The sequence below is a fragment of the Globicephala melas genome, chromosome X (assembly GCF_963455315.2).
Source record: "Globicephala melas chromosome X, mGloMel1.2, whole genome shotgun sequence".
Taxonomy (NCBI): Eukaryota; Metazoa; Chordata; class Mammalia; order Artiodactyla; family Delphinidae; genus Globicephala; species Globicephala melas.
In genome coordinates this window covers 96,633,116-96,705,204 of record NC_083335.1, presented here as the reverse complement: position 1 = coordinate 96,705,204, position 72,089 = coordinate 96,633,116, and the positions used below count along the sequence as shown (strand labels likewise).

Sequence of the window (72,089 nt, the reverse complement as noted above, 5' to 3'; positions counted from 1 at the left end):
TTGTGTTTAAATAACTTTATGTATCAAAAGCCACATTACTTGTTTTTTAATTCAACCTTCAAATCATGGATTCATTCATTAGCTGTTTTCTTCACACCTTTAGTCACATTTATGTCCCTCTTACACCCAAATTCTTAAAACCCTTGAAAGTCCTACTGAAAAATTCCTTTGCTTTCTTCTGCCTTCCAGTTCTTCTATTTGCACTATTTTACATTGTTTTAACACTCTCCAGAGCACAATGATCATTCTCCCATCTTTTTGCATTTAAGATTCTATGCCTTCACCCACTATCTTCTCTTCAATCCAGAAACAACCAACTGTTTTCCTGCAGGCCAAAATTAGTCCACATCATGCTTTAAAATGAATTGAATATAATATCAATACTACTAAGCAATTCAAAGTAGCAAACTACTGATGAATGTAACAACATGGATGAATCTCAAAAATATTATACTGAGCAAAAGGAGCAAAATCCAAATTGGCTGTGTCATTCCATTTTTATTAAATTCTTGAAAAGACCAAATTAAGTTCTGGTGAGTGAAATCAGTCGTTCCCTCTGGGGCAGGGGAATTGACTGAAACGGAGAAAAAGGGAATTTTTGGGGGGTAATGGAAACATTCTATAACTTGTTTGGGGTAAAGTTTACGTGAGTATATACATTTATCAAAATTTATTAAATTATATACTTTAAATATGTATAACTTATGTAAATTATACCTTAAAAATTTGGAGGAATGAGGACTCTAAGGTAAAAACTAAAAGTTATTATAAATTAATGTTTAAGTGATTTTTTAAAATAGCAGCCAACATTTTCAATTTAGAAATCTGTGTTTCTGACTTTTTATAGAAAATGGGAAAACCTAGAAATATTGAACCCACAGTCTTAAATAAGCCTAGAATCCATGACTCTGGTCTTATCCCTTTCATTCATTTAGGGCTTTTTTGTTGTTGTTAGATCCTTTGGTCTAAATTCTAGTCCTTATTCCCAATGTGACTGTTCTTGTATTTGGACAAACTGGCCGTATCCTAAGATTACACATACATACCAATAGCACATATGCAGTCTCATTGAAATGACAGACCCCAAAGTTTACCTGATAAAATATGCCGTAGACCTAAGCAAAGGCAAGTCATTACCATTGACTCAGAGACCCTGGAACTAGATACGTTTTACAAAGGTATAAAGATGTAATAAAATAATAAAAAATACACATTGCCTGTGCATAATGAAGACACTATGGATGATTAAACTTTCCTGGTTATTTCTGAGTTTAAATTTATAAAGATATCAAAGCCTAAAGTCTATATCATTAAAATCTCTGAGTGTGTCTCATTCTACAGCAACATTTTTTTTCAAAGGGCTTGCAATTAAACACAGAGCATGTAAGTGATTTTATTAATGAGATTTCCTGCTAATTTAAGGTTATTCCATTTTTAAGACTGCCTGAACATTTATAGGTCACAAAAATATTTTTTTAAAGATTCCTTAGTGGAAAAGTGACCGAAATAGGTTAGATCAAATAAACTTCACCTTCCATCAGAGACTAGACATGAAATATTTCCATTCAGAAGGAGGATTTGGGGGGGCTTAGATTCACCTGATGAGTGAGATATGAAAACCAGATTTCTACCTTAGCTGGGGAATTTTATTTAGGAGACCATATTCCTCTCATTTCTATTCAGCAGCATATCCCGTGAAAACAGAAACACTGCAATTAGGTAATCATCAAGTTTCCTCATAAAAACACACTATGTTTCAGATGATATTAAGAGGACATGATAAGCAAGCCACAGGACATAGAAATATAACATACCAGCAGAATGTTTTGAAACCCATTGTCAACAATATTAACTAGGCATGGCAAAATAGGATGGAGGAGAAGAAAAGCAGTAATGACTGAAAAGGTCTTTTAGCAAACACCTGTAGATTGCAGTTTGAAAAGAAATTTTCTTAACATCAAAAGGAAATAAATTATAAGTAAGCATGTTATTTTCCTCCCTGTAAACATCTCCACGATTCACTTATCTGGGTTGCTAGCCAACAGGGTCCCAGTTGCATTGTGCATTGTAGCCTCTACAGTACAAAAGATAATAATTTGCATTACTAAATTAGGGAGAAAATACAAATTAAATTAAGCTAAATTTCTGCTCCTCACACTAGTAGTAAACAAAAGGAGGTCTGGTTTGAAATATGAGATTTGATTTTGGCCAAGTATCCTAAGCCCAAAGGGCAGTAAGGGACTAACAATGATACAATTTTCTTAGACATACTTGGAAGGTTCAGATAAATTTAAACTTTGAGTCATGATAGGGAAATGAAGTAGGGTGAGTAGGGAAAAAAGAGAACAAACAAGGTGACTTTGCAATCAATTGTGCATTGGTGTTTACAAATGTTGACCTGGATTTAGAGCTTTCGGGAACAGAGTTAAGTTGTACCAGGCCAGTGCCCTGAATGGCTTTGTGCAGTCAGGCACTTGTCAAGTTCCAGAATGATGCTTCCAAAGCGTTCATGGCCTTTCTCACAAAACTAGGTCAGTGGTGTTTGGACATTAACTTTGTTTTTTCATAGATATTAAACATCCTAAAATAATCTTTTATTCCTCTCTACATGAAATAGTCAAGGGAGAAATAAATTTAAGAATCTGGATTGTCCATATTGTTATCTAACTTTTCTGAATTTGATAGAATACAGTCAATATGTTTTTCAAACTTTCTCTCTAATGCAACTAAAGATAGTGATTTGAAACCCCCCAGTAATGAGCATCTACTGTACTTTGTGCTTTATTATTAATTATCTGATAGAATCCTCACTATGTCTCTATGAAATAAGGTTTACTTCTATTATAATTCCCATTTTACTTATGAGGAAACTGAGATTTTAATTTGTTCACAGTCACTATGCTAGTAAGTGGATGATTTGAGATTTAAATTCAGATCTGTTTTACTTCAAAGTATTTTAAAACGTATGTTGTGACACATTATTGCTGGGATACTGATCAAACTTTTTTAAAAATAAATTACAATAGAACAAAGCAGAGTAGAAAATATTAGACAGCAAAAGAGGTAACAACAGTTCACGAAACTTTTCTTTCAGGTGTGTGTGCAGCATGTGTATAATAAGCTAAAATTAAAATGAATTTCTTTATCACAGCAAAAAAAAGTTTGAAAACTAATGAGGTCTATACTCTCGACTCAAAATAATCTGTGGCAGTTATAATATGCAAAAAAAGGAAAACCCTAAAATAAAGTACTATAATTGGGAGATGTGATTGGTAACTTCCTCAGCTTTAGAGGCTGTGTGGGCTATTTTTCATTTTTTGTTTCACTAGATATATAAGCAGATATCTCTCAGATGGTTCTCTGGATTCTTTCTGCAAATCAGAGCTTGAGCAACAACTCTGCGGAGTTTCAGTGTACACAGATCTCATTTGATGACAAGTAATAGTGTGTTAGGGCTTATACAAATATTAAAGACAAGGACACTGAACTTAAATATCTTTTCCAAAGTCATCCAACTAGTACATGACAGAAATAGGAATCAACTCTGGACTCTGTGGTGTCACGTCCCCTTCTCCTCACACTTCCTTTAGATGACATACAGCAAGTGTTCCATGTACACACAGCTTTCAGGTTCAGAGCAGAAACAGGATGCTTAAGAAATGCTAGTCCTTAGGGTGTTGCTGGTGTTGATAAGGTGCTATGGCTTTTTGCGTTACTAATAAACGTATGTCCTTCCTGATTTGACAGCACCAACAAAATGCAATCATTCAATTTCAAAAGCATTAAGTAACAGAGTTCTGCAGTCTCAAAATGATCAGTTTTTCAGAGAACAAAGAGTCCTTTGATACTCCTGACCTTAGTGGAAATAGGTAGGGGGGATGAAATTGGGTCTACTGTAAATAAGATACTAGCTAACAGGTAAGGAGACTGAATTTAGCAGCAATATATGATAATGAGTAGCTTCAATAGTTTATTGCTCTTTGTAAATATTCTCACCTTCTGAGCTATATGAAACATTATTTGTAATTGGAGAAATAATTTCATTTTGATGTTCATTTAACTGACTCATCTGAACACACATAGGGAAATCAGTTGTATTGTAACCATATGGCTATTTACTAATCTAGTCAATAGATTGAGTAGAGGCCATCTGAAAGACAATACATGGAACATCTCTAGAAACATTGTGATGCACAGTTTAGTGTTAAATATGTAATAGGCACATATGTAAAAATAACCCAAATGTATATTTGTACATAATATGTCTGTTTAACTGGCTCAAATATAATGATATATGAATACAAAATATATGTGAAAAAATACCATGGCCACTGTGTTTAGGAAAATACAAGCAAGATGAGCATGAAATAATGTATTTTGCTATAACTCAGAAATTCTAAAGTGCTTTTGAGATGGCTTTTCTGAGAGTACTAATATAGCATTTAGCTACTACCAGCTTCATTTCTATTTCTAGGAGCTAGTAACCAGGAGATGGAATGCTCCGGGGTTAGTGTTGGCAGAAGACCAGGTGTTTCAGATATCAGTACTCACTGGCAGTGCGTGAGGTTTATGAGGATAAAGAGTTGGGAAATTATGTCTCTGTGTTATATATAAAGTCATGTCACAGAATTATTCATCTATCACCAAGCATCTCAAAATGCAGCTGTAATATAAAAGAAGACAACTAAATTCAGAAGACTACATTGAAATAAAAAGCTAAAATTTACTAGCTGATTAACTTTGAAAATTAATTAGGCTTCAGTTTCTTCCACTGAAAATTATAGATGATAATTCCCTTTTACAGGATCTTGTCATAGTAATTTGAGGTTGAATCATATAAAATTGCTGATATTGATCATTGTTATCTACAAAAATGATAATTGCATTTAGATCAACTTAATAGTAATAGCTTCACATTTATAGAATCCTCTGTCTTATATGCTCTTTGCTATGTTTTACATGTTATAGTAGATTATAATGATGGCTTCAATTTTTTACCCTTCCCTGTATTTGTGCCTTTTGTAATATACATCTTTAGTGTCCTCCCATCACAAGTGGGCTGACCTTTCCTGTCTCTTGAGTCTGGGTCCAACAACTTTACTTATTTTGCCAGTGGGATGTCAGCATGGGTGAGCAAACAGAGGCTTGCAATTAACTTTAGCAACAGGGCTTCCCTCTTTTGACTTGAGAACATGTCCAGGACAGACTCCTGGAGAATGAGACATATCTAGAACAGAGTCAAGGTCACCCAGTTATTCTAGTCTAGACTATCGGCACTATTAATCTCACTGAACAAAAGAAGACACTGTGACCCAGAGAAAAGTTCAGTAAACTGTCTTGGGTCATATTAACCGACAGTAAATGACAGAAGAAGGGTTTGAAATTAGGGAGCCTCACTCCAGAGGACATATTCCAACCAGTACACAGAACAGCTTTGTTCTTGTAAAGATGAAATGAGATTATTTTTTGAAAGTGCTTTGTCAGTGTTAAAGCACACTAAAAATATAAGTCATTATTATGAAACTGCAAAAGATGCTGTAAAATTCCAGCTAAGTTTTCCTTTGTCTCATAAAAAATTTTTAAAAACCCCAGGCAAGTACTAGCTAATTTAAAATGCACTGTTCTTTGATATGCCAGTTACATAGGAAAAACTGATAAATGGTGAAATTTAACATGCCACCTTCTTTCTGAATCAGTGATAGACTGCTGCTATTTGCTAGGCAACTACCAAGTAAACAGAAAAATAAAGCCACTGTTTTCGTGGCAAGTGTCATTAATAATAGATTAAGTTTACAGTAAATGTAATCTGTAGCATAGATCACACAGACAAAAAACCTGAAGGGGAAATGAAGGCATTAATAAGATATTTCTTAATTTTATGAAGCGTTATACACATCAGACCACTGAACCAAAAAACCTAGGGAAATAGCAATGAAACAGGGCATTTATTCCTCAGCTTCGAGGATGCATGCAAGTATAAATGGTGCAAAACAAGAAGATGATTATGCCTAGAAATTGGAATAAACATAAAAAAGAAAAGTCTGGAGATGTTAATAGGCATTAAGTTCATGAGGTGTGATTTTATTTACATGGAATATTTTCTATGGGCATGAATTTTAAAAATTCGATTAATTTTTCATTTTTACATATATTGTACCCCCCAAAGTTATTATTTTCTTCAAAAATAAAATAAAACTAGATGCTGCACTGGGTGAAATGAATAATGGGGAGAACTGAAGGGAAACAGGACTCTGCATAGAAGTGTGCACCTAAGCTGAGTAAGGCATGACCCGAAGAGGGACTTCTTTATTTGGAAGGCTTTTGTCTGCAGTATTCCTCTTTTTATAAAACACAGAGATGACACTTTTAAAAGAAGAGAAAGAAGAAAATGAACTTAATAGAAGAAAAGAGAAGAAAAATAAAAAGAAACCCCAAAGAAATGGATTAAACTATAGGAAAAGAGTTCTGCTTTGGAAAGCATAACTAAGACTTAAATGATTTATACAAAACCTGTTGTTTCATAAATATCTCCCCAAAATCCTAGGTTTGATTTAACTGGCTCTTATTTTAATCATTTTCTTCTCCTTTGATGATTATCATCTAATTTTCTTGGTCCTTCTTTGAATAAAAAGGAAATTTAGAGGGAAAAGAGAAAGAACACTCAGAAGAGTTTTGCTCTTGAGTGTCTTTACTTTCTCTAGTATTCAGCTTTGAAAACAAACCATTCAGTCATTCATTTATTCACTTATTCATTAACTAACAAACATCTAGGGAGAAAAATTATGACTCCTTGTTAGGACATACACAATTCTGCTAAGAGAAAACTGATTGCGCTTGATGTAGATTTGGATAGCACTTATTTTTTCCTGACAACTACACCTTCATAAGATCCCACCATCTTTTTCATGTAAAATTCTGTAATACTTAGTCTCTTTATATTGTGCTTGCTCAGAAGATGTAGCTTTGTATAGTTCCTGCTTAATTTTACCTTATTGTCACTGCTTCATTGTCCTAGCCTGTCAATAGTTTTGAATCCTGACACCATAATCCTACAGTGCTATTTGCAAATTTTTATGTATTCTTAAAAGTCATTGAAGAAGTTTTCTACAGGCCAGATGACTAAAAAAAAATCTGAAAAAAAAATTGGCACTCTATTATGTGGCAGCTGGGCATGGAAATTGATACCACTGCTTTGGAAAACTGCTTGGAAATACTTATTAAGTTGAACATGTGAATTCCCTATAACCCATCAATTATGTTCTAAGTTATAAATACACAACAGAATTATGTGCACAGTTTTATCAAGAGGCCTGTACAAGAATAATCATACCAAAATATTTGTAATAGTCCAAACTGAGAGCAAACTATATGTCCAGCTATATATCCATTTATGTATAATGGATAAATAAATTGTGGCATCTTCATATAATGGAATATTATACAGAAATGAGTTGAACAAAGTACAGCTTACATGCAACAATTTGAACAAATATTAAGAACACAGTGTTGAGCAAAATAAGACAGAAACAAAGCAAATACTGCATAAGTTCACTTTCCTGAGTTCAGAAATCAGACTAAATAAAACTATATAGGAATGAGTCGTTAGGTGGTCAAGCTACTTTAAAAAAAAAGGGCACAAGAAATGATTGTCTCTAGGGTGGAGGAACTCGGGGGACAGTGATGAGAGGAGCATGAAAGATCTCTGAAATGCTGGCAATTCTGTTTTTTGATCTTGGTTATGATTATATGGTTGTTCTCTCCGTGATAAATTACTGAGCTCTACATATGTATTTGTACACTTTTGTGTGTATTTTATTTGACAATAAAAAAGATTAAGCAAACAAACAAGCAATTATAATTAGAATGTCATGTTTGGAAGCACCCCTATAAGATCATCTTCTGGTTCATCTCCATTCCTTTAGCCTAAGCTGCCATTAAGCATCATACTTTTTTTAATGGGTGCTTTTTTATAGAGCAAATCTTTCAAATAAACTGCTTAAAGTCTTCTCTAATATTTGTCACCATTATTATTTTGTAAATAGGTGACATATTAGCCTGGAATTGCTAGGCTGGAAACATATTTCAGAAGATATATAGATAAGTCTCCAAAAATTAAAGAAACTGAAAAATAATGACTATGACATATGACAAGTAACTCTTCTTAAATCTCAGATATTTTAATCATAACTAAGAGCTAATTCTGAAGTGAAAGTCTTTTAATCACAAATAAGTAATAACCATATTTCCTTAATCCTAAAACATATTTTTTCACACCTGTGAAATCAAGGTCCATCTTATAATCAACTGCATCCTCAATCTTTGTCAGCCTGGATCAAAGTTAAGGTCTTCCAGAGAGAATTTTCACTTACTTTTGCCAGCCAACTTCCGGCACTACCCACCTGAGACCATTTTAAATTAAATTCTCTGCTTGAAGTTCTTTGGACCACACTGGAATTGTGAATTCAGACCTCAAACTTGCATGAGTACCAACTAGTTGTTCAAATTCTCCACCCAGTGCCAAGATTGAGATATTAAGCTTCCCTTGCTGTTCTTTTCTCTGTGGCCACTGTATTGAGTAGCCTAGTTTTAAACTGAAACTAATATAGCCTTGGGTGACCCAGTTTTATTCAAAGGACTCCTGTTAGACCATGCCTCCACCCAAACTTGGTTGTGTTTTTTCCTTTCTTATTAAAGTACATAAATTCTTACAATCCCTGGTATTTTAGATTATACAGGTAGAGATTTTCTTTTTTTCCCAAAAGAAAATATTTAGTCTACAAGTGCACAGAAAAACCCAGACTTATTCTTCCATGTATCATTCTGTTTAACCACATTTTAATTTTGGTCAAAATCTTGCTACATACTCTATATTGTTAGTAAAATATTAGGTTGCAATTAAAATTAATGAACTTACTTTGAGAACTGTAAATCATATCACCATGTGAGGCAGAATTATTGTTTTTATGTGCACACTTTGTGTTCCCTACTTGAATTATAAGACCCATGAAGTCTCAAATTATACCTTTAGTAATGTCCCATTGCCTTGTACGTTTTGGGCCCATATTAAAGATGCAATAAAACTTAGTTTGGAGGGCTGAAAAACAACATGAGGTTAGCAAGAAACAAACAAAACTTCCATAAATAGGGTGTGTGTGTGTGTCTGTGTCCATGTGTCTGTGTGTGTATGTGTGTGTGTCTGTGTGCACCTGAATGCAAAGTAAAAGTAAACATCTGGGCACAGAATCAAAGAAAGCTTCTTTGTTGGTCTTCATTATGAAAATATTTCAGCTTTGTCAGGATTAGATATTATGGAAGAGTGCTTGGGAGGGGATTGGGACTCCTATCTACAATACTTGCTCCAACAGATTCAATTCACAGCCTTAGCAGGTAATAAAAGAACTTTGCCTCTGGACCATGTAAGGGATTGCCCAGGCATAGCTAGGTGCACTGGCCATTTTATGTATTAATGCCAATCTCAAATAAATCACTTTTCTGGTCTGCTGTGGAAGGAAAGAGGATATTTCTGTCAGTAAGTGAATGGAGGATTACTGACTTGCCGACCTTTCCTGACTGTGATAAAAGATGACTTCTTTCCTTTTAGCAATACTTCAAAAATGGAAATTGCTCTTTTAAACGTACAATGTGAGAATGAAGTAGGGAGCCCGCTATTATTCCATAAATAGATCGTGGCAGAGGGCACCCCTTGGGAAAGGGAGAAATTCTCATTAGGGCTATTTTTCTGAGAGCTGTCAATATGCATGCGTTTGCATTTAAAGAATGGAGAAAGGAGGAAGCAAGTCCTGACCGGATGTATTTTTAAGACTCTATTCTTATTCCTGCAGCATTTAAATATAGTGTGTAAAATACAGCACTCCTAAATGCCTCATGCTATGTTTGTTCTGCAGATTCTTATGTCATTTTCCTGATGAAGGAGTCAGGAATGCAAAATTATTTTGCCTTGCATTGTTAGATCCAAATAAGAATGGAAATAACAAGGCATGCACTTTCCCTTGACCCAGGATATGTGACAGTTGCCTGGTATTTCACAAACAAATGGCTTTTGCTGCTCAGGCCACAGGAAAAAAGAATGTGCTAAAGGACTGGGCTTTTTGTTAAATGTGTTTGAGGGTCTTTAAAGGCCTGAGAAAATTAAACAAGTGAGAAAATAATGATGCAGAATATTTAGTGATATCAAATACTAAAACAACTCAAATGGTCTAGAAGTCACACCATATCTCTGGAGTGTTCTATCAATTAAGTCTTAAGTGACCTTTCTTTCAGTAGTACCAGTTGTCAGAACCACTCTTTTGTTTTATGTTCTGTGTGCATGTGGCTTCTCTGGACAATTTGAAGGTATTGTTCACAAAAAGCAAGGATCCTGTGTTATACCAGTGGATGCTTCTGGTGATGAATCAGTTTGTCTTAAGGGCTCGAGGCCACCTGCTGTCATACAAAATCACAGAAAAATGTGAAAGCTAAAATCCACATCAATCAATAGAACTTTGTTTTGAAATTAAATAGGAAAAAAAACCCTCTGAAAGTGGATGGCTTAGCCCCTGGATGAAAACTGTGGAGATGACAGATAATTTGACTGCCTATAACACTTTGCTCTAAGAACTAAAAAAAAATCATGCTAGCATATTATTTAAACACCTAAATATTTTGGTCTCATCACAAGAAAGAATAATCCTCTTTTTGAAGGTATTTATCTGTCACAGTGCATCTGATATTGAAATACTTATTACATCAGTGAATTTTCATGAACAAGTAATGATCTTTTCTTAAAACACACACACACACACACACACATTTGCCTTTAGGAGGATACAATAGCAAGAAGCAGGAGGGAGGGTTTCTTCCCACCTCTTGTTTAATCCTAGGTTGAGTTGGAACACATATGTTGAGGAGATTAAGTCCTTGACCTTGGGTTCAGTTGTCTGTGCTTGTGTATAACTGCTTTTTCATGTGTGGAGCCACCATTTTAGCCAAAGGATGATCCAAAAATAACTGGAACTGTTAGGTTGACTTGCTTAAGCAGCCATACAGATCAGGTGTCCAGAAGAGTTGGATGAGTAGACTCTTCTACCAAATACAATTAATGTGTACACTCCAGCATGCTTGATTCTAATTGGTCCTGATTCACCTGAGCCAAAAAAGCACCAGAGCGGAGGCAATAGAAACCTTGGTTGATAGTATTGTGTGTGTGAGATATTACTCTGAAATGCTCAAGAGAAGCTGTAAGTGCAAAGAAACAGGCAAAATCAGCAGGACCAGCATTCTTGGAGAATGCATGTGAATGGTGCTGTCTGGAGTTGTGCAGCACGACAGCTCTTATGGGCTAAGGTAGATTGCCGGTGCATTTGTGATGTAAGATGGGGGAGAAATTACCATGAGTGGCTTCAGAGATTCCAGGACAGTTTTCATGCCATCTAATAATTATTGATCTTTCCCCCTTAGCATATGACTTTGATCCTGGGAAAAATATACACACAGAAGGGAGTGTTTACACTAAAATATTTTCACTTCGTTATATTTTACTGTGAATGAGAGAACTGGGAGCAATTCTGATGGGGAAATAGGAGTGTTAGGCACGCTGGGGTGGGATAGGAAGTATGTCAAGAAATCTTCATGTACTTCCCAATTCTTTTTTGGAGATTTAGCACAACCTGAATATTAAATCCTCTAACAAAGGGTGCTTTGTCTAACAAAAGGTTCTATTGGCTCCAACTAAAACTAGTTTAATCAAAACAGGAAATTATTGGAAGGACACAGGAGTATTTCAGGGAACACAAGGCAGCTTGACCTTACTAAGAACTGGGACCACCCACTGTTATTCTCTCTGCGTCTTACAGGGTCCCTCTTGACTGCTTCTCTCTGCATATCTATTTCATTCCTTTATTCTCTGCAGTTTTTCTTTGCCTCCCTGCACGTACCCCCAAACTCCATAGTTTATGCATTTTATTACTAGCTACATGCAGAGACCAATTCCAAATCAATAGGCAAGGGAAACAGAGGGGACTAGCTTAAGACAGGAACCATCTCTGCTGTATGTAATCACCTCTGACCAGGGGTGCAGGGTCATGTGGTGCAAATATGGCTGCCTGCCAAGTCCTCTACTGTTCTCAGAAAAATCATTATGGGTGAAGCCTAGACTCCAAAGCTAATCAATTACATCAACCTGTCAGGTTTCTACTCTCATAACTGCACGGTCTTATACCACATAGTTATGACTAAATGATAAAACTTGGAAGATCCAACTGTTAGATCTCCTTGTCCTGTATATATTTTTCTCCAATCTTTATGCTCACTTTAACTTTGTATCACATAGATTGTAAATAATTCTAAAAATGCTCTGGTTCCAAAATAAAAAACATATATGCAAACCATTCTAAATATAAAAATGCACAAAATTTGTACATATTTATACTCGTAAACCAATACGAGCCTAACTTTAGGAAAAGAGCATGTCACATGTGTTTTCCCCGTCCAGAGAGCATAGTAGTCCAACAAGCCTAACTGAAGTCAAACAGTGCTTTTGATTTGAATGGGCATAAGAAGTCTTAATTGTTGCCTCAACTTTTAGAGCATTTGTGATTCAAACATGTCATGCAGTTAGCAGCAGCAGGAGGATGTTGATGTGTTTAGGCTCATACTTGAACTTCCTAAAGTTCAAATACCTGCCCAAATATGTACTAATATTTATTGACTTTCTGATACAAATGGGGAAAAATAATTTTATCCATGCCTGAAAAGAATGCGGGAAAGAAACTCAGAGCATTCCATGTCTTTAAAGTTGTCTGGAAGGATGTGCTAAATATTGAGGTTTGCAAAGAAATATTCCAAGAATGGATTTTCCAGAATTCTGCTTCATTAAGAAGCATTTAAAAATATCAAGGTCTTCAGAAAATATAACTGGAAATTTTATATGAAACATTATGCCTCCATATAGATTTCTGTATTATATCAAATTTATGCCAAATTTGTTCCAACAGTGAACAGCACCCATAGCTTGGAGTTGAATGAGAAACATACTTTTCATTCCTACTGTATAGCACAGGGAACTATATTCAATATCCTGTGATAAACCATGATGGAAAAGAATATGAAAAAGAATGTATATATGTATAACTGAATCACTTTGCTGTATAGTAGAAATTAACACATTATAAATCAACTATACTTCAGTAAATTTTTTAAAAAATATACTTTACATGATCATTAGTGTTAAATGTTTTATTACAACATCTCATTTTGCTTCTTTCAGACACACCATGGCTCAAATAAATGACACAACCATAATGGCTAGATAATGTTTAAGAAGAATCACCTAAAAGTTAAAAATGGTAAAACTTGTTCTTGATGTCAGGAATTGCCACATTACCACTGAGCAGTGAAATGGCCACAAAGGGGAACTTACTCTCCAAAAATGCTTTGATCCACAAGTTTCCCAGAGAGAGGCTGCCAAGCATGATAGCATTATCTGTATTTTCAGTTAACACACAGTATCAGAGGCCAGCGAAGCAGTGTTTCTCCCCCATTTAACCCTTAATAATTTAATTCTCCATTCATAATCATCTTTTGTTGTTGTTGGATTTTTTTTTAACATCTTTGTTGGACTATAATTGCTTTACAATGTTGTGTTAGTTTCTGCTTTATAACAAACTGAATCAGCTATATGTATACATATATCCCCATATCCCCTCCCTCTTGCGTCTCCCTCCCTCCCACCCTCCCTATCCCACCCCTCTAGGTGGTCACAGAGCACTGAGCTGATCTCCCTGTGCTATGCGGCTGCTTCCCACTAGCTATCTATTTTACATTTGGTAGTGTATATATGTCGATGCCACTCTCTCACTTCGTCCCAGCTTATCTTTCCTTAATAATCTTAAGAGAAATGTCTTCTGTTCAGTTTTAAAACAATTTCTTTGAACTCTTCCTTGTGAACTACATTTTTATCAAAAAACTAAATAGGTTGTAAGATATTAATTTCTTATTTTACCTTTCTGATGATAAAGTCAAAGCAACCAAGGGGCCATCTTCAGTACCATCATGTATATGCAGTGTTTGAAGTTAAAGTCTATGCCTGTCTCTCTTCTGTGTATAAGAAATGCCTTCCGGTCACACAGAACATCCTCACCCATGCCAAAATTAGTATATAAATTATATACATAGTTTAGATACTATTTTCTTCATTAATCCACGTCACACGCAGAAATTGAAGTATTCAAGGTTTTTGCTGGTTTGATGACATGATTTTCCAGTATTTGTTCCAAGCTTCTTTTATAATCATTATTTCTATGAAGTCATTCAACTTGGAAATAATTGCTTGCCAAAACTGAGTTTCTCTGGTGAACCACTCAACACAGCTTTAGTTTTACAAAGAACACCATTCTTTGTATGCTGTTAATCTTGGCTTACAAACACCACATATTATCCTTCCCACTTGAACAGTTCAGCTCCTGTTCTCTTAGTTATACTTTGGAACCATTAGACTTACGGCTGGAATATAAATGTGTGAGTCACCTAGCTGGTGAGTCTTTGAAAACAGATTTTCCAAGTATGGATATATGGACCGTCTGCTCGTGGCAACATCTAGTAGTTATTAAAAATGTGAGGACTTCCCAGTCTGCAAACCTGCCTTATATCAGAAAAATTGTTGGCATTTTATTTCATAGAGTTTTGTTACTTAGTCTGATTTTAACTTTGACATTAAGTATCTATGACATTGTGTTCCCAATACTTGACACAGAAGTTATTCAAGTTAAATTATTCAAATAAATTAGTGCTTCCTGTGAAAATACTAAGCGCTTAATTCTCATTTTTATTTGCTCCTTTAATCTTATCTCATTTAAGGTTGCACTTCTGAAAAGCTATTAACAGAAGGTCGTAACATGAAAATTTGACCAATAAATTAAAAATCCAGGTATTCAGTGGATTATTCTACAGAATACAAAATAATTTCGCTATCAGTTAATTTTTCTAACCAAAATGACTTAAAGACCACCAAAATGGAACATTGTGTTGACAAAGCATGGGCCTGACTTAATAAAACAAATCACAAACTGACTATATGGCCACTATGGCAAAGCAAATTAAAATTGTTTTCCTGTTTCCTGTTCACAATGAAATATCTGAAGGCAATGGATTTTCCCTTGTCTAATCCTAGTGAAGTTATCTCTCCATGTCTTCCAAATTCAGAGAAACTGGGTCATGGATAATTACCAGGCAGGACATGACTGTAAAGGTGTTTTGCCTGTGAGAATTCTGTATGAAAATGAAAGTACCTTATACTGAAAATATAATACATCAAATGAATGATGCTGATCCATCGAATTAGAATAAGGTCATTGAAAAGGAAAATTTCTACGATAGAAAATTTGTGAAAATGTTAGAATTCATAACTTAAATGTGCATACTTTTGAACATCTGATATTAAATACCTCATAGATTTATGAATGATTTACAATATTTTTTCAGCAGAAAAATATACTGTGAACCTGTCAAGATTTGAGCGTTCATGAGAAATGAAAGGCATGACAAAAAATATATATTTTATATTCAAACTGATTTTATCAACACAAGAAAATTTGCTCAATTATATATGGCTCTATTTCTACCTTCCAGAAAATTTTCTGACAATCATACAAGTGAATTTTTTGCTCTAATATATATTTCTTTCCAAGTATACTTAACATTTATCTAATACACAAAGGGTGATGGGAAATTTGGACTTTATGAATTTCTACACATACACATATGCACATTGAAAATTCAGTGTCTAATTAAAAAATAGAAATAATGCAGGAAAGCCTGTTTTAACATACCTTGCAACTACTGAAAACTAAACAAAAACCAAAATAGAGTATCAAACCCTTCACTACTCCTCTTTCTACTTGTGTGATTAGACAATAGGAAAAAGGAGAGCCTACACTATATCTCCTCTCTGTGCCTTTTAAGATAGAAAGTTAAAAAAGACACTTAATATTCTTTCTTTTATTGTTCATATAACTCAGCTGCAGAAGATAGAAAGGATTTGGGAGATAATTTGAAACAAAATATAGTTAAAAAATTTTTTACACAAAATGAACATGTCATATCAAGCTATGTTTTCTAAATAACATATACTTTATAAAAGAGAAAATGAACTGAAGACTTGTAATTTAGAAACCTGTTAAAGAGTCCACACAGTAGAGAAGACACAAAGTCAAACCACATCAGTGAAGCCACTTTTATTTTTATTTTTTCCACATAGATAACTTCATGTCAGCTACAAAAATCATGAAATTAAGAACTGATCGTGAAACTGCAAACTCAAAACCACTGGAGTGATAAACAGGTTCCCCCCAGAGGACTGTTAAAAAAACAATAACCAGAATAGCATGAATTCATATTTAAGTATTAAACATGTCATACATTTTAAAATAATAAATATATAACAGCAGTAGAGAAACTAATAGCATAAACAGCATGGAGTATATTTTATTTTTTAAGACAGATGAAATTTCTAGGCACAGTTTTAGGCATTAAAGAGGACACAGAGGCATAGGTTAGTGTGTGCTGCTCTGTACAAAAATACAGTCTGAATAAATTACATTGCTAGCCATACAATTAGACGTCACTTACCAGTCAGTTCATTGCATGTTTAATAATATACAGGTACATGCTAATCCATATATATCATTTATATTTCAAACACATAGGTCTCTCTATATTTATGTCTTTAAAATTTACATGTTGAACTTACAAAAAGCTAAATTGTTGTGCAAGAAATCCAAATAACTAGCCCTGCTGAGTACTTTATGCTATATGTATGTATGTATATCTCTCTCTCTCTCTCTAAGATAAACAATGGGATTGTAGTTAATAGTTTGGCTTGTAAGAAAACATTAAACAAACCTAAAGCTGCAAAGACATAATGTTATTGTGAGTGAAAAATTCACTTGTGTTGATTCTGATAGACAAAACAGTATTTTGGATGAGCAATGACAACTTTCATGTTATATTGGACTTGTTAGTAATGAAACACTTTCAAATATTAGTGATGGTAGAAATATAGCATAGGGCTCTTCACTGGGAAGGGGAAAAAAGTTATATAAGAAATCTACTTCTCAGTAAACAGCAAATATGTGTGCCTTAGCTTATACTATATTCTGTCACTTTCCAGCTTTTCATATTGACAGAGAATGAAAACTTTGTAAGACTCAAGATATGATATTGTTCTAACAGCACACTGCATCCTCTACTAGGACTAAGAAAAGTGCCTCATTGATGTCAGCACCAAAGTACTGTTTGTCCATTATTCAGGAATAAAGAGATTCTCTCCCAGTAAAGAGTGTTTAGTAGCTGAAATCCCTTTCCAACAAATACCGTTATTTCTCATGCTGCTCTGATAATATGCAATTAACAGCAAGATAGTCTGGCCCAGATTTTACTATTTCTCAAGAAAATTGCTTCAAAAGATTCTATAATAGTAATATCTTTCTGGAAAATTTCCACTCATAGTTTCTTATGATTCTATACAGAATTATATACTTTTATAAAGGTTTCTCTCTAGGATGCATTTAATCATTTTTGTCTGTCATCGCTAAAATAAGAATAAGCCTGGTTTTTCAAATTTACTTTGTGATTCCATAGAAAAGTCACAAGATAAGAGGGTTTTTTTAAGCCTTTGAATAATAAAATAGTTTTGTTTTTTTCCTGTTGTTTTGGCAACAGTTCTTAAGACAAGCTGAAAGCAGAACTCTGCTTTGGGAGGTAAAGCAAATTATTAAATACTATTGATGTGGTCCTGCTCTTAACAGATTTTGCAATATAACAGAACACAGGTACATTTTAAATGATTTCTCCAATGCTTCTTTCTGCAAGAGGGCCAAATAGTGTCTTTGTTAACAAAAATAATTATTTATAATTTTTATATTAGAACTGTATATTTGATATAAAAATATGTTTACAATTAAACTAACCAAATTTGTATATTAAACAGGATTAACACAAGTTTGCAGTGTAAGACTCGTTGCAAGCTTATTCCCTATTATTGATAGTTCCTTCCATTTGACCAGTCAATAAATGATTCCCTTACTATAAATCCATCATAATTGTGTGCACAAATCAGTTAGCCCATTAGTTAACTTCAGAGGACCAGGTGATAACCAGATGAATTCTACTCCTCTACTGACATTTAGACATTTATATAAATCTATCACTATTCCTTTATTTTTTAATGAAGACATTTAAAATACTTGGAAAAAAAGCAGCCTTCTATTTTAATGAATTTTAAACAAAATGATCATCCTAATTGCTACTCTCTTTTGAACTACAGGGCTTACAGAAGAATCATTAATTTTCAGATTAACACCATTTCAGTTTTTCTTCTTATACAATTCTATTAACACTTTCCAGTGAAACAGTAGAGAACATAGAGCAAAAGCTTTAGGGTATATGCACTTTTGTATGGTAAATAAGTGTGAATACCGATCTAAGCCTCTTAAAAATGTGTACAAGGTTAGTGTTCAAATCACTTCACTAGAGCAAACATTTATTTTATGTGCAAAAGGCAAATGCATGTGTAGGGCTAGGGAATAACTTATTACCATTTATACTAATGGTTCACCTTCTATAAAAATATTTAAGCTTGTTACATATGCACAACTGTTTGCTGTAATGTTTGGTAAGTGATTTAAAGGGTACTTAGGACAAAAGCAACTCATGCATATTTCTTTCTAGTTGCCCCAAGGAAAGTAGAGACTCAATTTTTCCTCATTCTAGATATGGCTGAGGCAAAATTTCTAACCACATAATGAAAAGCACATGTCTCCAAGTCTTGACTTCCTTCCCAGGGAGATGCTGATTGCCAAAGCATAACCTCCCTTTAAAACAAGTATTCTTGAAGGTGGAATATGTATCATTAACCAGTTACATTCAGAACCCCCATTAGATGCTGAAGGGAAGTTCACTTTTCAAGAGTTCACTCAAGCAAATAACCAACGGCCAATGTAGTCACTGGGTGGGATAAGCAGGCGATAAGGACTCTAACAGAGGAATCCTTGTCAGCACAATGGAGCTTCTAAACGTTGCTTATGCCAGCTGCTCCCCTGCAGGCAATAGAAGATTCAGGCATTTCTCATTCCAACTAGTTTCTCACAATGGTTGCTGTCATATAGACCCTTCACTTGTCAAGAAATGTGACATGAACATATTGGAAGTTTGCAGCATTTGCCTATGTCTAATCAGCTCTCTTAATTTGTGCAGGTCCCTAAAATGGATGTAAAAGCTGGTTATGATGTTGACAGCCAAAAGGCAAAAGATATTAAATCAACTGAGCAAACTGCTTGATGCTCCACAAGTGTTTTAGAAAATAGTGACTTAGAAAAGATGCAGATGTAATCCTTTTGTTGGATGGTTGATTTTTTTTAAAATTTTAGACTATTGGTTCTAGTAGTAGTCTTCGTAGTTCTTAGGGTTCAGGCAATAAAGGATGGCACCCCCAAACGAAAATATAGTTGCACCCCAGGCCAAGCCATAACCCCAATTGAACTCATGGTAAATTTTCAAGCTCACAGTTTCAATGAACTTGATTGGGTAAAGGACCAGGCTGCAAACCTGTAAAACAACTAAAAAAAAAGCAAATCAAAATTAGGAAAATGTTATTTACAGGAAATAAAATGATATACAAATATACATATGTATGAGAATTACACTTTAATCAAATAAACAAAAAAGCCAAAAAATTTGAAGCATTGCTTATTCTAGATGGTACACTTTAAAATATTGACAACTTTTTCTGTTTAACACTATTTCACAGTACAGTAAGAATTACTCTATTAATAATTAGCAAATCACTATAATAGTATTTGATGAAATAATTAGTGTAATATAATTTATATGAGCATACAAAATAATGGTTCTCACTTTACAAACACATATATAATTATCACTATTATGGCAAGTAGTACTAGTTTAGCTAAACTGTTTCACTATACAACACCTGTAAATAGCTTCCCAAGAATAGTGACCCCAAATAGCAGCTAAAAACCCTTGTTATTTATTTATACTCTTGAGAAATTGGGGACTTTGAATTCATCTGTACTGATGAAACCGGTGTACCTGTCATTCAAGATGTGCTTTTGTTGCTGTCACTTCTCAATATCATCTAACTCAGCCCAATATTCCAAGTCCTACCTTGATGTCCTTACTCTGATCAAAAACTATTTTTATTCTTTTCTTTTCATCCAGTCCATACCTCTCATCTTTTAAAATGGGTTCAAAAGTCATCTTTGTCAAGAAGCCACACCAACTTACACCCTTATTAGATATAACAGGTATAAATATATTATATATTTATTCCTCACCTACTTTCAAAAAAGAATTAAGTCTATGAAGGCATGGGAGGTAATCGTACTAGAAAACCTAAGTTAATGATGTCTACCACAATAGGGCACAAAACTTAGCTCTTACTTCTTAGTTAAATCTTAGTTCTTAGGCAGGGCTAAAGGGGAAATGTGATGAGTCATACTTAATAAAATAAAAGAAACCAGTTAATCGGGAAGGGGGAGGTGCTTTTTAAAAAAATATCTAAAATGCAGTCGGTATTTATCCAGTGGATATTTATATGGGAGACACTGGATTATATATGAGGTGATGTCTTCCATTCAAAATCATAACTTTCTATTGGATCAACTATTATATAATTTCTTTTTCTTTTTTTTTGGCCACGCCGCACGGTTTGTGGGATCCCCGACCAGGGATTGAACCCATGCCCCCTGCAGTGGAAGCACAGAGTCCTAACCACTGGACCACCAGGGAATTCCCTTCTATTTTATTTAAATCAATTTAATGAGAATTTATGGGATGCATCTGCCTTATTCTCTACTATATGATGGCTTCCACCCTCAAGAGACAATCTTCACCCTGAAAAATCTGAGATATAGTAATATGTGACAGGGATTGGCAAACTACCAAATCTGGCCTGCTTTTTGTTTTTGAAAAAAAGTTATACTGGAACACAGCCAGGCTCATTCATTTATGTACTGTTCACACTACCATGGCACAGTTGAGTAGCTGCAACAGAAACCATGTGGCTCACAAAGCCAGAAGTATTTACTATCTGGCCTTTTATAAAAAAAAAAAAGTTTACCAACCCCTGATATATAACGTAAATTTTGGGTTAAAATAATTATTATTTAACTCATCTTAAAAATACCATAAATTCCAAAAATGTGAATGATTAAGGTGTAGGAGACAAGAATAAACTTTGACACAGTAAAAATGATACAGCTTATTACATTTTTTGAAAACAGCAAGAGGATGGATAGTGTGTTTAATTAAACTGGAATTTCCTGCTTTAAAATCTACTCTCATCTATTCTCAGTACCTGTAAAATATCATTAATACCAATATGACTAATGTTCCTAGAAAGTCTACATTAACAGTCATCTATCTCTGGCATAAGACTGATGAACTACAGAAAACTCATGAGGGGGCATGATTCCTCAAAATTATTACTTTCGATAACGCTCAGACTAGGGGTGAAATGACCTTTCTGGAAGCAGATATAAGAATTCCAAACATTTTTGCCATGTAGCTCAACACTGCTCTGGGCCAGCACTAGCCTACCATACTTCCACATTACTACTGACAGTGGATGGATAAGTAGGTCCATATAACAGGAGAATCTCTCAACATTCAAAACAGAAATCACACGTTGTTTATAGTTTAAAAATCTCAGAAAAAGTTTTAAGTCGTTGTTAGAACAATTAACAGCATATTATATAATCCACACTTCTATTTCCAGCCAGTAAGTGCTAAATGTGTATTAATTTAAAAACTGGCTGGCTCTGTGCCTTTGTGATGGAAAGGGTGCTTTCATGTTTTAAATGTCTTAAAACTAACAAGAAGTCAATTACTATCAACCATGAACTACAGAAAAAAAAAATCCAAAGTTACTAAGTAAATTAAAAAGAAAAGCATTTTTCTCCTTTGGTTTCTATACTCTGGTCACTAGTCAAATCATGACTGATCTTGCCAGGATATGATTGAAATATGAATGTGAATTAGAAACAGTAAAATTCATTTACTCATTCAACAAATACTTGAATGTTTCTAAAGTGACACAGTTTAAGGCACTGGTAACACAAGTTGCTACCCTCATGGCTAGGCACACCATTATCAGTAAATAAATATAGAATACGGCAGGTATTGCTAAGAGACGTGAAAATACAAGAAAGCAAGAAAACAAGACAGAGGGATGCAGGCTGCTCTTTTAGATGAGAGCTGAAGAAGGCCTCTCTGGGGAGGAGTCATTAAAGCACAGACCTGAATGAAGTGAGGGGTGTAGGTCAATGTAGTGGGAAGTGAGCGATCTTGGGTAGAGGGCACAGGCAGTGCAAAACTGATGCAGGAGCACACTGGGTACAGTGGAACATCAGTAAGGATGCTGTGGATGCAGTACAGCGGTACAGAGAGCAAGGAAGGGAACAGCATGAGATGAGATAGAAAAGACAGCCAGAGGCTCATTCAGGAATGGCCTTGTGAACCATGGTCAGGGGTCTGGATTTCATTCTAAATGTGATGAGCAACTGCAAGAGGAATGTGAACAGAGAAGTAAAAACTGATCTGAATTATATTCTAAAAGGATTATACTGCTTCTTTTGTGAATCAGCCAGTTCCTGGAGTGAGGTGTTCACCTATCCTGCTTTTAATATTCATTTCAACGTGTTTTATTTAGCAAATATTTGGTCTTCATGGTATAATATAATGATATAGTTTCCCTCTAGTGGGAAAAGTAGAAACACGACTCCATTAGGCTCCATTGGCTTCCTTCTCTCTCTTGAGCAGCTTTCTTAGAGATGGAACTTTATTGTGTTGTTTGCCAGATGAAAATAACCCTAAAATGCTTTATGCTTCTGAATTATTTTAATCCCTTTGGAATCACTGAGAAAAATGCATGTAATAGCAAAATTGAGAAAAAAATATAATCTTGCATTTGTAAATAATTTTCTTCATTTAATATAATATATAGATGCAGGTTAAAATGTTTCCTTGCCTTTCACAGATGCTGCAAAGGAAACTAACAAACACACCTAGAGTCCAGAACTCAAGAAAATAACACCATACTATGTTTCTACTTTACCACCAATCGATGAAACATAACAGGCATTGGCTGTGGTATTTTCTATGCTCTATCTCAGAGGCATAAGTAAAGTTGTATAGCGTTTTAGAATTTGAAGGGAATTTGAGGTTCATTTTATTCCCCCTCCCTACTTTTTGGAAAAGAGGCAACAAAACTACCAGCCATGAAATTGTGCAGACAGAAACATGACAAGAACTTAGAGGCTCTTGTGTTATTTCTAGTTTTCTTTAAGGGGATATTTTTCAATGTTTTCAATATTGAAATATTCAAAATATTCAATATTCAAATAGTCAATATTTTCTAACATGGGGATATTTCAATATTTCAACAAACATTTATTGGATGCCCACTGCATTCTAGGTGAAAGAGGTAAGACAGATAGGACACGGCCCTGTCCTCTGATATTTCATACTCTATCGTGGAGACAGACACACAGATACAAACAAATGTGTTCAACAGTAGTAGTAGAGGCATGTTCACTTATAATCCGTTCATCATGTTTATTGAGCTCTAATGATATTTCAAGTACCACTTCTGCCTGCAGAAAGAAGGGAGGGCTTCAGAGACGAAGCACTATTTGAACTGGTTCTTGAAGGATGGACAGTACTCGGTCAGAAGAGAAACATGAAAATACCTCTAGGAAGAAGAAGCAGTTTCCATAAAGCTTGGAGATATAAAAGGCTGTGCCCATAGAAAACTCACATGGGTAGAATGAAGGGCACAGTCACATGGAGATGTTTGGTTTAGACTATAAAAGACTTATTAGCATGTCATAAAAATACAGACTGGTTTCTATAGGGAGACATTTCAGAGGTTATTTGAATTGTAGATGCTGTTGGTACGCTTTCCATATACTCTCATCCTCATAATTTCAGTATATGTCAGCCTGACTTTCGATTGTCAGCACCTGCACTTCTTTGCCTGACTTTTCCTCTGGCCACAAAAGCTACTTTGCCTGACTCCGAGGCAGGTACAGTGTTCTGGGAAATTACCATTGCTGTTTCCCCATCATCACCAACAGCCCTTACCAATGACTATCAGCATTTGCTTTATAAATACTCCAATTCCCTAGTCCTTCCAGTGAGGTAACTCTGAGGGGTGTGTTCTGCACTGGTTTCCAAAATTTTTCCAGGAAGATTAAGCTCCAGGTGCTTACAGTGACCACTGGTTTGATAATGTACTCTTTATTGGCTGCCTTCTCTTCCCTGTCTCACTTTCTTTCCATATCCCTTCTTTTACCTCCCAGATTAAGTACTTGCACTTGATTCCTTGCTTCAGATTCTGCCTCTGGGGAAACCAAAGGAACAAGTGACAAGACCAGATTTGTATTTCAGAACTACATCTCATGTGTTTGTATGCAAGACAGCCTAAAAGGGAGGAGACTGGAGGAGGACAGGCCCCTAGGAGGTTAGTCAGTGCATGGATTCCTGTGCACAGTGATGACTAAGGTAACATCAGTGGGAAAGGTCAGGGAAAGTAAAGACTATAAAAGAAAAACTGAGTAACTGGATTCCAGGAAAGGGAAAGGAAGGAGTCACATAGACAGTTTAACTCAGACGTTACCACAGAAAAATAAATTAGGGGGAAGTTCAAATTTGGGAACTGAGATGTTGCACTTGAGGAAGAGTTATATCCTCAACTAACTCAGTAATGGTGGTGTATAAAAAGAAACTACAGACTTAGAAGATAATTTAAAGACAGAATTGATAGGACTATCCAGCCAAGTCCCCTAAATATCAAATTTACATAAAGGAAACAATATTTGTAGAATAAAAAACATTTGCCCATGAAAGGTTAACATGAAGCTATCAATTTCTCTCCTTTTTAATTTAATCTATAACTACTTAAAATTAAGCAGTACATATGAAATGAATTTTGATGGTGATACTGTAAACTGTTCTAACCAAAGGGTAGTTTGATATGGATAAAGATCTGTGAATAGAACTCCTTTTTAGTTTGAAATATAAGCTGGACACTGATTTTTCTGTCAAAATCTAGCCTTGAAATACCTCCAGCCATCTCCTTGTGCCTGACAGGATGGAGAGGAGGGCTGCAATACACAAGCCTCTAATCAGAGATGGAAAGCAGATGCAGGACCCCCTCCCAAAATATCCCCATTCTGCATAAATAATCATTTAGAGGAGGCTTTCTGCAGATATAACAGAAAGGAACATCCTCAATAATACAATTAGTGGGGATTCTGTCATTTAAAATCTGAATTATGAAAGACTCAGATTTTTCTGCAACTTGTCTTAAAGGCCATGGGGGAGAAAAAGGAAACAATCATCCTAAGTCCCAGTGGGGCATAAAAAGATCTGCAAAACCATACAATAAGAGAAAAGGACCCAGAAAAAGGCAACCCCTCTAATTTCACCAAGTCTTTAGTGAGAACTAGATGTCAGGTATCAGAATCTCCTCATGCATTATCTGTCATTGTCAGTTACACAATAAAAAACATGCTATAGTCAACTGTACTGGACATGTGCACAGTTTTCATGATGTACTATGTTTCAGTCATGCTGTACTGATCAGTTTGTGGTCTTTGTGACACCTTGAGTTGCTGCCATCCTTCAGGTGTTGCTCCCAAGAGATGGAGTAACTGGAGTTACAGGATGGACTCCAACTGCAGTACACAGTTGGCAGCTGAATTAAAAATTCAAGGCTGGGGCTTCCCTGGTGGCGCAGTGTTTGGGAGTCCGCCTGCTGATGCAGGGGACACGGGTTGGTGCCCCGGTCCAGGAAGATCCCACATGCCGCGGAGCGGCTGAGCCCGTGAGCCATGGCCGCTGGGCCTGAGCGCCCGGAGCCTACGCTCTGCAATGGGAGAGTCCACAACAGTGAGAGGCCCGCGTACCGCAAAAAAAAAAAAAAAAAAAAAATTCAAGGCTGATTCGGCTTTTATTTTTCTATGTGTTATATGTACCCAAGTACAGATAACTCCTGAAACCTCACTTGGGCTCTCAAATTAGAGAGCTGCCCTGAATTGAAACCCTGGCTCTGCAACTTACTAGCTGGACAACACCAGACAATTACTTAACCTTTCTGAGGCTGCTTCTTCACTGATAATATGAGGAAAATAAATACCTAATCTTAAGACTGTTATAGCAGAGATAGCAGTGTGCTACAGGTCTAGCAGTATGACACATGGTAGGTGCTCAGTTAATTATTATTATCATCAACAGTATCATTATAGATAACTTCTTATTCTGAAGTCTAAATTTGTAGGACCGAAGGTAGAAGAGTTGTGGAACATAGGACAATGTTTTAGATGGGTTGCAGCGATGGCTGCCTCTTAGATCTTCTAGCAATTATTCAAGCAGGTAGCAAACCCACCCTAAATCAAGGACCTCAGAGAAAAAGAGAAGACAAGAAAACCTCTAAAATTTGTCTGGCTGTGTTTATAAGACTTAATCATCAGCTTTTAGTAAAAACCCTTTAAGAGTATATTATCTAACACCAAGATAGTGAAGTTGCATACTATAGGCACCCAACATACATTTGTTAAATAAATGAATGAAAATATGGATATATGAAAAATAATCTTTACAACTGTTACTTTTTTGAGCTGTTTTGGTCTTAGATTTGTGGTCACAGGGAATTTGCTGCTTCATAAATTGCCAACAGAGAAATGGTTTAAGAAAAAACAAATTACAGTTAGCTAGCTGTTTTCATGCCTGTTTTTCCCTATCAGATTATAAACCACATTCCTCAGTCTTCTTTCCGTCATTCACTCAGCTATTTACTGAGTGCCCCAGAGTACCAGGCACTGCATATGGTACTGAATTAATGATGTAGTTCTGCGTAGAAATGTTTCCAAGTGGTAGTGCTATGTCTGTTTTGATTTTATGTACTGCAAGTTTCAGCAGAAGCAAAAAAAAAAAGAATATTTCTTAGTTGAGATAAGTATCATTCCCTATGTGTGTGAATACCAAGATAAAGCCTAATATTATTTGGAGAAGAAAATATTGTGAGAAAAGTGGAGAAATACAGACCATTTTCAAGCAGACCAGGATGAGTAAAAAGGGAAAATAGTCCCAAATACACATTTACAAAGAATCACTAAACTGGTGAGACAAGCCAACCACTCGAATAAGTATGTTTCCTAAGAAGCAAGCAAGATAAACAACCATGATTTTTAGCTAGCATTGTTTCAAGTAGGCAGATTTTCCAACTTTGTTAATCTTACATCCAAATCATAAATGGATTATTATGTTTAATAAATATCTTTTCCAGAAGTCAGCTACAGGCAACTCTTTAATGGCTTTTGCAGATGGGAGAGAGAAATTTTTTCATGACATGTTTCAAATAACCAGTAAGTTTTACCTTGCTTATATGCAAAGTGAACGCTAAACTAATGGTTATTTCAAGAAAAGCTTCCATAAGCAGTCTCAAAAGAGAATGAGTAAAATTAAATCTCAGCACATGTACAGTTTTAAAATGTAGCAGTATAATGCTCATTTTCGGTCTCGGCAGGTAGAATAATACTGTATGAATGTTGCTTTAGGGATTCGTCTCGTTATTTTATAATTTACTAATATTTGTGGCAGCGAGAGTTAAATCAAAATCTTTTTTTGACCAAATCCATTACCTTTAACTTATACTCATTTACAATATGTTTTCTGTTACAACCAGTGCTTATTTTCACATTTTCACAAATTTTGCTATACTTGGGAAAAACTATAGAACTTTTTAAGAAAAAACTGGAACTTCCAGTTATTTCTGTAAGAATGTTTATAATAGGTGCTTTAAACAACAGATTTCTTTATAGATTCTGCATATGCCATTATAGAGTAAGTTAAAGGCTAAATGGGATAGTAACTAGGTAGCACAATAATACTGGATATTTATAAGAGAATGTCTAGACTGTCTCTATATCTTCATAAATCAGAAATATGAGTATTCTAAAAATTATTCAAAACATAATTCCAGTTTTAAAGAACTGTATATCATTTCAGAACAATTTATCAAGAAATTCTATTATAATTGACTCTAATCACTATGTTAATAAATCCTAGCTGCAAAGATAAACTTATACTATAATTAAAATATCTAAGTTATTTCATTGTAAAAATAGGAAAAGAGGCGTGGCAAATCCATGAACTGAGAAATAAACTGCAGAATGATGGAATCTTTAGGAGAATCTTCATGTTATACTAAATTATTCACAATAGAGACCTTTATTACATGAGATCAACAATATAATGATATTGTGGCCACCGCCTAAGACTTCAAAATATTTTTTGTAATAGTGTTTTCTACTCTATTAGAAAGTATCTGTCATGCTATTTAGCCAGTTTTATAGGTGTCTCAATATAATGTCCAGTCCATAATAGGTACCCAATAAAGAGTGAATGAATGAATGAGGGATCCAGTAGTGAATGAACCACCCGTTTAGGATTCAGTAGCCTCCTAGCCCCAGGTCCACCAGTAACTACTATGTGATCTTGAGCACATCACTTAAGAGATTTTAATTAGATCTATTTCTACATTCTTTCAGCCCTGTGGACCGTTGTTTTTATGACCCTTGCATTCTGACCAGTCTTCATGGGTATAAGAAGATGAACACAAACAGCAGGGGGCAGCAGAACACTTCTGATTTTATAATTTTAGACCAAATGACCCTTCAAATCCTGAGAAATTTCATCTATTCCCATCTTTAAACAGCTTTAAAAAATCCATCTAACAGGCTAGATGGTTCTCTCAGTGTCTTCATTGTTGACAGTCACAGGGGCTTATTTTGCAGTCTTCAAATCAGATATGACTGACAGGATAAATTGAAGGCACCAACAAGAATATTTCAGTTTCAGTCATTTATAAGAATATTTAAGGAGATCCTTATAAATGAAACTTAAATTCATATCAAATAATGTACTGGGCTTTTAGTCTTATAAGCCCCTTTTCTAAATAGCTCCCTGACTTTTAGTAAAAGTTCCATTTTACCTGGGTTGATATTTTAATCCAAGCTGTGCTTCATAGAAAGATGGGTTGCTAAATTAATGAATATGCCATTGAACTCAAACGATTGAGTTGTCTGACGGGTCACGTTAAACATTATGATTTTTCAGTATAACCATGTTTATTTCAAAACAGATTTATACCTTTAAGAGTACACATATTGGAATTTTTTTTCAGTTTTATGTCAGAAAAAAACAATTTTGCCTTAAGATCACCAAGGGGGCAGTAAAAGGAGGAAAAAAATACTGGATGTGAAGAAAGACTGTTGGTAAACACATCTGCTGCAATTCCTAAGGCAACAGCCCTTGTCAAGAGCCATTATTTATTCGTGTTTTAGTTCGAAGTTTAGAAATTGCCACTGTGCTCTGTGAAATGCTTAACACATTGAAAACTGATACTATGATAAACCTGTAGCCAATTTACCTTAAAATATAACAAATGCCTCTTGATCTGTAGGTAATACAGCAGCCACATTACTGTTTCTGCATGAGAAGGGAGGATGGTAGAAAGGTTCATGAAACTTTAATGTTTGAAAGTAATGAATATATTTACCTGCTGCAAAAAGCATGACAGCAACAGGTCTGTAGAAGCGCCTTCGAGATCCCACGCAGATGGAAACCAAACCCACCAGGAATGCAATGAGAATGATGGCAGCACCGCCCAAGAGTAAAGCCAGAGTAGCAATCTGCCAATCTGGAAAGAAAAAAGAAAGGCATTGCTTTTTTCAAGCAGTACACTATGCTCAGCCGCAGTCACCTTGCTGCAGCTAAATAGACGTGATTTTACTGCATACCAAGCATCCTTTGGGATTTGAGATGTTTTGCAACAAAAATTACTACAAATGTCCTTATTCAGAAAAGTCTCCTACACTAAGCTAAACACAGTTGGGTTTTTTTTAAAAACTTTTTTATCCATGTACCCAAATCTCACTTATCCTTCCAGACCCACCTTGAAATCTTCGCTAAGCACAGTTTTTAGACCACAGGTTTGCCATGCTTTTCTTCCAAGGACTCTATTAAGCATTCATGCTAAATTGGTGCCCCCTGCACAACCTATTGTCATTATTATTATTATTTAATTTTCTATTGAACTGTAAAGTTCACAAATCATAAGTATAGAAAGTAGAGGACTTGATGAATTTCATGTATATTTACACACCCACGTAACCACCACCCAGATTAAGATAGAGAACATTTCTATCACCCAGAAAGTTCCCTCATGCCCCTCCCGAGTCAATTATCACCCTTCTACCCAGGCTACGTACGAACCAACATTATTTACGTATTAGATTTGCCTTTTCTTAAACTTTATATAAATGGTATCAATTCTTTGATGTCTGGCTTTTAAGTCTGTATTTATTTTCTGTCTGGCTTTTATGTCTCTGATATTCAACCACGTTGATGCATGTGGCTGTAGTACATACTCTTTTTTTTATTGCTGTGCTTTCTTAGAAAGCCTTCCTTTGCACACACACACGAAAAACCCAACTTTTTAATTGCCTTTCTCTCCCTCCCCCGCCCCCAACTAAAACAACTCCCCCAGCAAATTAGCATCAGGAAGATTTGTTGTTTGTTTTTTCCTCTTCTCTTTCCTTTCATTCTAATCTTACTGTTGTATTTACCACCATAGGGATGGTTTCTGAAAGTAAGTATTCCCAGGGTGCCAGAATGGACTCTAAGTGGCTCCTTGGCTCCTTTCTTCATTCACACGCGTTAACAGTAAGCATATACTAACCACTTACTATGTGCAGGCTTCTGTACAGATACTTTGAGTCTCCCATGCCCTGAATGAAACCGAAACCTCACTGAAATGTATTTGTTATTTCTTATAAAATAAAGATTTAGAAAGAGTATGACACAAAACTGGCCCATTTTCCATTTTATAAGAGTAGAATGTTCTCTAAGAAGTAAAGTGAATATATAAAAGCACTATCCAGCTTAGGAAGCATCACAGAAAATGACACTGTGGAGAACATTCTTTCGTGGGTTTTGTTTCAAAGTCCCAGGCTGCCTCTTCTGGTCCTCACTTTAATGTATGTGCAAGAAATAAAAATAGACTTTAACCCATGGTTAAATTGCAATGCAGTCTATCCAAAGTCAAGAACTCATGATATTTTGATGCTGCACTCTGAAATTATCCCTCCAGACAGCTCCCAAAGTGCACTCTTTACCACTGCAGGATAAGGGACAAGTAGAGGACCCTACAATGCCCTAAGATTTCCTTCTTTTATTCACACTTGTATAACCCTGCCTCAAGCATCCTCTTCCACATCCTCTCCTCCTAATAAATTCTGGAAATACAGCTGGCACTGAACTAGAACTCGCACAGCATTCAATAAACAAACAAACAAGGGAGAAAACAGAACAAGTCCATACTCCTTAAAATATAAAGATGAATCACAAGAAAGTGGAGAGCATTTTTTTATGCCATCTATTTGTAACAAAGCAATATAACTTCAAACAAAAGTATATCTGGCTTTCAACTAGAGTTTAAAAGGATAGCCATACTGTGGGGTTTTTTTGTTGTTGTTCCATAAAAGCATGTAGCTTTGAATTAAAAAAACAAAAGAACAATCCTTACATTTGGAAGTCTCTAAATTTTTTTGAAAAAGTTTATGCATAGCACAATTTTATTGCACTTTAACATAATAAAAATCCTTCTGAAAAGTTATAAGTTGAAATTTCTGAATAATAAATCAAATTTTCATTATATCTAAATGTTTGAGGTACAAAAAAAAAAATAATAAAATCAATCCATCCAGACATCAATCAAATTCCTGGAGGCTTTAAGAGCCAATGCTGAACATTTTCTTGTTGGAGTATTACTTTCATAAAATGAGTATTGCTTTTAGCAACTTACTCCAATTTATTTTAAATGAATAAGAATTTTGAAAGTATCAATTTTGTTTAAATCAAGATACAACTTATTCACTCACTTTAAAAATATCTTAAAAATAAAAGCACAAGATTGCTTTTTTCCAATCAGCTCTTTCACATAGCCCAAAAGGCATAAAATGCCATACATTTGACTATTTCTACTTTTCAATCCAAAATAAAACAGGAATTTTGATCAATTTTCTCTACTTTAAATATCCTCAAAGAATAGCTAAAATATATGTATTTATTTGCATTTTGTAAAGAACAAGACTAAGAAAAAAATTGGCAAACTTTCCCTCTAAAGGGCCAGATATTAAATATTTTCGGCTTTGTGAGTCATGGTCTCTGTTGCAACTACTCAAGTCTGCCGTGTTGTGTGAAAACAGCCCTAGGCAGTATGTAAATAAAAGGAGCATGGTTGTGTCCCAATAAAACTTTATCTACAAAAACAAGTGGTGGTCTGTCAGGCAATAGTTTGCTGACCCCTGGTCTATACCTCATCTATATCTATATCTATATCTATATCTATATCTATATCTATATCTATATCTATCTGTCTATCATCTATCTATTGATTGATTGATAGAATGTTTTTTTTTAATTTATTTATTTATTTTTGGCTGCATTGGGTCTTCGTTGCTGTGAGCAGGGGGGCTACTCTTCATTGCAGTGCGCAGGCTTCTCATTGCAGTGGCTTCTCTTGCAGAGCATGGGCTCTAGGCACATGGGCTTCAGTAGTTGTGGCACATGGGCTCAGTAGTTGTGGTTCGTGGGCTCTAGAGCACAGGCTCAGTAGTTGTGGCACACAGGCTTAGTTGCTCCTCGGCATGTGGGATCTTCCCAGACCAGGGATCAAACCCGTGTCCCCTGCACTGGCAGGGGGATTCTTAACTACTGCGCCCCGCAAGGAAGTCCTCATGTACCATTTTAAAATGTTGAATTTTCTTTTAGGTAAAGGCCTCTCAGACAATAATAATTTCATAATGAAGTCAATTTGATTAATGAGTAATACAGGAGTGGAAAGTGATGCATATCCAGCATAACAATAGAAAACTGCAAAAAAAAAATCCTAATTTCACATGTTGAATTTCCTTAAAATAGTAATACTTTATTTCATACCGAAAGCCAATAAAATGCAATAGAAGCTACAGGAGAATAACAAGTATTAAAAGGGACTAGAACCTAATTAGGAGGGGAACCTCTTGTAGCAAAGGAAATAGTTCTAAAAAGTAGATGAATACAACCAGTTCTGATTTTCTTCTATATGTCCTGTATTTAATTTTAAGTATTGAGGCTGTGGCTAATGAGAAAGTCACTTTAGACATAAAGTCAAAAAGGAGCACCAGTCACCAGCATCTCCACAGTTATGATATTGCTACCCTTCCCTTTGGTCCACAACCATAGCTATGCCTGCTCAAACAGAAAAGCCATTTTATTTTCCCAGAGACTAGAATTGGGCCACATATGTCTGCCACTGTCCTGGCCAGAAGCTGGGGCTTAGACTGAAGTATTGAGGCTATATCTCTGGTGGACGGTGCCAAGTTTCGGGATTGCTGTCATTATACCCATTTGGAATGATTCACTTGGGCAGGTTGCCCAGGACCAAAGCTTTAACTCGCTGACCAGTTGAACATCAATCAGTAAGCTGAAAAAGCAGTTTGAAATGGCTACCATAGTCAAGGAGGCTCAGGGTAGTTTTCAAGGTTCAGCACTAGGCACATTGGAGCTGAGAATAGTGCACGTGGCATTGTGTCTCTTTCAGTAAACAGCAACAGAATCCACTGTCCAAATATTAGGACCTGCCTCACAGATGAGTTAAAGCCAGGGACTATGCAGATAGGTCTGATACCATTTTCCTCTTTCTTACTGAACAAGACTAGGAGATGGGGAATAAAACAAGTCAAAAATACTTTTATAGATACCTACTAATGGCCATTAAAATAATAGGCTGGGATTCATGTTTACAAAGACATGTATTTACTTATCTACCAAATGTAGATTTAACAAGAATATATACATATAAAATATTTTGCTATATACTACAGGACTCGGGCAATTTTACATTAATACTATAATAAATGACTGGAAAACTATACATGAATCGTTTTTTCCATTAGAAGGTTTGCATGCCACAAATACTTGCTATCCCATATTCAGTGTTTGCAAAACAAAATGTCATAAAATTCTCAATTTTCAGCTCCATTTCTTCAAAAAAAAATCATTTTAAGTTCTCATAATTTGTTAATTTCTATATCAATCTTAGTCCCCCAATTTTATAGCCCTCACAGTATTTAATCAGATGAAGTGTTAAGAGTCCTTAGAGATTTATTACTCGGCATTAGTTTTATACATTTCTATAAATGATATACTGATACTGTAGTGGAGCAGTGAACGTAAACCAGCTCTGCAGAACATCAGTGGCCATGGTTCTGTTTTACACACTGCAGTGCTCTGCACAAGTAAAACTGCTCATTGTTCAAAGTTGGGCCACCTGATTTGAAATCTGAGTTTGGTTTCTAAGACCTGAGAGAACAAGTGATAATAGGTTTGGAGGAAATAATGTACAACCTTGGTCCATAAACTGGTTAGGTCTCAAGTGGGCTGGGAGGGATGTTTTGGATCCGGAAATGAAACCTGAAATGAGGCTGGCATAGTATCTGTCAGGTTCCACTTAAGAGTATTTTGGCAAAACTGACACAGTGACACACCGGATGCATTGGAACTGTACCTACAAAAGCCAAGGCTAAAGATAAGTATGTGCTTCCCTATGACAGCTTTCTCTAACAGAAAAAAGATAAAAGAAAAAAGGAAAAAAATAATTAAAATAAATAAATATATATAGATAAAAGACAAACACACAATGTTATACTTTCCCCCGCAGCTACAGAACAAAAATTGGGCAGTCCATATGTCAAAACATCAAGTCCAACATTAATGTGCAACTCAGGAACTAAATTCAAATCCTCTTTCTAAGTATTTTTATTAGCGGGTGCCACAGTTTCCAATGTCTATAAATGCTTTAGTATTCTGCAGAATTGTGCTGACTTACTTTACAATCTAATACATGAGACTGGCCTGAAATTGCTACTGCATTATGAAAATTCTATGGGCCACATTATAACTGCCAAATTGGAGAATTCACATTCCCTTGGGGAATTCACGGTCAAAATTTACTTCCGATTTTCAGGAAAAGCAAAATCTAAATGATGATACATTTTCCACACTTTTGAGCCAAGGTCAGTGTACCACACCAGTGCCTAAAGCTTTCCTCCACCCGTCTCATTTCAAAACCTTTAACTCATCAGACACTGGCTAATTTATTTACCTCTGCAGGTATTGTTTATACGCTGAGATTAGTTCTACTGTATGTAAATCCTTGAGCACACAATTGTCACTTCTTCTAGGAAATTAGATATAATTAAAAAGCAATGAAGAAATACATTTTTAACCTTATAAATTCAAGTCCCACAGCAGGAGTGGGTGGTACTTCCCCGAGTGTATTCTAATATTTTAATGCACAATTCTCACTATTCCTATAATTCTCATCAGAAAGTAAAATATTGATTTTCATAACTTTTATAATCACACTGAAATGTGCCAGAAAGGCACTTATATTTTTACCTTTGGATTCTCCAAAAGAATATTCACCAAAATGATATCCATAACTGCAATCAAAATCATTCACTACTCAACCTAGAAGAGTAATCTTTTCTGTCATCTTGACGCTATCTCACAAGCCATCCACAAGTTCTCCTTAAAGTTACTCTGCATGTGGCAGATGAAGTGGAAAATCGGAACCATTTGTGAGTGAGTTTAAACTTAGTTTTCTTGGCTAAGTTGCATCCTGACCTAAATCCGTCAGCATTGCGTTAATTTTCCACTGTTCCATGGGATACAGACACAAGCAAAGGCAGCCAAAAGAAGAATCCGGATTCTAATTTCAATAATTAAAATGACCATCTCCTTTTTCAAACAACTAATATCAAAACTAACATTCACATGCAAACAAATATTTATGGCAAACAACTACGTCTTTCATAAAATGACAAACAGTATAGACACTGTGTACACCGAGCTGCACACAGTCAAGTGGAATGTCAGAGAAGCACCTACTATAAAACCCATGTTAAGTTGGCAACAATATGATTTAAGTCTCACTCTTTAGGCCCATTTATGGATAAAAAAATGTGTCAGAAATACAGCGCCAACCTGATTTTAAGCACATAAATTACCCCAGGTAACCATCCAAATACATAATGCAACAATTTTAATGACCAAAGTGCAGGTCAATTTTACCAAAATTTTGGAAAATTCTGGGGGTCCAAGAGTGCCAAACAGGTTATTAATTTTCAATCCATGATAATTTCATTCAAGACTTCTGAGTTGTTTTGTGTTGATGTTTGAAGAACACACATACTTTTTTCTTTACAAATAAAGGGGCACTTTAGCTGCTTCACAGAATTCTATCACAGAAAATTTGGGGAAATGTAATTTATCATCTAAACACCATAACATAGTGTTTTTTTCCCCAAATAAAACCATTGTATACACTGCTTAGCCAAAGCCCTGCTATTAAAGTATGTTTCAGTATTTAGACAAAAAAGAAAGACACCATCACTGCTAATGGCTGCTGTTTCTTACCAAGTATTATATTAAAGATTTCGTTAGCATTTGATGGTAACTAGTATTATCTAATGGGTACTGGTATTTCTCAATAGTAATTCCTAATCATAGTACATATATAAACTTGTGATGTGTTTGTTACATCAAACATTGTTCTTCTCTACTCTTTGGAAAAAACCTAAGAAGGTTACAATTTGGAAAACTTGGTTATTTGGAAAAACGAGAAGAAAACCCATGCCAAGACTAGGAGTGGGTGACCTGCCTCTAAGCAACTAAAAAGCTTTTGTGATGGGTTTAGTGTAGCTAATAATAAAGAGCAGATGGAAGGCAGCCAGCCAGTCACCCACGATCAGTATTAAAACACCCCCCAGTAAATATGGAGGGATAAATTTGGCAAGCTAGTGCCCCCACCAGTTCCCTGTTAGCAAGCTTCTTTAGATGAGAGCCCTTCTTCTACCCCCCTGCAGAAGGTGAATTTATATTTATTTCCTCCTTTATAGTACTTCGTACATTTGTATTATTTCATTAATTTGTTTAAAAGAAACTTTCATTCATCACCTTGCTCTCACCACCAGAACGACTAGCTGATTTTGTACCAGGACAATGCTTACTCCCTGCTAGGAAATCAATGAATATGTGTCAATGAGGTTAACTACTTGGATACATACGAGAAGATAGAAAAAGGCCTCCTGGGACATTTCTATCTCTCTTTAAGTCACCTACTAGTGCTAGGAAAAGACTCCAGGTTGCCTTCACAAAGCACTATGCATTATGATGAACATTTGGTTTCAGGACCATAAAACATGACAGAAATAAAACTCCTTCTGATGGAAATTTGAGTCCTTTTGTGGATGTGCCTTTTCATGCATAGAGAATATGTGACTCGGAGTCCCAACTTCTATTTTTTTAACATCTTTTTGCCTAATACGCATATATTTTGAAAAGACGATCAATATTTGTGACCTTATCTTGAAACATGGCTCATTAAAACTATCATTTTAAATCTCACAACAGTTAATAAGCTGGTAGAGATAAAAATGATCTAGATATTTTTTTCCTGGTTTTCTGGAAACCATGGATGCTTCATTTTTGTAGGGGTTATTGTTTGTTTAGTTTTGTTTTGTTTTATTAATAGGAGTCTTTGGTGCCAAAGGCAAGACTACAATAGAACAGAAAATTGATGGTCTACTTATGTCTCAAAATCCCAAACAAATATAGGAGCAAAAAAGGGTAAGGAAGGTGTCCTTGTCTAATTTTCAAGGGAGATGATCCAATACTTTAAAAAGACTGGTAAGATTTAACTGTCCATGCCTTTGACATGTGAGGATGAAATTCTGCTTAAGGAAAAATCTGTCTCATAAATAAGTGTATCTTAAAAAAAAAAAATAAAGCCAGAACGCAATAATAATTGTTTTTTGTTTTTGTTTTAATCTTTATTTATTTTTTGGCTGTGTTGGGAATCCACTGCTGCGTGTGGGCTTTCTCTAGTTGCAGCGAGCGGGGGCTACTCTTCATTGCAGTGCACGGGCTTCTCATTGTGGTGGCTTCTCTTGTTGTGAAGCATGGGCTCTAGGCGCGCAGGCTTCAGTAGTTGCAGCACACGGGCTCAGTAGTTGTGGCATGTGGGCTCTAGGGCGCATGGGCTTCAGTAGTTGTGGTGCGCAGGCTCAGTAATTGTGGCGCATGGGCTTAGTTGCTCCGCAGCATGTGGGATCTTCCCGGACCAGGGAGCGAACCTGTGTCCCCTGCATAGGCAGGCTGATTCTTAACCACTGTGTCACCAGGGAAGTCCCCCAGAATGCAGTAATAAGTTGATAGGAAAAATCAGTCTCTTGATAAATAAATGTATCTTTAAAAAAAAATAAAGTCAGAATGCAGTAATAAGTTGATCCAGTGAAATTTATATGCATATAATCAAGTTAAGAAACTTACACGGCTGGCTTCCACAGACTTTTGGAAGTGTTTTTCAACTTAAAATCAAGCAGTTGTTTTAAAGAACCCTATCATAGAGAAACTTAAAGAAAAAGAAGTTTTCATTGATTTTTAAGGACTAGCCACGGTAACAATGTAAAATTTGATGATAAAAAACATCTAAAACTTAATGGACTTGTCAACAGTGAGTCTATTTGAAGACTCTTTAAATTCTATGGGAAATCAAAAATCTATGGGAAATAAAATCTATGGGAAATCAAATCTTGGATGATAAATAATCTTCTAAAAAGTAGACAGCTGTTTCACATGCAGTCCTTAACTTCTTCATCGAAAATTCCATACATGATAGTATTCAACAATCCTTCAAATACCAAGAGATAGTTATCTGCAATATTACTGGAAATTCTGAAAACCCACCCTGCAAAAATACTATGGCTAAGTACAATCTCTCTATTGAGTCTTTAATATTCTGTCTTGCCTTATTTTTCTTGTCCATGCAATAAATTTAATCGGGCAGGATTATTTTTTAAAATCTTTTCTACTCCAAATGTGCTGTGATTCTGTGACTCAACATATGGGCAATTATCAAGAGAAGAATCATGTTATTAAAGTAATGAAAAAACAAGCAAACAAAAAACATCCCTGCAATTCTCATACCTTTCTAGCACTACAAAACTTGGCTCCTGTATGGAATTGTTACATTTTAGTGTTCATGTACAAACCATCTTGTCAGACTCATACAAAACCTTCTAAGAAAGGCTAAAATTTTATCATGAAGTAGCAAATTAAGAGTTCAGATTCTTAATCAGTTTGATCCTTGGTCATTTGAGACTATAATCCAAAAATGACCTAAGGTTGAATATATAGAGAGAAAAACGTTCTCTATTTTGTAGACAGGTTAAGTTTTTGAGGTCATTTGATTCCAAATCTAGAGTAATCCCATACAAGCGACTAATCATTAAAGCCATGTGTTGGTTGAGGGCAGTTTTTGCCCCAGCCAAATGTTATTTATACAATTGATTCAAAGTTCTTAAAGAAAGAAGCTATGTAGTTGTCTTGGTTCTTCAGAGGCAATAAAGAAAGAATGCAGATTTCCGGCTAGACTCCAGTGTCAGACTATACTTGCACATGTGGCCCAAGAGCATTTCCTATCCTACATGCTCTTCTACAATGTGACCTTGCCACTGCTCCATCAAGAAGTAGAGCCCAATTCTCCTCCCCTGGAATCTGGACTATACATATGGCTCCTCTGTGATTTCCCAGGCTGCTTTAGACAGAGACTGGTTCTCTTTGAACCCTTGCTCTCAGCAAAACTACTCATCCTGTAAGAAAAGAAGTCCAACTATGCTGAGACCATCATGCTAGAAAGGCCAGTCCCAGCTGAGTCCAGCCTCCCAGCCATTCCCAACAATAAGTCAAACCCCATGAAACCATTTGGAAGAAGATCCTGCAGTTCCAGATGTTCTAGTTTCCAGCCATTCAAATCACCCTCAGCTCCAGCTCCACACATCCTGGAGCAGAGACAAGCCATCCTCATTAGGCCCTATCTGAATTCCTGACCCACAAAAGTCATGAGCATAAAAAAATAACTGTCATTTGACACCACTAACTTTGGGGTTGGTTTGTTTTCCAGCATTAATAACTGGAACACTCTTGGAGAAAACCTGTCCCTACCACGGATTGAGAACTTGGTAAACTTACAAAAATACCTGGTCTCCTCAATAATATATGGAGATAACATTAGCTAAACTGCAAGTTTATTCAACACTGGGAATAATAGAGATGTCTGGCCTGGAGTAGTACTGAATAAAAGGTAGCTATTAGACAATAAATTTGTGATCATGATTTACCAAGAGCACTGTTAAATGCTGGGAAGTACATATCAAAATTTAAATTTGAGACTAACAACACACTTCATCATTCAATGCAAAAAAAGTTTACCACTTAAGGAGGAAAAAGTCCTCAATTATTGAAAAAAATTATCACTTTGGGTTTGCTTCTCTGAATATATAAGGAAGAAATGCAACCCTAATGAGCAGGTATGTTTGCATATTTAATCTTCATGACAAATCATCTGATGACAGTAAGCTGTATGAGGTCATATGATTGGTAAGTGGTCAAGTTCAGGGCAGTTTGAATCCAAAGCCTCATATATTCTTCACAACACTACTCTGCCCTCCTAGAGGATTATGTTATAATTTATCAGAGTTCATAAAGAAGTTTACTGTGATATTTAGGTAATATAATCCAGGGACTTATTTTGGAGCACCTAAAATCCTTTTCACTAATATATCCAGTAGTACTTTGCGGTCTCACTAAGTGGGCTTAGTATTAAACAGAAACCTGAAAGTGATTCTTCAAATTTATTCCTGACAGCGGGCAAAATCTATTGCTTGAGATATGCTTTTGTTTGTTTTGGTTTTGTTTTGAAAGGTTTTATGAAAGGCCAGGCTTCTCACATATTCATCAAATCCCTTAGCTGACAAAGATTGATCTAAATGGCTCCCTGGAGATTACAATCATTCTACAAATGTGAACAAAAGAGGAATTATATCTGCCCACAGATTAAAATGTCCTTTGTAAAAATCAATCTGGGGAACTTCAGAGTCTTAGGAGACCTTAAAAGGAAATCATCATCAAGATCTTTAAATGTTATACTGGGTTTTCTCTGGATTATTAATCAAGAAAGTTTTGGTGCTAAGTGCTGCTCTTTGAATAATTTTCCACCAGTCTACGCTGTATAGGTTAAAAAAAATTCCATTTGTTCTACTTCTGTTCTTTCTTAGGAAACCAGAATAGAGTATAACTGTTGTGACCTCCAGGCTTGCTGAGTTATTTGTAAACATGCATCAATATCAACTCATTTCAAGCAACAAGCTGAATTTTCCGTGGAGTAAATCACATTGCAAAGTTTTCCAATGAAATTACGTTTCCCAATTAAGATATGGATTCAAAATATGCACAGATGATACACATCTGAACTCAGAATCACTGTATCTCAGATTTTCTAAGATTTGCAGGTGTTTAGGCAGTTCCGTTTATCTTAAACTACCACCCAAGACAGGTTTTCTTATAATGCCTTTTAAAGTGGATTTTTATATCACAGTTTTTAAAAAATGAGCTACATACAAAGCACTCTTAAAAGAACCCCTTGTCAACTGAAAATAATAATATTCACCTGTTATTAGCCTACAGCACACTGCCATTTCAAAACTGCCAGTGACTCGTTACAAATGCAGCTATTTTTAGGACAGTGCGCTAATGTTAATATTCCTTGAAAAAGGAACCAACTATTTAATCAAGTATTTTGTGGATGGAAAGCTGGATAAATGCCACTTGTTATATCCCAAAATTACTCTCAGTAAATTGTGTTCATTTGGCCATCTGCACACCCTTACATTTTGCTTAGTCAGTAAATAACACAGACGTCAAAAAAGCAATCTGATTTATATGAAATAGCTACGTATTTATAAATTTTAAAGAAGAAGTATAAAATTACCCTAGAGGTTATACAGTACATTTGAAGTCAAGTTTAGGGTGTCAGCTTTCTATATACACTTGAGTAATCCTATTTGTACTAAGGATTCTCTTATAATTGCTATGGCTGTGAAACCCTGTAATTATATTCTAGGAAAAAAGTTATCAAAACTAAATGCGACTAAGCAAAAGTCTAAAACATTACTATCATTTAAAAATAATATTTAAGATGTATTAAAAGGCTGCCAAAATCATCCTTAGAAATTCTGTGGCCAGCAGCCATGTGAGTACTTCCTATTCTAAACTTCCTAACAAGCATACTTAATTAATTTATTTTTTTCCTGTTTCCACCGCGAATGACAGTTTATTAGCCATTTTCTCATTTGTCTTTTTGGGAAATTTACAGCTTAAGGATGAATGCCTGGATAGTCCCCCATACACTGAATTGGGACACCGGAGAAAAGCATTACAGTAGACTGACACCCGGATTACTGGTTCGTACTAGAAGTGCTGACGCAACCTACAATACACCAGGACACAAAAGGAATGGTTCTGCTGCTTTTGCTTAAAACCATAAAACAGGTTATAAGCGGCAAACGATGCACATTTGGTACCAAAATTAAAATGCGGCTTTAAAAATAATGGCTGAGGGGAAAGTTTCCCTAGGAACTGGGCCTAAGTAGGACATATTGTCATCGGTAGAAACATTCCTCAAATTTCCCTTCTGTATTTACAAGCTTGCCTCTTCACGGCAGTTTCAATTCTAATTAAGACAAAGGTTTTTAATTAAGCCCTGAAGATGCTGGTAAAGGGCCTTCAGTAAAACTGTCCTTGGTGGTTCCTCCTGAGGTAATTCATTTCGAGACAAAGAAGTGGATCTCTTAAAATCTTCAGAGAAGACATTTCCCTCCCTGCTTTCTGCTATTCAACACAGCAAACAGACTGAGAAAAGCTGCCTGCCCTTTGGAACGGGCAAGGAAAACATTGTTCGTTTCACTTCAAGCTTCCCCCTTGTTTCAGAATACTGGTGCACAGAAGCTTCAAGTGCACCGAACACTGTAAGAAAATAGACTTTGTAAAGTGGGGAGATGAGCGATTTTCCAGATTTTGTTTCCTTTCCTCCTGCATCCTCCCCGTCCACCACCACCTTGGGGAGGAAAAATGAACTGCTACTACATAAAGAAAGTCAATAACTTGTTCCAGATAGCCTCCAACAAAACCATTTCCACCAGCCCAATTTGCTTCTGAAGTGTACTTTTTCTAGGAGGAAAACTATTTTATTTTCAGGAACGCAACAAGAAATAAATGCTGCAGTATGAGTTTCAGCAAGAGGGTAGAATAACGGGTTTAGAAGAAAAAATCAGAAGCTGTACCAGCCTCCGATTTTTACCTTGCAGAGTCCTATTACAACTATATTTGCATTAAGCTTGTGCTTAGAGAGGAAAAAAGCAAAGATAAATGGGTATGGAGGCAATGAAGGAAAGATTAGCAAACACTGCAGACGCGCCACAAACTCGAGCTGGCTTCTCCCCATTCCCCACATTCCTGGCCGAGAGAAAAGGATACGGGCCTGAAAAGAAAATGGGAGTTGAAGCTTGTTTCTCCTACCTATCTGAAAAGTCTTTATGCAATCAGGGGGCTATTATTTCAGGAGACAGAGAGAAAGGGGCAAAAGATTCACGTTGCTAAGGAGACGTGCTGGAGCTGGCATTCCTACATAAATTTCCATTTCTATTGGAGAGGGGAAAGAAAGCATATTTTCTCCAAAGTTTATTTGGATCCCCTGGTTACTGAAGAAAGGCATTTTACCAATTTATTTTATCTTTAGTTGTAAACAACCAACCCTGAAAGAATTAAAAGACCTAAATGTTGACCTCCCGCTGCCAACCAGTCCCCTCCACAGTAAATTAAGCAACAAAGACGAAATCCTTCAATAGAAATTTTGAGGTAATATCAAAGAAAAAGCCTTTTGTAAACAGACAAATTTATGGAAGAAACTAAACCAAGTGCACTAATTTCTTTTATAACAAGAAACCAAAGACAAAAGCAAATCTGATTTTTGTGGCTCTTTGTCCTATTTCAACTTGCCTGGAACTTGACACGTTTCCAGTAAGGCTTTATAAATAGTCCCAGAGAAGACAGGGAACTGTCACGAAGGAATTTAATGAGTTTCTCAGGGGTGCGCGTGTAAGTGTATAAAATCACAGCCTGGTCTTCTGCCTTTTATTCCCCTTTCTCTGCACTGACACCAGCAGCTCAAGAATCAAGATTAGCGAGGAATAGGGGTTTGCAGCAAGAAATCGGAAGTTGTCAGATTTCTGCTAAGGGCGTAACATTGGGAGGGCAGGGGAAGGCAACCGGGGCTCAAGGAGAGAGTAAAGTGTTTGTAAAGGCCCTCCGTGACTACCTAATTCTCCGCCGTCCACCCCATCCCTTTGCTGTTTCCAGGGCTGGCTGAATAAGCCACAACTTTCCAGGCATCTGTGAGTACCTCATGCAGAAGAGCAAGAAAGATCTGGAGGACTGAAGAGGCATCTGGAGTGGGAAAGAAAGAAGAGCAACTCTCAACCAAGGACGGCGTCACCAAAAAAGGCAAGGAAATTAAAGCCTGTCCCTCTCCCAACTCTTCACATCGCTCAAAAATTTAAGGAACTAAAATCCAAACCGAAACTCACGGGAAAACCCAGGTAAAGTGGAGTAGAACAGACAGAAACGGGGGCACTCAGAGGTAAACTCAGGCACATTCCTCCTTGAGAGAGAAGTGGGGAAGGCAGACAGAACCCACAGCATCCTGATGGGAGTTGGGGCGCTTTTGCTTGTGTCTTTTTTAACGCGGGTGTGGAAGGCGTTGCATTTTCAACACAGCCACATGGTTCTCGCCTTAAATGATAACAATTACCCAAAATAGCATACGTGTTACTCCAGAGCCCGAGGAATGGCCACGGGAGGAGAGGGCGTGGGACATTGTACTGGGTTTGGCGACCGGGATTGGGGAGAGGTGAGGGGTGGAGATCAGGGAGTTGGCTGGAGCCCGAGGATCCGCGAAGGGCCAGGATGGAGGGGGCGGACTAGGGTGGGGGACACACAAGGAGAGGCGGGTAGAGGCGGTAGCTGTCCAGGCAGCGGGGCGCGGGGAGGTCCGGGGCGGGAGGCAGGGGTCGCGGCGCGCCGGGCCCTCACCGCTGCTGAGTGTGGACTCGCAGTGCCAGATGTCCAAACTGGCGGGTTTCCGGCAGGACTCCCACAGGGACAGGTAGTACTGGTGGTCGGCCGTGACCCAGGCCGGGCTCAGCACGGCCCCCAGGTCCAGACACAGTGCCAGGAAGATGCACACCAGCCCGACCAGCTTCAGCGGGGTCAGCACCGACACGCGCACCTCCTCCATGCCGCTGCCCGCCGAAGCCATGTCCCGGGCGCCGCAGCCGGCCCGCCCCGCCGGAGACTAGGATGCCAGGCGGGTCCGGAGAGCCGGGAGCCCGACCTCCCACGGAGGGAAGCAGCCGAGCCGCCGCGCGCGTGGACTCGCTCCCTCGGGGATCCGCGCGCTTTCCGCCGCGCCACGAAGGTGGATCTGAGGGGCGGCCGGCCGGGGACCGGGTCGTAGGTAGCCGCAGCGACGCCGTTCCCGCCGTGGACCTTCGCCGCCGGCCCCGCGCAGCGCTCTGCCTGCGCCCGCTCCGCCCCGGCGCTGCCCCGCTCGCTCGCTCCGCCCCGGCCCCTCCCCGGCTGCGGGAGGCGGTGCCGAGCGGGGAGGGGCAGCGGTCAGCACCCGGGCCGACGTCAGGCTCCGGCTCCTGGCTCCAGGCTCCCGGCGCGAGAGGCTTGCGGCCGCCCCACCCCTGCCCGGTGCGCGCGGAATGGGTCCGCTCTCTCTCTGCCCACCGTGCGCTGTGCGCGCGCATTGAGTCCTCTACCCTAGTGTGCTGTGTCCACATAGCCCCATGCGAGCCCTCCGCCCCAGAACCGCTGCGCGGGGCAATTCCTCGAAGCTGCCCGGCCCCCGGCCCCGCCCCTGGCCGCGCTCGCTCCGGGGTCGCCTGGCTTCCCGCCCCCACCCCCTCCCGTCACGTGGATTTCCTTTTCTTAGCGAGCTGGGGTGGGTCCTTTTCTAGAAGGCGTCAGCTGTAGATTCCTAGGTTTCTTGGGCTGTGGCCATTGGAGCAAAGAGAGGTTCTCTCTCAGCGATGTAACACACCCCCTCCCGCCCCGCCAATTTCTCATCCCGGGGGGATTTGGAAGAAGGTGGAGAAAAGTGACAAAAGGCATTTTGTTCTCTTTTCAAACTCAGGATGGACGCAGTCTTGGACGCGATCTCTTCCCCCCCCCCCGCCCCCTCCCGCCAGTTTTCCCTATTTCCTAACTTTCCCCGCCGGCCTACTGCGGCTTCTATTCTCTGGGCTCGCCTCCTTTCGCGCCCCCTAGGAAGGGCGGCGTGAAACGAAAGAACGCAGGAGCTAAAATGGGAATGAGAGCTCCCACCAAATGTGATGTAAACCGTACTTGCTTCCCCGCTGCTGTGTTCTTTGTACGTTATTTAAAACCTTTATTCATTCGGCTTTACATTATGCCAAGTGGGATCTGAATCCCTCCATTGCATTAACCTTTTCCTGTGCCCCGAAGACCTAGCCCAGGGCCTGGCATAGGAAAAGTGGCATATCTTTAAGTAATGAATCTACGCATATTTACTGTGTGCTTGGGGCTAAGGATTCAGCCCAGTTCGACCTTGTCTCTGTTTTTAAGGAGACGCTCTATTTTTTTCCCCCTGTACATGAGGAATAAACTCCCATTGAAACTGAATTTGCAATTTGTAACTGACTATAGTTCAGCTTGTGATTGGTAGGTTATCTGTCTCCTGTATCTCTGACTACTTGCCCTTTTTCCTATAAAAGAAACAACTTATTGATAGTTCATTGGGGGTAGGGGTGTTCCCAGATCTTTCACTGTCTGAAAAAGTTGGGAAGAAACCCAAAAATAGTGGTTAAGATCTGAAGAATGGAAGAAATGCCTTCTCTCTTTTAATGAAACACCATCCTCAACGCTGCGGGAGTTCATACTTTTTGCGGATAACAGTTTCTTTTCTTCTAATCACCTTTCCATAGGGCTGACTACATTTTGACCGAAGCAACATTTTGAATGCAAGAAACAGTTGAGTTAGTGTCAAATGACGAGAGTAAGAACCAACTCAATGTGAAATAAAAACCCATTGTCTTCTTACATTTGTTCCCCTACCTCTCCATCGTGATATTTACCGCACTTAACAAAGAATGCTAGAGCACTCTGAGCTCCGGAACCTCTAACTTCCAACAGGATTCTTGGCCTCCCAACCTTCCAAGGAGAAAGAAGCTTACATGCTTATCCTTGAAAACAGTTCCTAATGGAACACTGCAAAGTTATAAACCAGGACGATTAATAGGGACGACCAGGCTTGGAATATCTTTCTTTTACCTGGATATATGTTCGTGGATTTATAAGGTACATTTGAAAATAATTTTTAAGAATATTTCTTGACTATGCCCTCAAAGTTATCTTTTTGTTCTCCAAGTTCTATCACTTGCCCTTTAATAAGTTCCAGTCCCAGTCTGCCAGTATTTTCTTTATCTTCGTTCCATCTAGTTTGGGCTTCCTTCCTCCTCCGGCCCCACCCTCCCCTTGCTTCGTTTTTCCGGCTTGTACTAAACTGCTTACTTGAACAACTCCATCCTTCATTGTACCACCTATAAAATTGTCTCTGTACTGTCTCAAAAATTAGAAAAATAAGGCATTTTTAACAACAAAAAAGCCAAATTCTCCTAAAATACTCCATTCCTCTTTTAATATGTCTAGAATTTGCACAGCATAATACAGATCACCAATCCTTAATCCTCATTTTAAAAATACAAAAAGCTCTCAAGACAGAAGGGTTTTTTTTTTTTTTCCTTTTCATAAGTTTGTAGCAAACTCATTTGGTAAAAACAAACAAATAAAAAAACAAAAAACAATTACAAACTGATGTGAGGCTATGTATGGTTTTGGTTTATCCCACTTAGTGTGAATAAATATGGAGCCACAAACCCTGTTGGGTGTTGTCTAATTTACAACATATGAACCATAGCGTCATTCAACAATCTGAAAAAGTTCCTCAATACAGCTGGCCCCAGAGGTTTCATATAAGGGATAGTGGACCTGCATTTACTCTAAAAAGGGAAACGGTGGAGCAGAGATTCATAGTTAACATTGAATGAAAACCTACCAAAAAACAAAAAAGGTATCTGTCTGGAAGTAGGATGGGAGGTGACAGCTAAGGGGTGTGTGTGTGTGCGTGTGCGTGTGCGTGTGTGTGTGTGTGTGTGTGTGTGTAGGAGGGGAGTAGAAACAAGAATTGAAAAAGACCCATATCTGAGGGACTTCCCTGGTGGTCCAGTGGTTAAGACTCCGCACCTGAATGCAAGGGGCCCAGGTTGGTTCCCTGGTCAGGGAACTAGATTCCGCATGCCTCAACGAAGATCCCACACACGGCAATGAAGATCCTGCATGCCACAACTAAGACCAGCACAGCCAAATAAATTAAAAAAAAAAAGACCCATAACTGAGAAATGATATGGGCCTACATTGAACTGTGAAGAAAGAGTCCCTTGCTTAGGCGAATTTACTAGAGATCTCTTGGAAGTGATGACTTTTTGGCCCTTCATTATGGTGCCACACAAAGGCCAGACACCCCCTCTTTCACCTGAACCTAGCCTGGGCACCATATCACCATGGTCACCCCTCTCCCTAGACCTCAGGGAGGCAAAGGCTAAGGGCCCAAATTCTATCCCATGGTATAGGAGCTCCATGAGAATTGGAGTCATAGAACTCTGACATGGAACTCTGCCTGAGTTGTATAGCCAGGGAAAGACAGGAAGGAGTCATTCCCAGACTCTGAAGTAAAGGAAGAGATCCGCCTCAGGCTTGCATCAGTCAGGCCAGAAAAACAGGGCAGCAATGTGAGAGGTGAAGTCAGATGGAAGAGATTGAGAAGTTCATTCAGAAAAGTAGGGAAGTGTCATGGTGGGAGGTAGAGGATATGGAAGAGATGGGGGGGTGAGGAGGGAGCACGTTCCAGACTTTGAATGTGTCTTGAGAGAATAAAGAGGAGTAAATGTCACATTGTCTGCTCACAGCCTGTCAGCAAGGGCACCATCTCTACATTTGCTTAGCAGTTGAAAGGTACAACTACTAAGGTTCAGTCCTTTGGGATCACTCAGAAGGGATGTAATCAGTTAGGAAGGGAGAAATGATGTACTGTTTTCAGGAATGATCCCAGAAAATCTCATACACTCTTCAAGTCACCAAACTTGTCACTGTCACAGCCGCCTCTGGTCAATGTCAATCCTGTGCCCCTTCTTTAGGTAGGCAGTGGGGAGGTGTCATCCAGTTTTTCTGAATCCAGGTCACCATGCATATAAAGTAAGCTTTATCCATCAGGGACAGGGCAGTTTGGCTCTGCAATTTTAAGTCATGCTTCTCTTTCCAGCTGCTGGAAAGGTCTTCCTAGAGCAGGCACTAGTTTGCTATAGAGAGGAAGAAATAGAATGGAGGAGAAAATTATGAAGCAACCGTTAAAAGATTAGAAATATCCACCAGCTGTTTGTCCAGTGTAACAGATAATAATGTTGGCAAAATACTTTAGAAATTAGAAACAAAGACTACTTCAGGGTTTACTCTCTTTACTATAATTCCATTCTCGAGGTCCATGCTAGAAGGATTCTGATGTGAGTGAAACCACGATATAATAAGTCCTGCCTGCTATTTATGATAATTAATAAGGTCCAAGAGAGTTCCAGGTTATGGTGTGTTCTGTATTGCATTATTGAGATTTCTTCTGTTGTCACAAAATTGTTGGCTTAGAGTTATCACAAATAATTGTGACTAATAATTACAACTTCTGCTCTTTTAAGAAAAGAATATTGATGACGATGAAGAATTCCACATCCAAATAACTATATTCAATCATTTTCTAATGTCTTTTATGATTTAAAAATGTATAATATTGAATCTGTTAGATTTAAGTCAATAAGAGCACATCCATCGTTTCACATTATGTGTGAGTTTTGACTTCAAGTTACTTCTTATTTCATAATAGTGCCTATGACCATAATAATTTACTTGCCCACAGAGAAAGGAAATAAATCATGAAAGGGAAAACACAAGAGGCCACTGGAGTTGAAGGATGATTAGTTTTAAAGTAAATATGTTTATTGTAATGAAAGAAGTGTGTCAGATGCCCGGGAACTAGAAATACAGGGAAAATCAGAATATTCCCAGTGGGATTAATTCTAAATGCCTCTTCCATCTCTTTTTCAAGCTTCTATTTTCTTAACAAAATCAATTATGGCACAAGTTTTATTCCACATTTATATTTTATTTGTATTCACTTAGAGCTTTGTGGAGAAATGACCAAGTAAGTATAAGGACTTCTTGTACTTCATGACTGCATTTTTTTTTTTTTTTTTTTTTTTTTTTGTGGTATGTGGGCCTCTCACTGTTGTGGTCTCTCCCGTTGCGGAGCACAGGCTCCGGACACGCAGGCTCAGCGGCCATGGCTCACGGGCCCAGTTGCTCCGCGGCATGTGGGATCTTCCTGGACCGGGGCACGAACTCGTGTCCCCCGCATCGGCAGGCGGACTCTCAACACTGCGCCACCAGGGAAGCCCCATGGCTGCATTTTTAAAAAACATTTTATTGGAGTGTATGCCTGCATTTTTAAACTTCTGGTTTCTTTGTTTCTACAACTATAAATTGAAACTTTCAGTTACCCTGAAGCAAATGCATGCCTACCCACACATTCTCATCCTAGTGGCATTTCAGTTATCCTTGGCCGTCATCATCAGGATACATCATTTCTACATCTCTCCTGGTGTGCCCCACGCTTGAGGACTAAATCGAAATTGGAACAATGGAAGCCTCAAAAATAAAGGGGTAGGATGACCAGGTCTAGATTTTGCTTGGTGAAGCTCGAAGGGGACTAGTGTTGAATCATGACTTGGGTTTGACTTAAACACAAGTCAAGGGAAGTTAGAGTAGAGATGGATCATCATCATTAGGAATCATCATGGGAAGTTGTTCACATTTTCCATTGCTCTCTTTGGAACCCATTAGCTAAGCTTTCTCTGTGACTTTAGATTTCAGTCTAAAGCCATCTTTGTGCACTTCTTGCTGGGTTTTCAGAGCCCTTTTACTCTTGGACATTTAAATGAAGACACCTGTGACTTGATGGAAAAATTCTAAGTGCCTGCTTAGAACCTCCCCTCCCAAATTAGACTGCAACAGTGTCAGTTTTTCATCTCAAAAAAAGTTTCATCCATGATGGTTGGCACTGTTTTATCCTCTCCCATGTGTTTATTTTTTGTAACATAGATGGTCTTAAAATTGTTGTAACTGGAAGCCCTTACAAGCGCTCTCCTGATAGGGACTCTGTAGTGTAAGAAAGTTCTCTTTCATTAGAAAGTGTGGATCCCTTCTCTGTTTTGTGGCCTGAAGTACTCACACTCACGATGGAAAAAAAATTAACCCGAATTCATACATCTCAAGTATAGCAATGGCTCAAAGTTAATTGAAGGAAAGGCTGAAATTAAAAAAGGATTAAGTAGAAAGGAGGGTACCTGGAGCAACTTATATTCACACTTCCAAGTAGAAGAAAGCAGCTAAGCGATTTCTCTCTGGAATTTCCAAAAGGTGGTCTTAAATGTCAGCAATGCTGGGGGATTGAGGCTAGTGGAAAAAAGATCCTCTTAGGAATTGTATTCCAGTGTAACTCTCAGCTCTAGATTTCACCTTTTAAAATGTGTCGGTAAAGTTAGTGAGTACTGCATGATTCATCAGTAGTTTGTCAAAATTCAAAATGTCAGTTCATTCAGGTCCAAACAGATATTGGTAGAAATATCAGAACAATATGAAGATCAGAGCTTTTTATCATTCCCTGAATCATTTTTTTCAACTTTACCTGTTTCACATTTTCCCCTCTTTCCTTTCAGGCTTTCTGGTCTTTGGTAAACAAGAATGGGGATTGTTTTGATTCAGCCAGACCAATGTTAAGATAATCACTCTGGAACCTACTGAGTGTATGGATTTGGGCTTGCCATTAACGTCAGATCCCTTCTTTATAAAATAGGGTGATACCTATGTCATCGAGTTGTTGTGAGGATTGATGAGGTAATCTATATAATGTGTAATGTCTGGCATATGGTAAGCACTAATCATAATTATTATATTAGCATAAGCCAGATGTCAGCTAAGGCCTTCTTGTCCCTAGGAGATTTAGGGAAACTTTGTTTAACTCTATAATTTCATGATCCTTCAGAATCCAAAATCCTTTCCCAAATCCTTGCTGCTTCTGTTCTTCTCTGTATCTGGTTCTGCATCTAGTCAAATGCTCAATTCTACCCCTAACCAACCTAGGTGCAAATGTCAGCCCTCAGCAAATTTCCAGGAAAAACACATCAAGTAGCACCGTATAGTTTTGAATTTATGAAACTTTTCTGATGACTTATGGAGTCATGAGGAAAGGGTGCTACACTGTAAAGAGGAAAGCCTTCCACGTCTTGCTTGTCTCATCAGAGCCCGCATCTGTTCTCTCTTCTCTCACTGTCAGTCCCAACCCTTCCTTCTCTATCCATCTGCTCATTCCTATGGCTCTAAATCCTTGCCCCTCGAACTGTGGTCCACAGATGCCAGCAGTACTGGAGTCACCTGAGAATTTACTAGAAATGCAGATTCCTGACCTCTCCCTGGACTAACTGAATCAGAATCTATAGTTTAGTGGGATCCATAATGATCAGTGTACAAATTAAAGTTTGGGAAGTGCCTGATCTACATCATCTTCTCAGGTCTCTCAGGGCTCAACCTCTACTGCAGGTAGCTGCATGAAAGCAGCTGCTAAGAGAATTTTTAAAAATCACCATTTTCTTCCTTACTCTTCAATGCATTATGTGGTGACCAGGAGAATGGAGTTTCTTTCATGTCCACTTCTCAGCAGGCTCTAATTGTCACTGATTTTGATCCCACTGGCAATGATTACTCCATAAGGGTCATCAGGGTTTTCTTGATTCAATAGTTCTAAACCACCTTTTTTTGTTGTTTTTTCACCTGCTTCTGAGAGCTGTCATTCTCAGTGTAGTCCCAAGAGTCTGAAGATGTGTTAACTGACTGATGAAGACAAATGATGATGCTTCTTCAAGTGCACATTAAATAGCAACTTTTAAGACTGAGGAACACTAAGAGTGACCCCTGGCTTTTTCTGAATTCATTTTGAGACATTTATTGCAACTTCACAGCACATAAATAAACTACTAAGGATCAAGAAGTGAAAGGCAAAAGTTCAATTAGCCTAGTCATCTGAAAGAGCATCGTAGAACAAAGTACAGCAGGACACTGATAAAGACCATCAAATACAGAGAGTCACAGGCCTGGAAATGATATGTGTAGGTAAAGAAAGAGGATGAAGCTGCATTGTTGTGCTTTCAAACTCAGGCCACTTAGACATTTGATCTCCAGACTCTTTTTAAATTCCTTATCTTTAGCCAACCCAGTTATTAGATTTGGGAAACTCACATATACTATTCTTAATTGATGAACTGACAAACAAAAAATGGTGTGCCAGTGAACAGTGTTGAGAGCATAAGCTGCCTGTGGAGGCGAGAGTAAGCTAAAGATGTCATTTGGGAAAGTTTATCCAGGGGACATGATGTGTGGAGTGAATGGATACAGGATTTTTCAGTATGATGAAGAGAAAACTAAAGTGAAAGACAAATGAAATTTACTTTAAAAATTATAAAAGCTCAATTATATATGAATAGTTGGCAGGTCAGGGGAAAAAATAGAAGATAAATAAAAGTTATTGATTATTAGAATTGACAATTGAGACTGAAGGACAGGCTAGTAACCCTTGTAGGGACCAATTTTTCTTAGCTGGCATAGAATTGGGGTGATTGACGCCACCATTCTATGTTTTGACACCATCACCCTACAGTGAACTAAGTGAAGCTGTGATTTCTGATAACCCTTTATTATTTCTTGACAAGATATCACCAATTTTGATAAAGCAAGACAGATAAAGCAGATTCTTAAACACATTCAGAGAAGTACATTTTTCTAATATATTCTATTCAATATCTTTTGCAATTTTTCTCAACATGTTTTGAACCTTTTTACCAATTCACTGTCACTTTCATATCAATTTCTGGACATTTCTTTGGTCATACATTTTAATACTTCGTGTGTGTCCAGGAGGGAGAGCACATATTTTGTGTGTGTTTTTTGTGCTTTGGGTTTTTAAATCTTTTTTAACATATTTTTTCATTGACTGAATTAGTGTGTGCTGCTGTTTCTCAGGCCTTTCCTGGAGTACATTTCTCTCTTAGAAACAGGCTTCTTTTTAGGAGAAAACCCAAATCTGGTTTTCATTCTTTGCGCAAGTGTCTGAGTACAGGATCAAATAATGTAAGAAAAAGTAAATACATTAATGTTGTTCTTTGGAGTCAGCAAAACTAAAATAGAAATTATTTTAAAGGGTGTGATTTTAAATATTGATAGACTTGCTGCAAAATCCCTTCAGTTATGCCATGCTTCTTAATTCTACTTTCATTTATCATATTCTTTTAAACTCATGGTGTTTTCCCGATGTTTTTTGGTGTTTACTCCCTTTCCCTAAGTCCAGTGAGAAAAACGGAGAGAGTGGTTAAAACAGTCAAAAGGCATTTCTAAAGTATGTGTACATGATTTACCTTTTCCCATTTTAAAAATCTTATCTCTTTTTATTTCTTTTTCTGCTGTTGTCATATTTAGTCTCTCACATGATCCACATTCTGGCTTATTATTTTTTTTAATAAGCAAGCAGTAAATCAAATTGAAACACACACACACACACACAGAGCACCACACAGCACGCACAGCCCATACTCAATTATTTGTATGACATCAAATACTGGTGAATATCCTTGTCTCTCCCCAGGAAATATGTAGAACCTTCTTTCCCTGATGTACAGTCAAATTTCACTTGGGTGTGAGCAATTTCCCCAAACCGAAAACTGTCTGTGTATTTTGGGATAATATTCCTACTGCTGTTTTACTGAATATGGGGCTGGTTTTGCCATTACCAAGCCAGATCCATTCCAATCAACATGTCATCAAACCAAAATTTAGTACACAAGGTCTGACCAACTAAGTGTTCTAAAGGAACAACAAGGCAAAATATTAAAAATCAAAAGTGCCCTGCAAAATCCAGACATAGGATTGCTGAATCTGTAGTGCAAAATGTTCACTCTGTCTTTGATCCCTGCTCTCAGCCAGACTTCTTCACTATTGAAGTGGCTTTTTCACCGCTCCATTTTCCCTTCACTCTTTCAAATGGTTTTCCAACTATGTCCAAGTTTCTCATCACATCTGCTAATGCTGCAATGTTTGGTCTTGTAATGGGTTTCTTGCCTTCCCATTATCCCTTCTGGGTAGTATCAGAACAAATGTTAAGATAGTAAATTGTGTACATAAACGAGGATAGTGTTGGTGGTAATCATTAATGGTGCTTTAAATGGAAAGAGATCAGAAATAGAGAAATTTCTCTAGATTTAGTTAGAGTTGACTATACTTTCAATAATATATTTGACAACGACTCCATAAGAAGAAAAAAGTTTGGAAAAGCATTATATAGAAAAACATGCAAGGCCTGTTTGGAAACAACCAAGGTATGTGATACTAAAGAGTGAAGAGTTAAAAATGATTCCCCAATTTAAGTCTGTTTGAAAAAAATATGATTCAAAAGGCAACTTACAGAAAGTAGAGTAGTGGTTGCCAGGGGCTGGGAGGAAGGGTGGCATGGGGAGTTACTGTTTAATGGATTTAGAGTTTCAGTTTTACAAGAATTCTGGAGATTGATAGTGGTGATGGTAGCACATCATTATGAATGAATTTAATTCCACTGAACCATACACTTATAAATGGTTAAAATGGTAAATTTTATGTTATGTGTATTGTACCACTATAAAAACATTGGAAGGAATAAAAGGCAACAATTTTTTTCTTTCCTCCAACGTCCCTTTAAACATTTTTAGTGCAGAGTAATCTTCCTCCACTCTTTGTTGAAAACTCTTATAGAGCTCATAGGTGTCTGTTCACTTTCATGTAATAGCAAGTCCCACGTCAGTTTAGGTGGCAAATATAATTTTGATTCAGCAATTAGAATGTCCAGCTGTGGGACTTCCCTGGTGATCCAGTGGTTAAGACTCCAAGTGCACGGGGCATGGGTTTGGTCCCTGGTTGGGGAACTAAGATCCCGCATGCAGCACAGTGCAGCCTAAAAAAAAGAATGTCCAGCTGCAATATATTAATCAAAGTTCCAAACTTCATTTAGCATTAATTCTTTGTAGATTGGACGTATAAAGCCACTCTTTTTATAAAGGGGTGCTGCTTCTATTCTAGGTCTCTTTTTATGCTGTTGATCAGGCTGAGGGGTTCAAGAGATGGAATTGATCCTACTCTTTTCTTTGTAAATTCAGTAATTGGAAGAGGGAATCTCTGTCACCTTCACTCTGGCATGTCAATATCTTTTCTATTTGGTATCTCATCTAAATTTGAGGGAAGGAGAGTTCCATTATAAGACCCTGTTATGATGTGCTGTCAAGTTTGGCTAGAAGGTTGGGAAAAAGAGAAAATACTCTGGGCATCACTCAGATGACTGGTCAAGGACTGTCAGAGACTTAAAAGTTGTGACACATGAATATTAATAACCTAGTGTGTGAGAAATGTAAGTAGCTCCAAATCAGATTTCATTGCACATCATTTTATTAATATTATTATTAATTATAATTTTTGAGCACCTATCAACTTCTAGCATTTTCTAGGTGCTTTACCCATGCTTTTTAAATGTCTTAAATGAATACAGCCACACAAAGAAGAAGGTGCCAGTGCTGCTTTTCAGGTGAGGTAATTGAGTTGCGTAAAGTTTGAGTTACTTACCTAAGGCCATGCAGTTAAGTAGTAAAGCTGAAATTTTTCTCTTCTGTCATCTGAAATTGATAGAACATCAAGATCGCTACATTATTCCTAACTAATGTTTTTTTACAAGGAGGCCTAAAGCTATGTTATACTGAAGGAACAAGAGTTGACAAGCACTGCTAATTGCCTTTTGTTCTATTCCTGCTAGTAGACTTCCACTCAGGACTGACACCCCCTCCCCCCCCACCCCCGCCCCATCCTTTTTCTTCCTCTGTCATTGCTAGTCGCCTTTTTCTCCACCTTGAAATTTAGTCTTTCAGACTAAGCAATATTTATAAAAATCACACACCAAGGTCACTTTGTGCAAAGCATGATCTGAATACTAATACAGACCAAAAATTTGTAAGACTACTGTGTTAACCAGGGATGAGTGATGTCATCTTAAGTGAAAGATATTATATAGGGACACAGTATGTCCTAGTTCAGATATCTTTTGTACTGTCATACTTTATATGTCTTTTTTGTTTTGTTTTGGTTTTGTTTTGTTTTGTTTTGCGGTACGCGGGCCTCTAACTGTTGTGACCTCTCCCGCCGCAGAGCACAGGCTCTGGACGCGCAGGCTCAGCTGCCGTGGCTCACGGGCCCAGCCACTCTGCGGCATGTGGGATCTTCCCAGACCGGGGCACGAACCCGGGTTCTCTGCATCGGCAGGCGGACTCTCAACCACTGCGCCACCAGGGAAGCCCTTTTTTTTTTTTTTGGTCACACCCTGCACAGCTTGTGGGATCTTGTTCTCTGACCAGGGATCAAACCCTGGCCCTCGGCTGTGAAAGCACTGAGTCCTAACCACTGGAACGCCAGGGAATTTCCTGTATGTCATTTTAACGTATCATGATCTCATGTAAGAAACCTATTTCTATACAACCAACTAACTAACCAAATTAACTAACACTCTCCACTGTCTGGGTAAAGCAGGCCAACTGATGCCCAGGGCATACTCAAGACTCAGGGCTACTAGGCTAATCTATTGTAGCCCCACTCACTGTGGAGATGAGTGTTTACTAGGAATTATTTGTTTGTTATGATACCTGTTTATGGTGCTTGCCCATGTTTTAGTAATTGTCAAATTAACTGTGGGAGAAGCAATGGTGAAAAGTTCGAAATAATTACACAAAAATCTAGCTGCAGTCCAGCTGTGGAATAAGTCCTAAGTGTCTAAGTTCTCTTTGTACTTAAAATAAAAGCAAAAACAGAACCCAGATAAGCATTTATTTATGAAAGATGTTAGGAGACTTCTAATAAGGAGTCATTCAAAGGAAATGTCTTGGACCTATATCACTAGATTCATAAATAGGTGCTCCTTTATGAGGAGGTACCATTCCACTTGGAAGAACAAGGGCTGAGAATGTGAGTGCAACATTAAAAATACATACACATGTGTACACACATACATACACACAGAATGATAAAGTTAGAACCATAGACCAGGATACTCCTTTGTCCCACAAAGGATCCAAACCACCAAAGGCCTCACCTCAGCAGTGGACAAGGAACCATCAGACCCCAGACAACCAAAGTCTAGCTGTGACTCCATATGACAACACCATGGTATTAGAACCAGACTCTCTAGCCTTCTGTGTGCATAGATTCTGGAAGAAGAATTGACCAAGTAAATTTCTTTTCCTTGGTTAATGCAAGCTAAAGCCCTCAAAAAGGGAAAATTGGACATACTACTAGTATGAACATGTGAGGTTTTAAGCAATCAATTTGAAAAATAAAAGAGATATGACCTTGTTTACATCCCAACCTATTGAAAAAGGTCATCAACATTAAACCCCATTTTAGGAAAAATTGTTAGATTGAATATAAAATGATCTAGTTATCTTTTCAAAACAAGAAATACATTTATTTAATATCCACTTATTTCCAAATGTAAAAAGCTACAGATTTAGAGAAATTCTGATTTGTACAAAAAAGAATTATAATTTCCGCATTCAATTTAAAGTTATTTTCTTGCTTTTGTTTCATCCAATAATTTCACTTAGAGGTACATATCCTAGAAAAATTCTTTACAGCTTTAGTATTAACTTTATTGTTTTGATATTGCAGTTGGACCAATATTTGCGCTCAGCTCCATCCAGGCTAGTTGTTTTTTGCATCACAAAAATGATGTCAATATACAGTTAAAAGAGCTAAGCTAAAGCCGGTATATGTACCCCTTTCTCCCTCATGAAAGAGCAGGGCAGGTTCTGGCCCTGGGCTGGAGCATTACTTGTTCATGGGCCATGCAAGGTATGCAGATAAAGGATTAATATATGAACCTGCATCCTGGGGAGAAGCCAGGTAGACCACATAAACAGATTTTGAACCCTAAAAGTGCCAGACCAAGAAGTAAAATCCAGGGATGTGGCAGCCAGTGGAACTGAGGGAATAAGATGGTATTTAGGAGGTTCACAAAGGAAAGAGGAGAGGTGCAAGGCATCCAAGGCCTCTCACTGTTTAGGAGGGAGCTTTCACAGGCTCTCCCATGGCCTGAAGGCCGTGGGTTATTTCTCAGCTAAAATCCTATTTTTCAGTTTCCACTGGGTTTGTGTATACTGTTTTAACTTTGTGAAGACACTACTGAGCGTGGGTGAGGCGGTGATGGGTATTGGAGCACAATGTAGTTAGGTCCCTAGAAGGGGTTATGTCCAAATGACCATAAATATTGTTAATGATTTCCTCTACTCTAGAGAAGCAAGTCTGTATCTGACCGAGTCTACCTCTGAGCAAACCGCCAACCTAAAGCTGTTTTTCTTCACAATCACATTTTTTTATTATGAAATACAGCATATTTACAAAAGGGAGGTATATCAATTTAACCAATAAGAAATTAATGAGTGCTTGTTAACCATATTAGAATAGAATATTAGCAGCTCAGAGCCCCATGTATGTGCCTCACTGATCTCCCCATCCTTTCTTCAACCTAGATGTGCACATGGTCTAAAAATTTCTATTATTTATTCTCTTGCTTTTACTTTATACTTTTACCACATAAGCAATTTAGTATTTAGCTTTATCACATTTAGTGCTATATGAATAAAATCCTATAGCATGTCTTTTTCTGTGACTTTTTTGAACTTCGTAAACACCAATGCATGCAGCTACTATGCTTTCATTTTTTTCTCTTGCATAATGTTCCACTGCATATTTATACAATGAATGAATATTTGTTTGTTCTTCTGTGGAAGGCCATTTGGACTCATTCATATGCCTTTAAGAACAGTGCTGCTCAAAATATTCTGGAAGCATTGCTTAAGGCCTATGTGCAAGTGTTACATGCTATGGAGTGGAATTGTGGGTCAACAAGTATGCACTTGTTTACCATTATTGGATTTATACTTCCACCAGCAGTGCATTAATGTCTGCATTAAAAACCGGACATGATCACCAGTTGACCTGCAACCTGGACCCGGTTAATGAAAGGCTCCTCACCCACCCCCCTGTCCTTGGAATTACACCCACCATTCCCACACTAGGAGCTGTTCCAAGGACGCAGCCTTGAGAGAGTAATATGTTGTTGAGACCATCTGGATGGTATATGTGACTAAACCCTGTTAAGACTTCTATATAGACTTTTAAGATTCTGGTGGTTGGGTGCAGAGATCTGCTCATCTTGCATCCACCCAAGACAAGCCACCTAACAATATGGAGTGGTCAACCCCTTTGGTCTCCCCTTGGCCCTTCGTGTACAGGGGCCAGTTTGCAAACTGAAAATGAAATATATTTTCTGTTGCTCCATCTCTTCATGAACATTTGAAATTTCTGAAGAGTTCTAGGAAAAACATCTCAAAACTGTTCAGCTGTGGGAAGAAGGAGGGAAGCACTGATTGATACTTTTTTTTTTTTTACCCTGTTGTCCAAGATGGGACATTGGGTGTTACCTACTCTGTATTTTTAGGTTTTGCATGCATAAGTGCAAGTGGACTCATGCAGGTAACCCTGGCCAGCATGGGTTCCAGGAAGGGAGAGGTAGAGGATGCAGCCCCAGGAGAGGGAGCGCCTGAAAGTAACTGTTAAACAAGTCGTTAAAGGCAGCATGGAAGTGGTTGCTGCAGCAGGAGATAAAATAAGAGTTAACACACAAGAAGTTTTATAATTTTTGTCAGTTTTCATTTTTGTAGATGTCCTTTATCAACTTAATAGTTCCTTTTCTAGTTTTGTCAGCTTTTTCAAGTAAAATATACATAAAGTAAATTCACCAATTTTAAGTGTGCAATTTAATGATTTTTTAAATTACTTTTTTATTGAAGTAACATTGGTTTATAACATTACATGTTTCATGTGTACAACATTATATTTCTACTTCTGCACATACTACAGTATGCTCACCACCAAAAATTTAGTTTCCATCCTTCACCATACAGTTGACCCCCTTTATCCATTTCACACTCTCACTCTTCCCCTCTATCTACTACTCTATTCTCTGTATCTATGTGTTTGCTTTGTTCATTTATTTTATTTTTTTGGTTTATTTGTTTTTATATTTCACATATGAGTGAAATCATACACTATTTGTCTTTCTCAATCTGACATTTCACATAGCATAATACCCTCAGGGTCCATCCATGTTGTTGCAAATGGCAAGATTTCATCTTTTTTTATCCTTGAGAAGTATTCCATTGTGTATATATACTACATCTTCTTTATCCATTCATCTGTTGATGGGCAGTTAGGTTGTTTCCATACCTTGGCAATTGTAAATAATGCTGCAATGAACATAGGCATGCATATATCTCCAACTATCCCACTTCTGAATATTTATCCGAAGAACATGAAAACACTAATTTTATTTTTGACTAATGCATATAGTTGTGTAACCTCCACCACTATCATGATATAAAACACTTCCATCACCCCAGTATGTCCCTTCATGTTCCTTTGCAGTCAATCCCTCCTCACCCCAACCCCACCCCAACCCCTGTCACCTAGACCTTGGCAACTGCTGATCTGCCTTCCATAGTTAATGATAGAGGTTAATAATGATTTCCTATTATTTCTAGTTCTCTAAAAATTCTTATTAGGAAAGGATGTTGAATTCTATCAAATGTGTTTTATTGATCTATTAATATGATCATGTGTTTTTTCTCTCCTATAGTCTCTTAATGTAGTAAATTTTACTAGTATTTTTTGTAATATTAAAATAATTCCTGGATAATACCAATTTGGTAATGATGGTTTTTTTTCAACAAGACTATATTCAGGTTGTTGTTAGTTTGTTCATGAGTAGTGCATCTGTATTCACAATTTGTTCCTGTAACTTTTCATAGTATACTCTTTGGAAGGAAGTTATTATACACAGTTCACAATTAAGGAGTGGAGACTTACGCTCTCTCTCCTTAAGGGAGGAGGATTTACATAAATTATTTGGAATTCTTCCGCACAAGAGACTTGTTTCTTCTCCCTTTACTTTTTTTTTGGCCACACCACAAGGCTTGCAGGATATTAGTTCCCCGACCAGGGACTGAACCCGGGCCCATGGCAATGAAAGTGCTGAGTCCTAACCACTGGACCACCAGGGAATTCCCTAATTATTTGTTCATTTAATTAATTATTTATTTATTTATATCACTATGGACTCATGGATACTTATTTTATATTTTGGGTTACAACTCAATGCTATGTTATTTATTTTGTTACTCAAATGTTGCCTCCTATGTTCCTTTGACATACCCAAACCATTGAAATATTTTGTTTTGTTTTGTTTTGTTTTGTTAAACGCTTTCTTTCTGGCACTAAAAGATGCTCCAGGCTTATTGTGTACATTTTCAGCCCCAGTCCTAGAATCAGCCATTTCTCCAAGGATACCAGTTCTGTAACTTTTTAATACACTATTTTAAAAATTGCTATAAAGGTTATTATGTCATCACCAAATGAGTTGGAGGAAATATTCCTTCTTTTTCTCTACTGGAAAATTTGATTTATTGTTGGAATTCTTTGTTATTTCACATTTTCTGGAACTTCCCTGCAAAGCCATCTGATTCTAGTGTGTTTTATGGTAGGATAACTTAAACTATTGATTTTGTACTTTAATGGCTTTCTATTTGTCTAATTGGACGAGTTTAGGTAGGTTGCATATTTCTAAAAATTTTTTCCCATTTCATCTAATATTTTAAATTTATTAACAAAATTATTCAGAACATGATTTTATCTTTTTAATCACTGTAGTATCTGTAGTTGTGTCATCTCTTTCACTCCTAATATTGTCCATTTTGCCTTCTCTATTTTGTTTTATTTGTTAATATGATCAGAGATTTGTGCAAGTTATTAGTCTTTTCAAATAATTGTTTTGTGGGGCTTTGGTGGCCTCTTCCGTTCCTATTTTATTTATCTATGATATTTATTATTTATTCCCCGTTATTTTGGGGAGGTTTATTATGTTGTTCTTTTTTTATTCTTAGGTTGGATGCCTGGTTAATTATTTTTAAATGATTCTTCTTTTTGAATATACATACTGAAGACTATAAAGTTCCTCTAAGTACCACTTTGGCTATATTCTACAGTTTTGATATGTGTGATTTTGGTCATTTAGGTTGAAATATTTTATAATTTTTTTTCTGACTCAAAGGTTATATAAAAAAGTGCTTTTAAATCTCCAAATTCCTTCATTCTTTATTCATCCTACCAGTATTTGTCACAAAAATACCAGCAACTGCTCTAGTCATTAGTCATATAGCAATAAATAAAGCAGAATAAATGCTATGCACTCTAGGAATTTACGTTCTAGTGAAGGGAGACAGATAAAAAAATAAGTAATGTTTTAGATGGCATGAAATGATTTAGAGAAAAATAAAGTAGGGAAGAGGGAAAAAGAATGAGTTATGGATAGGGTGTTGGAGGCCTCAGTAAAAAAGGAATATTTGTAAAATAACCTAAAGGAGATGAAGGAGTGAGTGTTCAGATATCTGCAGGAAGGATCCTGACAGAAGAAACAACCAGTGTACAGTTCAGAGGTTGAATCAGGCTTACTGTATTAATGGAACAGCCAGTGTACCTGGAGCACACTGAGGGAGAGGGGAGGTTATGGGATTGGAGAAACAAAGCCAGCTTGGAAGGGTAGGTGTGTAGGCCTTGTGGACTACTGTAATGACTATGGATTTCAGCTTTCACTTGTAGCATGATGTGAAGCCATTGGAGAAATTTGAACAGAGGTATGACTCATCCAGGTTAGGTTTTCCCAGGATCGTTGGGGTAGAGTTGAGAATAGATTGGATAGGAACAAAAGGGAAGCAAGAAGACAAAAAAAATGTATTGCCATTCACTTCGTAGATTAGAATGTGGCCAATTTTCATAATGTTCCTCAAGTTCTTGCAGAAAACATGTATTTTTCAGTCATTGTATACAATGTTACATATACATTCTTTAGATCAAACTTATTTATTGTGATACGCAAATCTTCTGTATTCTTGCTAAGTTATCTCTTTAATCCATTAGTTACTACAGATGTGTCAAAGTCTCTCAATGTGATAGAGGTTTTGTAATTTTCCATTTAATTCTGTCAATTTGTGCTTTATATAGTTTGAGGCTATATTATGAAGCCCATGTGAGTTAAAAATCATTATTATTGGGACTTCCCTGGCGGTCCAGTGGTTAACACTTCATCTTCCAATACAGGTGGTGCAGGTCGGATCCGTGGTTGGGGAGCTAAGATCCCACGTGCCTCGTGGCCAAAAAACTAAAACAAAACAGAAGCAATATTGTAACAAATTCAATCAAGACTTTAAAAATGGTCCACATCAAAAAAAAAATCATTATTATCTTCTGGCAAATTGAAACTCTTGATCACTATGTAGGCCTCTCTCTATCTTCAATAATACATTGGTCTTAAAATCTACTTGGTTTGCTTTCAAATACATTGAGACCACCTTTGTTTTGATTAGTGTGTGCCTGGTGCATCTTTCCATCATTTGACTTTCAATCTTTCTGAATTTTGATAATTTAGGTAGGTCTCATGTAAACAATATATGGCTAGATTTTTCTTTATTTTGTTTACAGTCTGGAAAATCATTATCTTTCAAATCTAGAGTTTAGTCCATTTACATTGTTATAGGATTATGGATATATTAGAATTAATTTCTGCTATCTCCAGGCATTCATTTTGTACTGTTTATCCCTTTCATTGCCATTGCTAGTTTTTCTTCTTTTTTATTATATTTTCCATTAAGTTATTTTAGATATTATACTCTATTTCTTTTGGTATTTATTCTAGCTATTTATACATGCATACTTTATTTAGTCTCTTTCACCTTTTCCAAATCTTTGTCTCTCTGAGCTGCTTTCAAGAGAGTTCTTATGGATCCATCTTTCATTTATTCTTCTCTCTTCAGCTGTCTAATTTGCTGTTTAACCCACCATCAAAATTTTCATTTTAATTATTTTGGTTTTAGTTTCTACAAATTCTTTTGATTCTATTTTAGATCTGCATTCTTATTTTTTATTGTTCGTTATTTCTTGTTTAAATATTTAAACCTCTATTTCATGTTTTGAAATATATAACCATAGTTATTTTATGTTCTGGTTCTGAGGATTGCAACATTGGATTTCTTTGCACATTGGGTTCGCCCTGAGGATAAAGCCTACCTTTATTTCTCTTACATCTTGGGATTTCTATTTTCAATTTATTTTTTGTTATTCGCCTGTTCTTTATTTCTTGCCAGATCAGTGGTAACATTAAAAAAAGATGTTTATATTCTATGCAAATTTTTCTTATTTTCCTTAGAAGGGGTGTTCAAGGTCTCAAGTCTGCCATACTGCTTCAAATAAAAGCCACTTCACACATGCTCTCCTTCCTTACATGTAAATATATTATTTTTCTCTTTTATGTATTTCATATGTAAATATGAAATATATTGTTTCATTTTGACTCTCTCCCAAAAGATTATGTACTGTGAAGAAAGAGGTAACTGTGATAATAAGCTAAACCTGATAATTTGATAATTGTTGGTAAAAATTGGAGATAAACAATAATTTAGTATGTCACAGGAAAATATCCAATTATATTATCACCTACGTCTACTAGAAATCAGCAAAATGTAAACCATAGTTTTTAGTATAAAGTGTGGACAACCATTTTCCAAATTGGTAGTCTGAAAACTAGAGGTAAAAACCACTCAATTTAATCTCTATTTCAATGTTATATTTCTTCTCACTATCTCCAAAAATACTAGGAAATTGACAAGTGATGTGACAGAGAGATGGATAAAACACTATCCTGAGCTTCTTTCTGATTTCTCCCTGGTCATTAATTTCCATTTTGACAACTATGGAATATATACTTAAAAGCTTTTGGAATTTGATTATCAAAAATCAGAATCTTAAAATACTGACTATAAGCTCCTTGACAAGAGAAGCTTATTTTCTATTAAGAGTTTGGATTAAAGGAAAAGTGAGATATTATCTCTATATTCAAGGAAATCACCGTGTGCTAGTTTAGCCTAACCAACAAAAACATGTTATATTGGTATAATGAACAGAGATTTATAAAAAGCATTAAGATATCACATAGGAAAGCTCTCTGATCTAATATCAGAGGGATGAGATGTTGAACCATGATGCACAATGTAGAACAATTGGAGAATTGAGTAGGGAAGAAACAGTTGGTGCTCACCAGTTATCCCATCTATAATTTACAATCTGCTTTGCAGTTAAGTTAGGCTATATGACAGGTTCTGGTCAATGGACAATGCATGAAAGTAGCATAAGTCACTTCTTAGCTAAGGCAGTTAAGAGTGGGGGTACCTCTTTCATCCTGCTTTGCCTGCTGACATGACCTGTGTGTTCCAGATGGTATGGCAACAGTATGGAGAAGAACTGACCAGTCTTCATTAGACTTCACAAAAGTGAGAAAAGATGTTAATTGTGTTTAATTATGAGATGTCTGGCTATAGCTGCAGGTAATGTTAATTACCTAGATTAATACAGTAAGGTCTTAGTTTGGGATCCACCCAAAACAGACCCCAACACTGGCATTTGAGAATGAGTGGTTTATTTGGGAGGTGACACCAGGACACACCAGTGAGGAAGTAAGATGGCGAAGAGGTGATGGTGAATAAAACATTTGTTTTCAAGCAGTTGTTATGGGTAACTTGAGCTTCATCCTGCTGGGGAATTCTGAAGGACAGTATAGACTATACACTTCAGAGTTATTCCTAAGTGATTACTGAGGGATGATGGGAGTGTGAGTTTTTATGCACCAGCTTCTGTTAGCCATTGATTATAGGTTTCTCCTGGGAGGTGTTGATTCCCCAGCACTTTTTGCCTGATATACAAGTGAGAAAATGGGCCTTGATGGCCAGAGAAAGCTCTCAAAGAAATGCAGGTGTGCACAGCGTGGTTTCACTTGTATGAAGGCACAAGACAACATGATATATCATAGGAAGTATAATGTGAGAGGCTGCATGGCATGAGATAGCACTGAAGAGATAATATGGCATCCAATAATGGAGGCTCTTCTTTGCCATATGAGGACCTTTTGTCTTTTGGTCTTGTCAGTGGCAGAAAGCTGTGGATGGATTATAAGTGTAGGAGTGATGTGGTCAGATTTGTACTCTAGATTGGTCACTCTAGAAGGTATTTGGAGAATGGAATTGAAGTGGACCAATTCAGTGATTGTTACAGTTCTCCAGTGATGAGATCACAGGGCTCGAAACTATGACAATGATAATAGAGACAATACTGATAAAAGCTAACATTATTTAGCAGTCAGTATGTGCCAAATACATAATTTTAACATAATGAGTCATTTAATACAACAACCATATCAATAGAAATTATTATTATATGTATTTTTAGGAAACTGTAGTGGAGAAAGTTTGAGTACTTTATTGAAGATCAGAGTTAAGAGGTGGATGAGCTTGGATGTAAACCCAGGATATGTTGTTCCAGAGTCTACACTCTTAACAAGCTCAACACTGGCTGTTGGTAAAAAAGAATAGATTTGTTTACGTTATTTGGTGGAATGAGCAAATCATGGTGATTTTTTCTAAGGAAAAGGAAAATGTAAAGGATGACTCCAACATTTCTACCACGGATAAAAGGTTAGATGCACATTTATAAGCAATATTTTTAAAATAAGAGAAAATTCTTCATTGCATAAAATGTTGCTAAGAGGCATTTATTTTAACAACAGCAAAAAAGCTTCTGAAGTTTATTTTATCCGTATGGTTGTAATAAAAGAAATGAGCCCTGAATTGCACTAATTTCTTCCAAGAAACTGGTACACTAATTTGGGGCCAAAGAGCTAAAGTATGAAATAGCTCAATGACAGGGAGTATAGTACTTTGTTTACTGGCAATTTGGCAGGTAGTGTCTTCTGACCTGGGGAAATGGTCCTGTAGGCAGGAGGGGCTTATTTTTGTCATGATGTGAAAAGCAAACCTAACATGGATAAGATTAGTAGCCTTACTTGTAGTGGCCACTTCATATAGATTTGAACTTTTAAATATTTTTTCTTAAAGACAAAGATGTGCCACACTTCAAATATTCTTTCTCTAAAGATGGCTGAAATTGTATGGAAATGAGCTTGAATATTAATTTTGGTGGTACTGACAGCCAAATAATCACCATGAGTGTTGTGGTTCTACTGTATAGACTGAAGGTGATTGTCATTCAGTCTTCATTTGAAAGTACATTTCCTCAGATCAGTGCTCTAAAAATATATTTCATAGGCTAGGTGAGTGCTGTAGGAGAAACTTATTAAATGTTGGTAGGAACTACAGTTGACCCTTGAACAACATGAGTTTGAACTGTGAGGGTCCACTTATACATGGAATTTTTTCACCAAGTGCATACTATAGCACTACACGATCCATGGTTGATTGAATCCAAGGATGCAGAACCGTGGATACAGAGGGCCGACTGTTCAGTTATACATGGATTTTGAACTGCAGGGGTCAGCACCCCTAACTCCTGTGTTGTTCAAGAAGATGAGCCAACCATCCATTGAATTCCACAAACACTCAACAAAGTAACACCTTCCAGAGAAGCACAGCAGGAAAATAGGTAGCAGGTGCCACACCCTTGGCATCTGCTCAGAGTAAAACAATCTCTGGTTCCATTGAGGCAGAAGGAGGGTGTTCTTTCTTGTAGCTGTTATTTTTCTATTCTCTAGCAATGCAGAGTTATATTTATAGTTTATTTATAAATGGATTAAAAATATCTCCACGTTTCTTAACTGACACATTTTGAATACTTATCAGTCTTTCAAATTTGCTAAAATTGTTGCTTATCTACTTACTGGCTGACTGATTGCTTGTGAAACTTTTTTTTTCAGTCATTTAAGCTTTCAGTTTATTTTAGAAAAATCATAATAAAAAGAAGATAATAGTTACAGAACGATAGGATTCAAATTCAAAATGACCGTTTCCAGCTATGACTCTTCTACCTGTAAGATCTTGAGTTATAGACTTAACCTCACAGTCTTGTTTCTTATCTACAAAATAGGGTTGCTGTGATTATTAAATGCATATGGCCCAAGGTAGAATTTCTGAATATATATTAGGTGCTATTTTATGCTAAAAATGTCTTAGGAATACCATGATACAATAATTGAATTTGCAGTGTTCCTTAAGGATCACCTATCCCAATCCTACGTTAGCTGGTAAGGAAACTGAGTAAATTGTTGGCGATTACAAAATTATTAGTGGCAGAATTAAGGTTTGTATCTAGATTTCTTAATTGATGCTCTAATTTTCATGGACATTTCTTAATTATAGTTCTTAAAGATAATTTTTATTACTTAAAAAAGGAAAAGAAACAGTTAAAAGCAGTTGCTGACTACTCATGGCAATTTACAGTTGTAATATCACTTTCATGAATAAAGAATCCAATAAATAAATATTGTAGCGACTCTGGATGTTAGATGTAGAATAGGATAAAATGACCAGATGGTTGATTTCAATGTAAAATACTTTTCTTGCCTATTTCAAGACTTTTCAAAATCTAAAAGAAAGCATTTTCTTCTCTGATTTAGAAGGAGAAAAACCAGCACAGCAAAAGTGCAACTGTTGAGAGTGGGCAGGGTTGTGTTGGGGTAAGGTTGAAATTACAACCTCACAAAATTTTATCTTGTAACAAAGAGGGCATGAATCCATCCTGATTTTGCCATCGAAAAAGTAAATTCAAACAAAATAAAATGAGAGAAGCTATTTCAAATTATTTTGAAAAGTAATGATTTCTGTATTGGTATATAAAGTATATACTTGCTCATATTATTACAAATTCAAAGCACTGATATACATATATATATATATCCACACACATACATATGTATGTATGTCACTTTGCCTCACTTATATCATAGACTGGTTGCTCCAGTACCATCCTTAAACTAGGTGTCATTCACATTACTGAGCATATTACACATGCTGAGTTCATTTACCTTTAGAGTTATCCAATGAGGTATGTATCATCTTCACTTTTGGTTGAAGAAATTGAGTCTCAAAGTAGGTAAGATGTTTGTTGAAATTACAGAAACAAGGTTTTGTTCTAGTTCTCTTTAAAAAAATATTGGGTTATAATTCTGTGAGGTCAGTGTGCCCCGTTTAAGCCACAGGGTAGTCTAGCAGAAGTCTCACACTCACTCCCACAGGGAGGGCCATGGATTAGAGAAGAACGAGGGCTGATGTTCAGCCAGTAAGAACCGATTTAGCTAAAATGATTGTTAACATTTGGAAATAGTACTCTCCCACCTGCCTTGCACCAGCCTGCCTGACATCACCTTACGTGGAATCTAGGAAATTCCTAGATTTCTCCACAATCCAGTAGGACAGAAAGCATAGCTGGCAAAAGAAAAAGCTTCCTGTATCCTGCTCAGGGCTCTGCCCAGCAGCAAAAAAGTGAGGGTGGGGAATTGGCTACCCCCTGCTTTCTCATTTCAAGCCCCAAGAACAAGGGAGTATGGGATATGCAGCCTGTAGATGTCAGCCTTCTGGGGCACAGAACCAAGCAGGGGAGAGGTAAGAATGGGTATGGTGGCGGGCTTCCCTGGTGGCGCAGTGGTTGAGAGTCCGCCTGCTGATGCAGGGGACACGCGTTCGTGCCCCGGTCCAGGAAGATCCCACATGCCACGGAGCGGCTGGGCCCGTGAGCCATGGCCGCTGAGCCTGTGCGTCCGGAGCCTGTGCTCCGCAACGGGAGAGGCCACAGCAGTGAGAGGCCCGCGTACCGCAAAAAAAAAAAAAAAAAAAAAAAGAATGGGTATGGTGGGGCAGATGGAGTATAACCAGAATGGCTGTGGAATGAAAGATCATTACAGGAATTAAAATGAGCCCTAAAGAAATACATAAATCTGCAATTCTAGTACAGCTGAGTTTATGACCCTACGTTCATGTCTGATATAGGAACCGTAAATTAAGAGAAGGAAAGCAGAGGATTTGGGTTTCAACTCTTTCAAGGGCTAGTAGGTTTATGTTGTAGTTGCTTCCTCTTCTGATCTAGAGGCCTCTGTAATAACCCCCCTGGCGTCTATGTAGATGCAGGGCCCTGAATTTGTCTGTCATTCTCCAACTGTTGGAAAATGTCAATATTCACTTCACATTTACTAACAGTCAGGTTGTTGAAGTGGGAACATCTGCTGAAGAGGATTTATGACAACAGTTCTTGGAGTTAGACTGTGGGGCTAATGGCTTTCAAGAACCCTGGGATGCTGAGTCATGTGTATTTTTTAGGGAGCCTTTCTTAGGTAGACCTTACTTCCTCTTGCTGCATAAGTATCATGAACATGCTCTCGTTCAGTTTTGTTCAAGAGGCAAAGTATCTAGAATTTATAAACATCTTTTAAATGGAAACATATAGATTCTAGGAGGATGATGTAAGTCTGATTATAAAAGAGAAGTAATATAAAAGCCAGAGTATAAAAAAAGGAATTTGAATGTTTTTAAATTCTGACAGGAATTTACTTGCATGAGAGTATCATAGGAAGCTGTGTGTGATGGAGGAAGGTGGAATCCAGTGAAAAGCCACGTAAATCTGTGATACCCCTAAATGAGCTCTGTGTTACTGTCTTATCACTGTACTTCCATTAAGTTCTACATAGCTGTCTAATTAATTTGGAAATTATGTTATCTCTATGTATTAGTTTTCTAGGGCTGCTATAACAAAATTCCACAGACTGG

General features: G+C 37.2%; 1 protein-coding gene across 1 annotated transcript; it reads right to left on the bottom strand.

Annotated features, from left to right (window-relative positions):
- Nucleotides 1–16,214: 16,214 nt before the first annotated feature.
- On the bottom strand, nucleotides 16,215–45,550 carry TMEM47 (transmembrane protein 47). Its single transcript, XM_030849067.2, has 3 exons — nucleotides 45,172–45,550; nucleotides 29,636–29,776; nucleotides 16,215–19,610 (listed from the first exon to the last, which is right to left on the bottom strand). Exons 1-3 carry the CDS (start codon nucleotides 45,395–45,397, stop codon nucleotides 19,432–19,434), a joined length of 546 nt encoding a protein of 181 aa, XP_030704927.1. The 5' UTR covers nucleotides 45,398–45,550; the 3' UTR covers nucleotides 16,215–19,431.
- Between the last annotated feature and the right edge of the window lie 26,539 nt (nucleotides 45,551–72,089).

Excerpts from the sequence above, each read along its gene's own strand:
- TMEM47 (XM_030849067.2), bottom strand. The coding sequence starts at position 45,397 with ATGGCTTCGGCGGGCAGCGGCATGGAGGAGGTGCGCGTGTCGGTGCTG. Across the intron at positions 29,777-45,171 it reads CGAGTCCACACTCAGCAGCG|ATTGGCAGATTGCTACTCTG; the intron begins GTGAGGGCCCGG and ends TTTTCTTTCCAG. Across the intron at positions 19,611-29,635 it reads TGTCATGCTTTTTGCAGCAG|TTGTTTTACAGGTTTGCAGC; the intron begins GTAAATATATTC and ends CTTTTTTTTTAG.